At 35.7% G+C, this 72,089-nt stretch overlaps 2 protein-coding genes across 2 annotated transcripts; one reads left to right on the forward strand and one right to left on the reverse strand.

The window, feature by feature from the left end:
- Nucleotides 1-15,878: 15,878 nt before the first annotated feature.
- LOC117324937 (NXPE family member 4-like) lies at nucleotides 15,879-20,316 on the reverse strand. The gene is made up of 3 exons (XM_033880780.1): nucleotides 19,832-20,316; nucleotides 18,969-19,018; nucleotides 15,879-18,767 (listed from the first exon to the last, which is right to left on the reverse strand). Exons 1-3 carry the CDS (start codon nucleotides 20,239-20,241, stop codon nucleotides 17,962-17,964), a joined length of 1,266 nt encoding a protein of 421 aa, XP_033736671.1. The 5' UTR covers nucleotides 20,242-20,316; the 3' UTR covers nucleotides 15,879-17,961.
- Nucleotides 20,317-33,494: 13,178 nt separating this feature from the next.
- On the forward strand, nucleotides 33,495-53,593 carry LOC117324938 (protein KRI1 homolog). The gene is made up of 18 exons (XM_033880781.1): nucleotides 33,495-33,613; nucleotides 34,417-34,499; nucleotides 34,775-34,904; nucleotides 35,704-35,785; nucleotides 36,137-36,229; nucleotides 37,062-37,146; nucleotides 39,222-39,305; nucleotides 39,836-39,939; nucleotides 40,218-40,344; nucleotides 41,257-41,352; nucleotides 42,477-42,647; nucleotides 43,195-43,282; nucleotides 45,196-45,290; nucleotides 46,703-46,805; nucleotides 47,304-47,434; nucleotides 48,645-48,709; nucleotides 51,386-51,487; nucleotides 51,668-53,593. Exons 1-18 carry the CDS (start codon nucleotides 33,535-33,537, stop codon nucleotides 52,458-52,460), a joined length of 2,511 nt encoding a protein of 836 aa, XP_033736672.1. The 5' UTR covers nucleotides 33,495-33,534; the 3' UTR covers nucleotides 52,461-53,593.
- Nucleotides 53,594-72,089: the final 18,496 nt, after the last annotated feature.

A 72,089-nucleotide genomic window follows, 5' to 3' on the forward strand; every position in this document is an offset into this window, starting at 1 on the left:
TACATTACTGTACGGTTACCCGGTCTGGTCATTACCCTGTTATACATTACTGTACGGTTACCTGGTCATTACCCTGTTATACGTTACTGTACGGTTACCCGGTCTGGTCATTATCCTGTTATACGTTACTGTACGGTTACCTGGTCATTACCCTGTTATACATTACTGTACGGTTACCCGGTCTGGTCATTACCCTGTTATACGTTACTGTACGGTTACCTGGTCATTACCCTGTTATACATTACTGTACGGTTACCCGGTCTGGTCATTACCCTGTTATACGTTACTGTACGGTTACCCGGCCTGGTCATTACCCTGTTATACGTTACTGTACGGTTACCCGGTCTGGTCATTACCCTGTTATACGTTACTGTACAGTTACCCGGTCTGGTCATTACACTGTTATACGTTACTGTACGGTAACCTGGTCATTACCCGGTTATACGTTACTGTACGGTTACCCGGTCATTACCCTGTTATACGTTACTGTACAGTTACCTGGTCATTACCCTGTTATACGTTACTGTACGGTTACCCGGTCTGGTCATTACCCTGTTATACGTTACTGTACGGTTACCCGGTCTGGCCATCAGCCTGTTATATGTTACTGTACGGTTACCCGGTCATTACCCTGTTATACGTTACTGTACGGTTACCCGGTCTGGTCATTACCCTGTTATACGTTACTGTACGGTTACCCGGTCATTACCCTGTTATACGTTACTGTACAGTTACCCGGTCTGGTCATTACCCTGTTATACGTTACTGTACGGTTACCCGGTCATTACCCTGTTATACGTTACCGTACGGTTACCAGGCCTGGTCATTACCCTGTTATACGTTACTGTACGGTTACCTGGTCATTACCCTGTTATACGTCACCGTACGGTTACCAGGCCTGGTCATTACCCTGTTATACGTTACTGTACGGTTACCCGGCCTGGTCATTACCCTGTTATACGTTACTGTACGGTTACCCGGTCATTACCCTGTTATACGTTACCGTACGGTTACCAGGCCTGGTCATTACCCTGTTATACGTTACTGTACGGTTACCTGGTCATTACCCTGTTAAACGTTACCGTACGGTTACCAGGCCTGGTCATTACCCTGTTATACGTTAATGTACGGTTACCCGGCCTGGTCATTACCCTGTTATACGTTACTGTACGGTTACCTGGTCATTACCCTGTTAAACGTTACCGTACGGTTACAAGGCCTGGTCATTACCCTGTTATACGCTACTGTACGGTTACCTGGTCATTACCCTGTTATACGTTACCGTACGGTTACCAGGCCTGGTCATTACCCTGTTATACGTTACTGTACGGTTACCCGGCCTGGTCATTACCCTGTTATACGTTACTGTACGGTTACCTGGTCATTACCCTGTTATACGTTACTGTACGGTTACCCGGTCTGGTCATTACCCTGTTATACGTTACTGTACGGTTACCCGGTCTGGTCATTACCCTGTTATACGTTACTGTACGGTTACCTGGTCTGGTCATTACCCGGTTATACCTTACTGTACGGTTACCCGGCCTGGTCATTACCCTGTTATACGTTACTGTACGGTTACCCGGCCTGGCCATCAGCCTGTTATACGTTACTGTACGGTTACCTGGTCATTACCCTGTTATACGTTACTGTACGGTTACCTGGTCATTACCCTGTTATACGTTACTGTACGGTTACCTGGTCATTACCCTGTTATACGTTACTGTACGGTTACCCGGTCATTACCCTGTTATACGTTACTGTACGGTTACCTGGTCATTACCCTGTTATACGTTACTGTACGGTTACCTGGTCATTACCCTGTTATTCGTTACTGTACGGTTACCCGTTCATTACCCTGTTATACGTTACTGTACAGTTACCTGGTCATTACCCTGTTATACGTTACTGTACGGTTACCTGGTCATTATCATGTTATACGTTACTGTACGGTTACCTGGTCATTACCCTGTTAAACGTTACCGTACGGTTACAAGGCCTGGTCATTACCCTGTTATACGCTACTGTACGGTTACCTGGTCATTACCCTGTTATACGTTACCGTACGGTTACCAGGCCTGGTCATTACCCTGTTATACGTTACTGTACGGTTACCCGGCCTGGTCATTACCCTGTTATACGTTACTGTACGGTTACCTGGTCATTACCCTGTTATACGTTACTGTACGGTTACCCGGTCTGGTCATTACCCTGTTATACGTTACTGTACGGTTACCCGGTCTGGTCATTACCCTGTTATACGTTACTGTACGGTTACCCGGTCATTACCCTGTTATACGTTACTGTACGGTTACCTGGTCATTACCCTGTTATACGTTACTGTACGGTTACCTGGTCATTACCCTGTTATTCGTTACTGTACGGTTACCCGTTCATTACCCTGTTATACGTTACTGTACAGTTACCTGGTCATTACCCTGTTATACGTTACTGTACGGTTACCTGGTCATTATCATGTTATACGTTACTGTACGGTTACCCGGCCTGGTCATTACCCTGTTACAAATACTTCCGTATGTTTACATTGATTAGAGATATATCAATCTCTGTTGGAACGATTCCAAATGATAGCCTCAAGTTTTAACCTAATTTTAGAAGTATTATTGTACACGGAAGTTTATTACATATATTCAACTAGACATCTTTTATATTTGTTTATTTTCTATGTGAAGTACAAACTTTAATCAAAATAGGAGATGTCGTTGCTCCCTCGAAGATAAATGCCACTATATATAACTGAATAGACAATATTTAGTGTTCAATAATAGTGTTTATCCGCCGTGTCAGAGGGGCACTTTGTCCATCCATCAGGGAGTCACAAACCTTTGAAGTGGATTATAACTCTGTAACCTATAGAAATAAGGTTATCCTAGATTACGGTGTAACATTCAGTGACCTGCCGTTTCAGGTTAAAGCAGTTACATTAAAAACTAGTTTGTTTTGATTAAGGTATGAAATATACAGAATGTACCCAGAATTCTTTACAAAGGCCTTCCTGCATCGCGTACTAAAGGATTCGCAAATAATAGTGACTTTATAATCCCTCATTTTACTATAGAATAAGGAAAACGTTATTTTCAAATTTACAAAACCTATCGTTGTCCCCGTTATAGAGTTCTTTGTATGTTTCTTCATTATTCTGACTTCTTCCTCTTACGATAGGTTTGTGATGCGTTTTAAGAAGATATGATTAAAATCACGGTTCGCTTTATAAGCTTGACGTCATGTCTGTACAGGTACACTTTGTCGGAACAATACCAAGCTGTACCACACAAGGACAAAACCGGAACTAAAATTTTTGTTGAGATAAAAAAGTTAAATGCGTTTCGGTTTTATATTTTCATCTAGTTCGTGCCTATTTATTTATTACTGTCTAAACATTTTCTCAATATTTTTTTTAATTTGTTTATATCACGAATAAAGATAAATCAAAAATGTCAATTACTAGTATATTGAAAATATATCCATACAGTCGATAAGGGAGAATTTCTATGTATTGTCTTAGTCAAACTGATAAAATCTAATGAACTCGTCTAGATGATATTTACTCCAATGTTTACCTAGGTAATTGATAAAATCTAAGGAACTCTCTAGATGATATTTACTCCAATGTTTACCTAGTTAATTGATTAAATATAATTCACTCTCTAGATGATATTTACTCCAATGTTTACCTAGTTAATTGATAAAATCTAAGGAACTCTCTAGATGATATTTACTCCAATGTTTACCTAGTTAATTGATAAAATCTAATGAACTATCTAGATGATATTTACTCCAATGTTTACCTAGTTAATTGATAAAATCTAATGAACTCTCTAGATGATATTTACTCCAATGTTTACCTAGTTAATTGATAAAATCTAATGAACTATCTAGATGATATTTACTCCAATGTTTACCTAGTTAATTCATAAAATCTAATGAACTATCTAGATGATATTTACTCCAATGTTTACCTAGTTAATTCATAAAATCTAATGAACTATCTAGATGATATTTACTCCAATGTTTACCTAGTTAATTGATAAAATCTAATGAACTCTCTAGATGATATTTACTCCAATGTTTACCTAGTTAATTAATAAAATCTAATGAACTATCTAGATGATATTTACTCCAATGTTTACCTAGTTAATTGATGAAATCTAATTAACTCTCTAGATGATATTTACTCCAATGTTTACCTAGTTAATTGATAAAATCTAAGGAACTCTCTAGATGATATTTACTCCAATGTTTACCTAGTTAATTGATAAAATCTAATGAACTCTCTAGATAATATTTACTCCAATGTTTACCTAGTTAATTGATAAAATCTAATGAACTCTCTTGATGATATTTACTCCAATGTTTACCTAGTGAATTGATAAAATCTAAGGAACTATCTAGATGATATTTACTGCAATGTTTACCTAGTTAATTGATAAAATCTGATTAACTCTCTAGATGATATTTACTCCAATGTTTACCTAGTTAATTGATAAAATCTAAGGAACTCTCTAGATGATATTTACTCCAATGTTTACCTAGTTAATTGATAAAATCTAAGGAACTATCTAGATGATATTTACTCCAATGTTTACCTAATTAATTGATAAAATCTAATGAACTCTCTAGATGATATTTACTCCAATGTTTACCTAGTTAATTGATAAAATCTAAGGAACTCTCTAGATGATATTTACTCCAATGTTTACCTAGTTAATTGATAAAATCTAAGGAACTATCTAGATGATATTTACTCCAATGTTTACCTAGTTAATTGATAAAATCTAAGGAACTATCTAGATGATATTTACTCCAATGTTTACCTAATTAATTGATAAAATCTAATGAACTCTCTAGATGATATTTACTCCAATGTTTACCTAGTGAATTGATAAAATCTAATGAACTTTCTAGATGATATTTACTCCAATGTTTACCTAGTTAATTGATAAAATCTAATGAACTCTCTAGATGATATTTACTCCAATGTTTACCTAGTTAATTATGCTAATGATACTCTAAGTCCTTGATACAATTACTTTGTTCCAGCGCATACCCTATGAGTCTAACCTAATAAACACACCTTACACGGCCAAAATATTGATGACATACATGTACATTATAACTCGTAACATGTCAACTTATACTGTGATGTTTTGAGATATGGGTTGTATCATTCAGAAAAACCACACAAACCTCTAATGAACTTTGATATTTCAATAATTTTAAGTGCTCCGTTTTCATCTGAATTCATGTCAATCTTCCAAATTAGAATAATTTAATTTAGGTACGGGTGATTGATAGTTTAAATATTATAACTTTTATGTTGACTCAAATTTCAATAACTTTGATAAGAATCGACAAACCAAGTTAATTAATTCTCTGACTAAAAGTTGTTTAAATATGATCTTTTGCGAGTAATAAATGATGAAATTACCATTTAAATGACTTAAACTGTATACGTCATTAAAATATTATACAATGAATGGACTTCTTGAAAGGTTTAATTTCCAATACCTACATAAATGTATGACACATGCAAAGTAATTGTTAAATTGTATTCTCAAAGAACATGTGTCTAATAGTGCATGGATAACATTCCTATTGCCGTATGATATGTTAAACACCTAAGTACAAATAAAGATAATAACGGACAGACATAACGAGAGTATAAATTTACCTGTAATAGCAGCACCATATTGTTACGCAAGGATTGAGACAGACACAAGATTGAGTGTCATATTGCTTTCTGTTCATTTCCCAAAAGCTCTCTCGGTTATTAAAGTGTAGGAGTATCGCTCTATTAAAATACAGAGGTCCTTCACCTCTTGCATGTTTACGACATTTACATCTATGGAATACAGATAAACCGAATGTGGTCAGAACAGGTAGCCTGGCGCGAGACATAGTAATTGGTGTTTAATCCCGAGCTCTTTCTCATGGACTGTTTGTTTGTCAAACGTATTAACAATAAATGATATTCAAAAGAGTACAGTCAAGTTAAAATAAAAATAAAATCTGTTTTGACACTTTTAAAGGTTGTATAGATATAAGGGATAATTGACTTGTTATCGATATGTACCATCTTGTACACGGGTATATAAACAGGCGCGCGCGTTAATACATAGCAGATACAACCCGGGTCCTAACAACTGCGCATCACAAAGATTACCCCAACGCTGTGTCATATTCAAAGGACAATTTATTACAAAAGTTTGTAGATTGAAGATTTTGAAGCGTGTGATATATATTAGACATAGGAATACAGTTAATTAAAATGGAGGGTTCAATCATCTACGAGCACCAGTCCCCCATCCTCACCAAGAGCAGGTCCCGAACAGATTCGGAGTCTAATTACTCCGACTGTAGTGACCGATCAAGGGACTCTACAGACTCAACGGACACGATAAAAAACATATCCAGAGACAAGCTCCCAAAAGGATCAGATATTTTTGAAAAAGTGCTGGATGAGCTCATGCCGAAACCTGTGGAGATCCCGATAAAACTAGAACGACCCAGAAATGGAATGTCAAAATCTACGAGGACAAAGCAGAAGGCGTCAATGAGAGCGGTGGCGTGCACTATCAGATTTAAGAAAATGTTTGAAATGTCACATCAACGTAACTTGAATGTGGCGACAGAGAAAGTATAAAAGATAGAGAACACAAATCATCTGCAACGAAATGATGATGATATGAAGAAAAAGTGTCCTATCTGGGATGTTTAATGAGCTGAGTACGGCCATATGCGTGTTACTCCACGACCTGTCAGTCACTACTCAGGAACAGTCAGTAGATGGATGTGCAATATGACAGATATCTTGTCGGGTGTGTTTGTGCCGAGGACGTGCACGGAACAAAGTCAACCTCACATTGTCTGATGTGTTTGTGCCGAAGACGTGCACTGAAATAAAGTGTGCCGAGGACGTACACTGAAATAAAGTGTGCCGAGGACGTACACTGAAATAAAGTGTGCCGAGGACGTACACGGAAGCAAAGTGTGCCGAGGACGTACACTGAAACAAAGTCAACCTCACATTGTCTGATGTGTTGACAGAACTGGTAAACTGAAAGCAATTCATCGGTTTGTTTTGTAATATACAATAATTTTGCTATCGAAACATACATTGGTATAACACACAGAGTATAAGCTGTATATTAGATTTGTAGTATATTTTTGTTATAAACATATTTGTACATAACTAAGATTTTGTACATGAGTATTTTCACGGATACGTTGCCCTGTCATGTTTATATTATTAATGTTAAAACATTGTTGAACTGTAATCATATTAAATATCAAATGTACCTATAGTCCGTATGTTTATTGTAGTCAATGTTGATGTTTTAAAATAAACAATATATAAATAATTTGGAGAATTGTTTTCCGACTCGCTGAACTGCTTGCTTTACCATTCGTAAACAACATTTTAAACAACATTAACATGTTTATCTGAACTTGATGCATTGATGTGTGTTGTTCTTCAGGCCAGTTATAGTAAATATCAATCAGGCAAGTTATAGTAAATATCAATCAGGCAAGTTATAGTAAATTTGAATCAGGCAAGTTCACCTTATAACGGGGACTTCGACTTTAATGTCGTCGCCAGGATGGCTGCTTGATTTAAACTGAAGATAACATTTAACTTTTATTGTTATACAGTATAGAAGTAAACATCGCGAGGATAATGCTTTATGTCTGGTATCATTCAGCAATCTACTGGAAATTTTACGATTGAGTTATCCTCAGACAAGTTTATGATAATATGAAGTGAGAACACTTTCCTATAGCGCTACTTGCACAAAACTGTCGAGAGTTCAAAGCACTGGAGTTTCTCAGATCATGCTGTAATATAGTAATACTCTCATTGGAGTTTCTCAGATCGTGCTGTAATATAGTAGTACTCTCATTGGAGTTTCTCAGATCATGCTGTAAGATATAGTAGTTCTCTAACTAGAGTTTCTCAGATCATGCGGTAAGATATTAGTACTCTCACTAGAGTTTCTCATAATGCTGTAAAACAATACAAATCTAACTGGAGTTTCTCGGATCATACTGTTGGATTGTAGTAGATCTACCCTGAAATGAATAGATTATGAAAATGATAACGAGTAGTAAAAATACTATGTCCACTTTCAAAGAAATAGTAAGTATTCTACCATGTTTGCTATGCAACGCCAGTTTTGATTGGTTTACAACCATGTATTATTTTCCAATAACCCACGCTCGTGCCAATAATACACGCTCGTGCCAATAATACACGGTACGGCTGTTACAATTTTATATATCTAATATTCACCCGTTTAATAAAAGGTTACTATAGCCGTGTGGGTTTATGGGTTAGTCTTTCAATAAATTTTTATCACGACGCGAGTTCGAATCATACGGAGGCCCCCCACCTTTTTTTTTCTTTTTTGTTCAAAATCAATGCCATATGATAGATGCTCTTGATCGTAGTACTGCATTGCCTGTATATTTCATCAGCAAATAATGCAATACTCAAGAAATAAATTACAAGGTTTTCTCGGGGTTTCTTTGCTGTTTTTCTATTAGAAAGAGGTCGGTCTCAGAACTAAACAGTACATGGTAGAATAGAAATACTCAACTTTGACTCGTGTATTGTTGCAGGATATACAACTCGGACTCGGATATTTTGCAATTTTAAATAATAACTCAGGCCTGCGGCCTTCGTTATTAATTTGATTGCAAAATATCCGAGTCCGAGTTGTATATCCTGCAACAATACACGATTCATCATTAATTATTTCTTAAATAAACATTGGTCTAGTCATCAGTACTCAGCCAAACAACAGAAAGATGCAACGATAAATCTCATTACATAAGAACAACTTACGTAATAGAACATATACCCGTTGATAAGGTAAATCATGATGTCGCTTATCATCTACAGAAATATATGGAGAACAACAAAGATTTCATACATATAAAACAAGAATATGTAAAAGTCTAATTTTATGTCTTAATGGTGGCCGATAATTCTAGACCATAGATCCGATTGTATTAAAGACAGTTCCTAAATCATTAACTGACCGCAGGCAGCTCCATCCGGTAAATCTTGGTATTCCGGATTCATATTCAAACGTCTATGTCAGAACGAGATTATGTATGTTACAAATGAGGAAAGTGATATTTTTATTTTTTTAAATTTGGTTTCTAGTAAAGAACTTAACGTTTCTTGGATGTGAACAATATGTTTATGGCACACGAAGCACACGACCGTTACCAGTTCGTAACTTTTTGTTCTCATTTTACTGTTTTCAGTGATCTTCAGCTAAAACATCTTAAATTCATGTTTCTGGAAGGGTCATCAGTATATTACATTATAATTATATCTATCAGAAGTTCCTTCATTTAACAGGTCAGCCCCGGGCATCAATTCCTTTTGGTATAACTTCAAAAGATAACATTTGATGGTAGAATTGTGAAATTTCGTTTCTATTGAAATATATTTCAAGATTAAATGATGCTATTTAAAAATGGGATTATGTTTATGTTGGCAATATCATCCGGCTTATATCTCAATTGGAATCATTCAAAAATAGCATGCACAATAAATCTAAAACTTTCCTCGTCAATAGATAGTTTTAGATATTCAGAACGATGGGTGAACCATTTCATGTTTGACCTAGTAAAATAGAGATAAACATATAGAGATAAACACGAACCAATTTATTTTAGAAATGAAAATGGTTAATTTCACATTTAGAAACGTTTTCCTATAAACTTGCTTAAACTCATGAATTTAAACCCACAAATTAACTGTACTTTTATTATCTATGTGGCCTGTACCAACATGATCCAACCGGATATCAATTTACTTGTTAGACGCTGCAAACGAGGTTGTGAGAAGCCATTGGATCATGAAATAAAATTGTCTGATCTATTTTGGTTAGGTCACGAAAACAATTTGAGAAAATAGTGGTATAGTAGTTTTTAAAATCTAAATAGGTAATAACCTTAGAAAACCCTAAAGTTATAATAGATCTCATCCTATTGAAATAGGGCACAATTACAAGGGCCCGTCTTATATGACGCTGGTATTAACTCTTAACCATAAATATATATCTGACTGTTTTGACAATGATACACGTGTACATTAGTGCATTTATTTTCATTTATTTACCTTTTAGTACAATACAAGTATATATTCTGAGTTTTCTTACACACGATTTTCACACGTTATACTGACCCTTCAGTGTTTATCAAGTTCCCTTTCTACACTGTAATTTCATACCAGATAGTCACGAGTCAGCAATAGGTACACGTACATTTCTCTACAGATTATAACGTGGTAAGTAAACGTACATTTCTCTACGGATTGTAACGTGGTAAGTAAACGTACAATCTACAGATTATAACGTGGTAAGTAAACGTACATTTCTCTACGGATTATAACGTGGTAAGTAAACGTACAATCTACGGATTATAACGTGGTAAGCAAACGTACATTTCTCTACATATTATAACGTGGTAAGTAAACGTACATTTCTCTACAGATTATAACGTGGTAAGTAAACGTACATTTCTCTACAGATTATAACGTGGTAAGTCAACGTACATTTCTCTACGGATTGTAACGTGGTAAGTAAACGTACAATCTACAGATTATAACGTGGTAAGTAAACGTACATTTCTCTACAGATTATAACGTGGTAAGTAAACGTACATTTCTCTACAGATTATAACGTGGTAAGTAAACGTACAATCTGCGGATTATAACGTGGTAAGTAAACGTACAATCTACAGATTATAACGTGGTAAGTAAACGTACAATCTGCGGATTATAACGTGGTAAGTAAACGTACAATCTGCGGATTATAACGTGGTAAGTAAACGTACAATCTGCGGATTATAACGTGGTAAGTAAACGTACAATCTGCGGATTATAACGTGGTAAGTAAACGTACAATCTGCGGATTATAACGTGGTAAGTAAACGTACATTTCTCTATGGATTATAACGTGGTAAGCAAACGTACAATCTACGGATTATAACGTGGTAAGTAAACGTACAATCTGCGGATTATAACGTGGTAAGTAAACGTACATTTCTCTACATATTATAACGTGGTAAGTAAACGTACATTTCTCTACGGATTATAACGTGGTAAGTAAACGTACAATCTGCGGATTATAACGTGGTAAGTAAACGTACATTTCTCTACGGATTATAACGTGGTAAGTAAACGTACAATCTGCGGATGATAACGTGGTAAGTAAACGTACATTTCTCTACATATTATAACGTGGTAAGTAAACGTACAATCTACAGATTATAACGTAGTAAGTAAACGTACATTTCTCTACAGATTATAACGTGGTAAGTAAACGTACATTTCTCTACGGATTATAACGTGGTAAGTAAACGTACAATCTGCGGATTATAACGTGGTAAGCAAACGTACATTTCTCTACAGATTATAACGTGGTAAGTAAACGTACATTTCTCTACGGATTATAACGTGGTAAGTAAACGTACATTTCTCTACGGATTATAACGTGGTAAGTAAACGTACATTTCTCTACAGATTATAACGTGGTAAGTAAACGTACAATCTACAGATTATAACGTGGTAAGCAAACGTACAATCTACATATTATAACGTGGTAAGTAAACGTACATTTCTCTACGGATGATAACGTGGTAAGTAAACGTACATTTCTCTACGGATTATAACGTGGTAAGTAAACGTACATTTCTCTACGGATTATAACGTGGTAAGTAAACGTACATTTCTCTACAGATTATAACGTGGTAAGTAAACGTACAATCTACAGATTATAACGTGGTAAGCAAACGTACAATCTACATATTATAACGTGGTAAGTAAACGTACATTTCTCTACGGATTATAACGTTGTAAGTAAACGTACATTTCTCTACAGATTATAACGTGGTAAGTAAACGTACAATCTACATATTATAACGTGGTAAGCAAACGTACAATCTACGGATTATAACGTGGCAAGTAAACGTACAATCTACGGATTATAACGTGGTAAGTAAACGTACAATCTACGGATTATAACGTGGTAAGTAAACGTACATTTCTCTACATATTATAACGTGGTAAGTAAACGTACATTTCTCTACATATTATAACGTGGTAAGCAGCCTCATGTACCCAGTAAATGTGTTATTAACGAGCTGTCAAATGTCTATTAAATCAAGCTTACGTGTATTAGGTTGATAAACTAAATCTTATTTTGCAATGTGACATACACACATGTACATACATTGTACATGTAATTGATCACCTGAATTTATAGAATGTATTGCTTATGTTTGACACTAATAAGTTTTTAATAACTTCGGTTTTCATTAAATGTATGTGCTCCTTGAATGTTCCATGGTCTATCTTAACGTGAAAGTGTGACTACCAAACTCCTTATTATATTGTCAGTCCTAAGGATTATGTACAGTGTACATAGATGGTAGTTGTCTTGAGACAAAGTCTTCCTCGTTCAGATCAACCTTGATGTTTGATGTTTTGACAGAACTTGTAAACTGAAAGCAATTCATCAGTTTGTTTTGTAATGTACATTGGTATAACAGTATACGCTGTATATTACATTTGTAATTTGTTTATAAGAATGTATTTTTACATAACTAAGATTTTGTACATTAATATTCTTCGCGGATATGATGCCCCGACAATGTATATATTATTAATGTTGAAAACATTAAACGTGAAGGTGTGACTATCAAACGCTTCATTCTATTGTCAGTCCTAAGGATTACGTAGTTTGTTTGTTGATTTAGTGAAAGATTACCAGGTATCGAGAGAGAAACGTTAAATCGTTCATTACGATGAAGTGATTACGTCACGAGTTATATAACATTCGGGTCAACCTGCGGACAACTAACTCGTAAACATAGAAAATAAATAAACACATATAATGAGGTATAGAAATATTATTATAGTAATACGATACGCCAACATGTGTATACAGTATATACCACACACTTAAAACAGGGGAATACCTTGGGTAAATACTGGAAAGCACACCTTCCTGACTTCAGTAAAGGTGTGATCAGCCTTGCTCCGGGCCCTGATATGGGCGTGGCGATTTCACATAGGAAGGCTTTGTAAGATGTGACGTGCTGTTTTATAATTCACAAATAACCCAACAAACCAAATCGATCACCGATATAGAGTATGAGAGCTAAATGATCCGAGTCAATGTCATATTCTACTAAAACCAACCACTAGTATCAATTATAGCTGTACTATTGCTGGAATACACATACTACAATCAGTAATCAGTTTAAGTTAAGTCCGCGTGACAAATAGTGTACAGTATTTTATTAAGAGCTGTACTAAAGGAAGAAACGATGGAGGATACTAGATCCACGAGTTTAAGTGGATGTAACAGGTATCCATTTGGTTTAGTTTTCGTATGGAGCTACAGATTTCACACTTTACGGTTCATATAATAACTTAGTGACACATTTGATGCCTTTTCTGCTGTCTGTATAACTGAATTTATATATAAACTTGTTTTTCAACTCCGTGTGTTTGTCAAGCATTTGTAATTGCTGGGTGGTAAGTTCAACTGGTGGACTGTAAGTCCATGAGGTTTGTCGTTACTCTCCTGGTGGACTGTAAGTCCCTGAGGTTTGTCGTTACCCTCCTGGAGGACTGTAAGTCCCTGAGGTTTGTCGTTACCCTCCTGGTGGACTGTAAGTTCCCTGAGGTTTGTCGTTACCCTCCTGGTGGACTGTAAGTCCCTGAGGTTTGTCGTTACCCTCCTGGTGGACTGTAAGTTCCCGAGGTTTGTCGTTACCCTCCTGGTGGACTGTAAGTCCCCAAGGTTTGTCGTTACCCTCCTTACGAACTGTAAGTCCCTGGGGTTTGTCGTTATATTGCTGGTGGACTGTAAGTCCCTGAGGTTTGTCGTTACCCTCCTGGTGGACTGTAAGTCCCTGAGGTTTGTCGTTACCCTCCTGGTGGACTGTAAGTCCCTGAGGTTTGTCGTTACCCTCCTGGTGGACTGTAAGTCCCCAAGGTTTGTCGTTACCCTCCTGGTGGACTGTAAGTCCCGGAGGTTTGTCGTTACCCTCCTGGTGGACTGTAAGTCCCTGAGGTTTGTCGTTACCCTCCTGGTGGACTGTAAGTCCCTGAGGTTTGTCGTTACCCTCCTGGTGGACTGTAAGTCCAAGAGGTTTGTCGTGACCCTCCTGGTGTAATGTAAGTCCATGAGGTTTGTCGTTACCCTCCTGGTGGAGTGTAAGTCCCTGAGGTTTGTCGTTACCCTCCTGGTGGACTGTAAGTCCCTGAGGTTTGTCGTTACCCTCCTGGTGGACTGTAAGTCCAAGAGGTTTGTCGTGACCCTCCTGGTGTAATGTAAGTCCATGAGGTTTGTCGTTACCCTCCTGGTGGAGTGTAAGTCCCTGAGGTTTGTCGTGACCCTCCTGGTGGACTGTAAGTCCCTGAGGTTTGTCGTTACCCTCCTGGTGGACTGTAAGTCCCTGAGGTTTGTCGTTACCCTCCTGGTGGACTGTCAGTCCCTGAGGTTTGTCGTTACCTTCCTTGTGACTGTAAGTACCTGAGGTTTGTCGTTACCCTCCTGGTGGACTGTAAGTCCCTGAGGTTTGTCGTTACCCTCCTGGTGGACTGTAAGTCCCTGAGGTTTGTCGTTACCCTCCTGGTGGACTGTAAGTCCCTGAGGTTTGTCGTTACCCTCCTGGGGGACTGTAAGTCCAAGAGGTTTGTCGTTACCCTCCTGGGGGACTGTCAGTCCCTGAGGTTTGTCACTACCCTCCTGGGGGACTGTACGTCCCTGAGGTTTGTCACTACCCTCCTGGGGGACTGTAAGTTCCTAAGGTTTGTCGTTATATTGCTGGTGGACTGTAAGTCCCTGAGGTTTGTCGTTACCCTCCTGGTGGACTGTACGTCCCTGAGGTTTGTCGTTACCCTACTGGAGGACTGTAAGTTCCTAAGGTTTGTCGTTATATTGCTGGTGGACTGTAAGTCCCTGAGGTTTGTCGTTACCCTCCTGGTGGACTGTAAGTCCCTGAGGTTTGTCGTTACCCTACTGGAGGACTGTAAGTTCCTAAGGTTTGTCGTTATATTGCTGGAGGACTGTAAGTCCCTGAGGTTTGTCGTTACCCTCCTGGTGGACTGTAAGTCCCTGAGGTTTGTCGTTACCCTCCTGGTGGACTGTAAGTCCCTGAGGTTTGTCGTTACCCTCCAGGTGGACTGTAAGTCCCTGAGGTTTGTCGTTACCCTCCTGGTGGACTGTAAGTCCCTGAGGTTTGTCGTTACCCTCCAGGTGGACTGTAAGTCCCTGAGGTTTGTCGTTACCCTTCTGGTGGACTGTAAGTCCCTGAGGTTTGTCGTTACCCTCCTGGTGGACTGTAAGTCCCTGAGGTTTGTCGTTACCCTCCTGGTGGACTGTACGTCCCCGAGGTTTGTCGTTACCCTCCTGGTGGACTGTAAGTCCCTGAGGTTTGTCGTTACCCTCCTTACGAACTGTAAGTCCCTGGGATTTGTCGTTACCCTCCTGGTGGAATGTAAGTCCCTGAGGTTTGTCGTTACCCTCCTGGTGGACTGTAAGTCCCTGAGGTTTGTCGTTACCCTCCTGGTGGACTGTAAGTCCCTGAGGTTTGTCGTTATATTGCTGGTGGACTGTAAGTCCCTGGGGTTTGTCGTTACCCTCCTGGTGGACTGTAAGTCCCTGAGGTTTGTCGTTACCCTCCTGGTGGACTGTAAGTCCAAGAGGTTTGTCGTTACCCTCCTGGTGGACTGTAAGTTCCTGAGGTTTGTCGTTATATTGCTGGTGGACTGTAAGTCCCTGAGGTTTGTCGTTACCCTCCTGGTGGACTGTCAGTCCCTGGGGTTTGTTGTTACCCTCCTAACGAACTGTAAGTCCCCGAGCTTTGTCTTAATATTAATAGTCCTAGAAAACATTTTTTCACTATTGTTTTAACTATACCTAAGTTATAGTTAAAAGTTACTACCCTTAAGTGCCTTTTGTACAAATCATTTGCGCTTCTGATAAAATAACAATTTCTGGCACTGACATTAAATCTATGATTAACAACATTTTCAAACAACACATTAATATTGATATTCAATTATTGATTAAAAAACAGACAAGAACATCTAACTTTGTTGCCCGTGATATTAATATAAACCAACAGGTAAGAGAGTTTTTATCTGTAGTAGACACTTTTTATAAAGCCTTTCCAGTTAACACACTGCATCATTAGTGGTAAGGATTTGGTACCTCACTTGATTTACAAATAACATATTTGTGAGAACACCATTTGTCTATCTAAAAAATACTCTTGCAAGTTGTTTATTCTCAATTATATATCAAGTGTATGCTTTGTCACAATGTTGACGTGCCTGATCTTATGGAAATTAATCTGGTTTAACAAGATACAATACCTATCTGCGTCATCAAAAATATTCAAATACGACCTTGAGATGTAGCTTTGTGTATCAAAAACTCTTATCATATAAAATCCCATGTTGATCTACGTAAAAATGGGTGTATTTTGAACATAAACGCCGAGCATGTTCATAATCAATATTTACAAATTGATTAGGTAGAAAAGTCAACGTCATGGTCAAACCAGACTACTGTATGGACACTTCAGCGACCCCGCGAGCCAAACCTGCTACCAAGTTATATATTACATGGGGATAGCACACTAACAGGTATTTGTATTGGAAACACGTTAAACGTACAAATACATTGACAGATATATTTCTTAGTCGTAATGAAGGTACATGTATGGTCCTAAATGTTCATATGAAAATTAAGCTCATTTACTGAGGTTTAAATAGGAGTTTTATAATAAATAACGATGTAACTTTATCACTTTGACCTAATTCAGTAAATCTTAGGTCCATTATGTATCCGGGGCGGTGGCTGATTTTGACAGATATATGACATTCTATACACCATCGACACACAACGGGGTAGTGTTGTTTATAGGACTGAAGTCGGTCAGATGGATGGAGCGATATGATACGAGTGAAAGTGATCTTTAACGGCTTTTGTATTGAATACTTGCCAAAGAATTGACCTTGACACAATTATATTTAAAACCGGACTCATATACTGTTCCACACAATTCGCGTTACTATTTCAGTAAGAACCCATAACAATATATCATATGCAAAATAATATTGTAGATCATTTTTGGAATATGTTGATTTAACTCACACGGAATCACAATCTGACACATTTAAGGAAGTCAACGAAGACATCCATGAATGTTGTCTACTTATATCTGGATGAGAAACGTATCCAAACTGATTGATAACGCGGATCACTTCTTTGACATTTGTAAAGATGATGAATGTATGTCTCAGTTGAGATGAAATGCCACCAGAGACTACTGATTGTATTCAGGATTCATCATCGTTCTATTTCAAAAAATTGTAATCAATTTCAACATCATTAGGCGTACATTTAATAAATTAATTAAATTAGTTTGTTAAATGTTGAAGATTATCATATTTCAATATCAGTATATTATGCATCACTATGTCTTACTATGTATTTCATAATTGGTTATTGTATGAAAATTATATAACAACTATAGCCTTTTGCTTCGGTCTATACCTAGATTTATCGACCTCAGCCAAAGGCTGTAACTGTACAAAATTTACACGTGATATTTTATTTCATATACAGGATACTTCTTGCTTACATCCATAATATCATATATTAGAACTTTAAGGTGTAATATTTGCCGTATCACATATTTATGAAGGATAAGTAATGTTGGAGCACATTATGTAATAGATGTTTCACTGCCTAATGTATTTACCTCTTCGATACATACCATCACTATAATGGAATAAAATAGTATTCCATTCAGCTATACTCACTTTTAGGCAACTTACAAATTCGTTGTATATCTAATTTATTCGGATACGAATATCACAGTGTCAGTGGATTTTGAAAATTAATCAGAGTCAGCACATGCGAAAGCCATAAAGGTGTGTACCATTTGATCAACTATGTGAAAGGATGGGTGGACCTTGTCGTTTTCCAGGGATTCCGTAAGCTCCCATCCTTCAAGGTACGTGATCTTATTTTGGAGGTCAACGAATTCTTCATACAGAACCTGTTCCACGAACCGACGGATGTATTCCAACGGCATGAACTCGTTCTTGTAAGTGTGCGAGTGCGTGCCTTTAATGAAAATCTCCACTTTTGGTGAACGTTTTAATAATCTAATGATGGCTAATTTAGCGTTCCGGACATGTTTACGGAAGGCGTTATGATCACACGATCTGGCTATGTGAAGGAACCAATTGATGACCACTATATCGGTTCTGTTCGCACCTATCTTGTCCAGTCTGTATTGTACCGACTTGAGGTTCGATATTGAAGAGCCGGGGGTCCCAGAAAACGGATGTTCGTGTGGCTGCCATTCCATTTTAATTGCAAACTTCTTAGACCTGGCGCTGATATATTTCTGCCAAATTTTAGATTCATTCTTCGAAAAAGCTGAATTGTCAAGTTTTAAATCTAATATATGAACGAGATGTTTGAACCATTGTCGTGACGTGGAGTCGCCCACAAATATTATAGTTCGTGACGCAAGGCATTTTATGTACGTCTCTCTGCGCTTAGCAATACGGTTGGAGCACTGTGACGGCTGCCACAGTGTCATGTGTTGATACCCGACAGGTACACTGGCTGTCCACGTATACTGCTTCTCCAGTAGGTGACAGGGTAAGGTGGGCGGTGGTCGGGGATAACGTCCTGTAACGTATCAGATAGATATAGTGTATCTAGTACACGCTTAGAAAATGTATATTAGTTATTGTAATAGGACAATTAATTTAACTTAAGTTATAACATCTCTTATAGGCAAAGTGAATCCATATATTTCATTAAGTCCATCTATGATAAAAAAAAGCCTTAAAGTTTCACCAATAATAATAATCGTCTGAATAAACTTACTTGCTTGGATTTCTAACGGTACTTTACCGATCAGTGCGTGGGAGAATGCCCTGCAATTAAATCCATAAAATGGATTGTAAATGATACATCAAATCAGATTTAATATAATTTAAATATATATATTTTTTAACGAGGTCTGGTATATACATATATTAGAGGTGTATTGTGGTCAGAATTGAACCCTGACTATATACAGTACAGAACTGCCATGTTTTAAACCTACAAGTCTATAATGTTCTCACCTCCCACGTGCTCAATTGGACACTGACCATGACAAACATCTAACCTCCCACGTGATCAATTGCACATTGACCATGACAAATCTACAGGTCTATAGATTAATGATAATTTATCCTCCTACGTGATTCAGGGGACACTGATCATGACAGTGCTAGACTATTCAATGTTCTTAAACTATTAAATATTATTGGAGCTATATTATTTAACCACTTAGACGATTTTTTCCGACCAAATGTTATACCCGGGGTATAAAATCCTTATCTACATGACTTCCAATCTTACCTGAATTTCTGGTTACGCACTAACTGATGAAAGATTCATACAATCTAATTCAGGTTTTCGTTATTGGACTCGATATGGATATTTCGTAGAAAATCTTGACTAACATGTGGAGACCATGACACAAACAATACGAAGACTACCGCTTAGTCACTGTAACATGAACCTTCCTTAACTTACCAGGTACTTACATTTTCCCATGGAAAACATAATATGGTTTAGAGAAAAAAATCTTAGTTAAGGAATTTTCCTTGAATTCTGTAACCTTTTCCATGGAAACTTTAAAGAAATTTGGGTTTTGTTACAATATATAAGTATTGATAAATATTAAACTGACAACTCACCGCATGATGTAAATCTCCCGACGGTCCAGGTACATGACGTCATCCCAGCCATATTGTTTCCAGTCCGTACAGTCGAAGTATCTCGGCTGTCCGCAGTAATATGGTATGTTGTAGTTAATGGCGGTGAAGTTACAGTACCCCCCATACCTGTCTCCGACCTGCCAGTGTGTCGAACTACATTGTGTCGATTCCGTTACTTTAGGATGTAATGAGTAAAACGTAGCATTGGTGTATTTATACGCGCCATATTTGTGTAAATATTGGGACATATAGTGCAACTTGTTCCTTTGTGTGTCCAACAGACACTTTGAGGGTTGCTCGACCTTTCCACGCGGCTCTGACCACCCCTGTGTATGTACCGTCCAAATGATCCACCACGTATCCCGCCACACTGGAGTGGCTATACTCATCGTTCATCCATATTCGGAGAAAGTCGCCGCCGGTGACCATCCGCTTGTCTAGGCCATTACGGAGTTCAATGTGGACAGTTATGTTGTCATCATGGTATATTTTAGAATTTTTTATCTTGATTAAAGAATTAGAAGCGTTTACTATTTCGTATAAATTATTCGTGTTGACGTTTAAAGATAAATATTGAGAGTATCTAGAGATAATGTTTCTTCCTAAGGATGATGATGGCTGAACAATTGGATTAAACCTTATTCCGTTTCCATCCACACTTTTTACAGCTAGATCCTCCTCTGAAGGTTTCTGTTTGTCTAAGGAGTCAAGGAAAGTGCTGGCTAAATGGACAAGCCTGTAGGTATAAAAATAATTAGGATTATAAACGATGGCATCTTGTACTTACATTTAAACACACTCATGTTTATTATTACAATTTCTCTTACTGTACATAGATATTTACATCCATTTAAATATATAATTTCATAATACAAACGTATAACTAGAACTGTCGCCAGGATGGCTGACTAATACCCCCGCAACTGCACGAGTCAATGGTGAATTGGAACTCTTAATTAGAGGCTCACAAAGATAACCCAGTAATATAGTGACCAGTTGTCATAGCAACCATAATTTTGAGAAAAAGAAAGTGGCATGCACATCTACACATGGTCCTCTATATTTGTGTGAAGTTTTATTGAAATTGGCCCTTCGGTTTAGGAGGAGTTGTCCGGACAAACTTAAAGTTATGGTTCTTATCGGAAAACCTGTTTATAGTGACCAGTTGCCATAGCAACCATAATTTTGAGAAAAAGAAAGTGGCATGCACATCTACACATGATCATTAATATGTGTGTGAAGTTTCATTGGAATCGACCCATCAGTTTAGGAGGAGTTGTCCGGACAAAACGTGTCTACAGACAGACGGACGGACGGACGGACGGACAACCTGATTCCAGTATACCCACCAAACTTCGTTGCGGGGGTATAATTATTAAAACCTTTTGAGGAATTGTTGTTTTTAACGTTCTGAGAAAAGATATAAACCTCGTAGTTCTTTGTCCTCGGCTACTATTTTCTGAGGTAAAAACCATGGTAAACATTATCAAAAGGCTTTAATTAAATCATACAATATTTTTTTTTTTTTTTTTTTTTTTTTAAAACAACCAATCCTTTTTTTTTTCTCTATTCATCACTAATACGTATTGTACATCTTACTGCTGTAATGATATGTCTGTATTATTATACCATGTAATATATGTACCGGTATGTATACTATATGTAAAAGGATGAATAAAAAAGATTTCAAAACTGAAAAAAAAAAAAATCATATAATAAAATTGGTATTTTCAAATTTCACTAAAAACATTTAGAATCAAATTTACCAACCAATTCAAATTCTCCACTATTTAAAGGGACACAACTCCCACTTCTATCGAGAATCACATCAGTATTTGTTTATATACCCCAATAAAGATTCAGGTACACTAGTTAAAATACATTATCAGTCGTTAGCATTACTTTTTACCTATTTTTTATCAACCGAATGGAGAAAAAATACCTACTTCCTTTGATGATATGTAATGGTCTGCCATCCAACAGATTCCTTGATTCTGAAGACATCGCCAGGGATACTTTCACTAATACTGTGGAGTTAAGATTGTCAGCAGAGTATTACATTAATCGGTAACAATATTCGAATACGTACTGTCACGATCGGTACAGGAATTGGTTTTATTCCCAATATAATGCCCCACTGTTGTTTCAAGTTTTTGTTTGCTGTTTGATATCAAATGAAGCTATAATCAGATGTCCCTAAACTACTAATATCCCTAATGCTGATATAGCTAAATGAAAAGCTATAGTATTATCATTATAACATATGTTATCCACCAACCTTTAAAATATCACCGTATGTATAATCAAGCTTTATCATTATAAGATACGTCATCCAAAAAAGTATTATCATCAGTAGGCTTTAGTATAAATAGAGAAGTCAGTAATATTAAAGACAAAAATAAACGCTTACCTAACGAGAGTACAGAACGCGGAGATGACGAAGGTTGCTAGTAGTGCCAAACAAATGTTTTTCTTCGATAAACAGCTCGGTATCTTTATATCTTTATTTGAAATTGGTCGGCCTCTAGTTTTACCTTTCCTTGGCCTTAGTGTCATGATCCTGTAAAAATATATCATATTGCTATCATTTACAACAAAGAATACCGACATAATAACGAAACCATAATTCAAACTCAAAAACGGGGGCAAACATTAACATGTAGACTCCTGTGGATACCACAGGCGCTTGCATAGAAAATATGACTTTCAATTTTTTTTTTTTTATATGACAGTGGTATGTGTAATCTGTTAAGCTGATTTCAGCTTAACAGATTACACATACCACTGTCATATAAAAAAAAAATGAAAGTCATATTTTCTATGCAAGCGCCTGTGGTGGATACCACAACAGGTGCTCCGTGATGGGTATTGGTTTATAAATTATAATTGAAGACAGCCTAGTGTGTTAATATATGGAACATCACAATGTGTAGACATCAACATATCCCTGTTACTACCTTATATTAACGAAATGTTATCGCACGGAACGTAATTCAGCTGTTATAATGTACTCTTCGTGTTTGGAGAATAGATCTGGTTTGTTTGTTTCATTATGTTGTGTAAGATTATCTCTTAAAAATATATATATATATATAGGCATTAGTGGAGTTCCTTGAGTACCTTAGAGCTTCTCGTCGTGTTTTGAGAGAACATGCAAAAATAGTGTAATTCTAATTCATTTCATATGATTGGCAATTAATAAAAAATCCGGTAGACTGAGGCCGATACTATCGATTGTTGTTGTTTAGCTAAGTTCAGATTATAAATGGCGTGATATGATGATAAATTAAGTTTGTCATCAATGAAAATACAGTTTATAAAATAGATATTATTTCGGTTAAATACAGGCGATTCATACATACGTAGATTTGTAAATAACTCCTGTTTCAGTTCGAAAGTGTGGTCTCCATTATAGAATAGGTCAACATGTGTATTTCCCTTAGACAGTGGTAAAACAAGTGCATATTGTGTTTTAAATATGGGGTTATTTGTAGAACAAAACCATTATCTTTTTAAGATCCTTACTGGTCTGTAGTGACTACCTACAAGACAATAGCGTTATCTGTCAATCACCTTGTGGTCAATGATTTTATACGTATACACAGTTTATCATCAGGCAATCTGTATGGTAAAGGGCATTCATTACAACATGAACACACAAGAAGGGTTTTATACATGTGTGCCTGTTATAAATAAATCATTACCCGATAGCCAAATATGCTGGAATATGTCCATACGTACCTATAAAATAACACTTATTGAGATGATAATTTATACTTACATCATGTATATCCTTTACAGGACCAATTTATAATTTATACGAATTACATGACTGTGATATATAGTTTATAAGGAGTACAGAACTGTTATATATAGTTTATAAGGAGTACAGAACTGTTATATATCGTTTATAAGGAGTACAGAACTGTTATGTATAGTTTATAAGGAGTACAAAACTGTTATATATAGGCTATAAGGAGTACAGAACTGTGATATATAGTTGATAAGGAGTACAGAACTGTTATATATAGTTTATAAGGATTACAGAACTGTGATATATAGTTTATAAGGAGTACAGAACTGTTATATATAGTTTATAAGGATTACAGAACTGTTATATATAGTTTATTAGGAGTACAGAACTGTGATATATAGTTTATAAGGAGTACAGAACTGTTATATATAGTTTATAAGGATTACAGAACTGTTATATATAATTTATAAGGATTACAGAACTGTTATATATAGTTTATAAGGAGTACAGAACTGTTATATATAGTTTATAAGGAGTACAGAACTGTGATATATAGTTTATAAGGAGTACAGAACTGTTAGATATAGTTTATAAGGAATAGAGAACTGTTATATATAGTTTATAAGGAGTACGGAACTGTTATATATAGTTTATAAGGAGTACAGAACTGTTATATATAGTTTATAAGGAGTACAGAACTGTTATATATAGTTTATAAGGAGTACAGAACTGTTATATATAGTCTATAAGGAGTACGGAACTGTTATATATAGTTTATAAGGAGTACAGAGCTGTTATATATAGTTTATAAGGAGTACAGAACTGTTATATATAGTTTATAAGGAATACAGAACTGTTATATATAGTTTATAAGGAGTACAGAACTGTGATATATAGTTTATAAGGAGTACAGAACTGTGATATATAGGTAGTTTATAAGGAGTACAGAACTGTAATATATAGTCTATAAGGAGTACGGAACTGTTATATATAGTTTATAAGGAGTACAGAGCTGTTATATATAGTTTATAAGGAGTACAGAACTGTTAGATATAGTTTATAAGGAGTACAGAACTGTTATATATAGTTTATAATGAGTACAGAACTGTTATATATAGTTTATAAGGAGTACAGAACTGTTATATATAGTTTATAAGGAGTACAGAGCTGTTATATATAGTTTTTAAGGAGTACAGAACTGTTATATATAGTTTATAAGGAGTACAGAACTGTTAGATATAGTTTATAAGGAATATAGAACTGTTATATATAGGCTATAAGGAGTACAGAACTGTTATATATAGTTTATAAGGAGTACAGAACTGTGATATATAGGTAGTTTATAAGGAGTACAGAACTGTTATATATAGTTTATAAGGAGTACAGAACTGTTATATATAGTTTATAAGGAGTACAGAACTGTTATATATAGTTTATAAGGAGTACAGAACTGTTATATATAGTTTATAAGGAGTACAGAGCTGTTATATATAGTTTATAAGGAGTACAGAACTGTGATATATAGTTTATAAGGAGTACAGAACTGTTAGATATAGTTTATAAGGAATAGAGAACTGTTATATATAGTTTATAAGGAGTACGGAACTGTTATATATAGTTTATAAGGAGTACAGAACTGTTATATATAGTTTATAAGGAGTACAGAACTGTTATATATAGTTTATAAGGAGTACAGAACTGTGATATATAGGTAGTTTATAAGGAGTACGGAACTGTTATATATAGTTTATAAGGAGTACAGAGCTGTTATATATAGTTTATAAGGAGTACAGAACTGTTATATATAGTTTATAAGGAGTACAGAACTGTTATATATAGTTTATAAGGAGTACAGAACTGTTATATATAGTTTATATGGAGTACAGAACTGTTATATATAGTTTATAAGGAGTACAAAACTGTTATATATAGTTTATAAGGAGTACATAACTTTTATATATAGTTTATAAGGAGTACAGAACTGTGATATATAGTCTATAAGGAGTACAGAACTGTTATATATAGGCTATAAGGAGTACAGAACTGTGATATATAGTCTATAAGGAAGAGAGAACTGTTATATATAGTTTATAAGGAGTTCAGAGCTGTTACATACATGTATGGTTTATAAGGAATAGAGAACTGTTATATATAGTTTATAAGGATTACAGAACTGTTATATATAGTTTATAAGGGGTACAGAACTGTTATATATAGTTTATAAGGAGTACAGAACTGTTATATATAGTTTATACGGAGTACAGAACTGTTATATGTAGTTTATAAGGAGTACAGAACTGTTATATATAGTTTATAAGGAATACAGAACTGTTATATATAGTTTATAAGGAGTACAGAACTGTTATATATAGTTTATAAGGAGTACAGAACTGTTATATATAGTTTATAAGGAATAGAGAACTGTTATATATAGTTTATAAGGATTACAGAACTGTTATATATAGTCTATAAGGAGTACAGAACTGTTATATATAGTTTATAAGGATTACAGAACTGTTATATATAGTCTATAAGGAGTACAGAACTGTTATATATAATTTATAAGGAGTACAGAACTGTTATATATAGTTTATAAGGAATACAGAACTGTTATATATAGTCTATAAGGAGTACAGAACTGTTATATATAGTTTATAAGGAGTACAGAACTGTTATATATAGTTTATAAGGATTACAGAACTGTTATATATAGTTTATAAGGAGTACAGAACTGTTATATATAGTTTATAAGGAGTACAGAACTGTTATATATAGTTTATAAGGAGTACAGAACTGTTATATATAGTTTATAAGGAGTACAGAACTGTTATATATAGTTTATAAGGAGTACAGAACTGTTATATATAGTTTATAAGGAGTACAGAACTGTTATATATAGTTTATAAGGAGTACAGAACTGTTATATATAGTTTATAAGGAGTACAGAACTGTTATATATAGTTTATAAGGAGTACAGAACTGTTATATATAGTTTATAAGGATTACAGAAACTGTTATATATAGTTTATAAGGAGTACAGAACTGTTATATATAGTTTATAAGGAGTACAGAACTGTTATATATGGTTATAAGGAGTACAGAACTGTTATATATAGTTTATAAGGAGTACAGAACTGTTATATATAGTTTATAAGGAGTACAGAACTGTTATATATAGTTTATAAGGAGTACAGAACTGTTATATATAGTTTATAAGGAGTACAGAACTGTTATATATAGTTTATAAGGAGTACAGAACTGTTATATATAGTTTATAAGGAGTACAGAACTGTTATATATAGTTTATAAGGAGTACAGAACTGTTATATATAGTTTATAAGGAGTACAGAACTGTTATATATAGTTTATAAGGAGTACAGAACTGTTATATATAGTTTATAAGGAGTACAGAACTGTTATATATAGTTTATAAGGAGTACAGAACTGTTATATATAGTTTATAAGGAGTACAGAACTGTTATATATAGTTTATAAGGAGTACAGAACTGTTATATATAGTTTATAAGGAGTACAGAACTGTTATATATAGTTTATAAGGAGTACAGAACTGTTATATATAGTTTATAAGGAGTACAGAACTGTTATATATAGTTTATAAGGAGTACAGAACTGTTATATATAGTTTATAAGGAGTACAGAACTGTTATATATAGTTTATAAGGAGTACAGAACTGTTATATATAGTTTATAAGGAGTACAGAACTGTTATATATAGTTTATAAGGAGTACAGAACTGTTATATATAGTTTATAAGGAGTACAGAACTGTTATATATAGTTTATAAGGAGTACAGAACTGTTATATATAGTTTATAAGGAGTACAGAACTGTTATATATAGTTTATAAGGAGTACAGAACTGTTATATATAGTTTATAAGGAGTACAGAACTGTTATATATAGTTTATAAGGAGTACAGAACTGTTATATATAGTTTATAAGGAGTACAGAACTGTTATATATAGTTTATAAGGAGTACAGAACTGTTATATATAGTTTATAAGGAGTACAGAACTGTTATATATAGTTTATAAGGAGTACAGAACTGTTATATATAGTTTATAAGGAGTACAGAACTGTTATATATAGTTTATAAGGAGTACAGAACTGTTATATATAGTTTATAAGGAGTACAGAACTGTTATATATAGTTTATAAGGAGTACAGAACTGTTATATATAGTTTATAAGGAGTACAGAACTGTTATATATAGTTTATAAGGAGTACAGAACTGTTATATATAGTTTATAAGGAGTACAGAACTGTTATATATAGTTTATAAGGAGTACAGAACTGTTATATATAGTTATAAGGAGTACAGAACTGTTATATATAGTTTATAAGGAGTACAGAACTGTTATATATAGTTTATAAGGAGTACAGAACTGTTATATATAGTTTATAAGGAGTACAGAACTGTTATATATAGTTTATAAGGAGTACAGAACTGTTATATATAGTTTATAAGGAGTACAGAACTGTTATATATAGTTTATAAGGAGTACAGAACTGTTATATATAGTTTATAAGGAGTACAGAACTGTTATATATAGTTTATAAGGAGTACAGAACTGTTATATATAGTTTATAAGGAGTACAGAACTGTTATATATAGTTTATAAGGAGTACAGAACTGTTATATATAGTTTATAAGGAGTACAGAACTGTTATATATAGTTTATAAGGAGTACAGAACTGTTATATATAGTTTATAAGGAGTACAGAACTGTTATATATAGTTTATAAGGAGTACAGAACTGTTATATATAGTTTATAAGGAGTACAGAACTGTTATATATAGTTTATAAGGAGTACAGAACTGTTATATATAGTTTATAAGGAGTACAGAACTGTTATATATAGTTTATAAGGAGTACAGAACTGTTATATATAGTTTATAAGGAGTACAGAACTGTTATATATAGTTTATAAGGAGTACAGAACTGTTATATATAGTTTATAAGGAGTACAGAACTGTTATATATAGTTTATAAGGAGTACAGAACTGTTATATATAGTTTATAAGGAGTACAGAACTGTTATATATAGTTTATAAGGAGTACAGAACTGTTATATATAGTTTATAAGGAGTACAGAACTGTTATATATAGTTTATAAGGAGTACAGAACTGTTATATATAGTTTATAAGGAGTACAGAACTGTTATATATAGTTTATAAGGAGTACAGAACTGTTATATATAGTTTATAAGGAGTACAGAACTGTGATATATAGTCTATAAGGAGTACAGAACTGTTATATATAGTCTATAAGGAGTACAGAACTGTTATATATAGATTATAAGGAGTACAGAACTGTGATATATAGTTTATAAGGAGTACAGAACTGTTATATATAAGCTATAAGGAGTACAGAACTGTTATATATAGTTTATAAGGAGTACAGAACTGTTATATATAGTTTATAAGGAGTACAGAACTGTGATATATAGTTTATAAGGAGTACAGAACTGTGATATATAGTTTATAAGGAGTACAGAACTGTGATATATAGTTTATAAGGAGTACAGAACTGTTATATATAGTTTATAAGGAGTACAGAACTGTGATATATAGTTTATAAGGAGTACAGAACTGTGATATATAGTTTATAAGGAGTACAGAACTGTTATATATAGTTTATAAGGAGTACAGAACTGTTATATATAGTTTATAAGGAGTACAGAACTGTTATATATAGTTTATAAGGAGTACAGAACTGTGATATATAGTTTATAAGGATTACAGAACTGTTATATATAGTTTATAAGGAGTACAGAACTGTTATAATATAGTTTATAAGGAGTACAGAACTGTTATATATAGTTTATAAGGAGTACAGAACTGTGATATATAGTTTATAAGGAGTACAGAACTGTTATATATAGTTTATAAGGAGTACAGAACTGTGATATATAGTTTATAAGGAGTACAGAACTGTTATATATAGTTTATAAGGAGTACAGAACTGTGATATATAGTTTATAAGGATTACAGAACTGTGATATATAGTTTATAAGGAGTACAGAACTGTTATATATAGTTTATAAGGAGTACAGAACTGTGATATATAGTCTATAAGGAGTACAGAACTGTGATATATAGTTTATAAGGAGTACAGAACTGTGATATATAGTTCATAAGGAGTACAGAACTGTTATATATAGTTTATAAGGAGTACAGAACTGTGATATATAGTTTATAAGGAGTACAGAACTGTGATATATAGTCTATAAGGAGTACAGAACTGTGATATATAGTTTATAAGGATTACAGAACTGTGATATATAGTTCATAAGGAGTACAGAACTGTTATATATAGTTTATAAGGAGTACAGAACTGTGATATATAGTTTATAAGGATTACAGAACTGTGATATATAGTTTATAAGGAGTACAGAACTGTTATATATAGTTTATAAGGAGTACAGAACTGTTATATATAGTTTATAAGGAGTACAGAACTGTTATGTATAGTTTATAAGGAGTACAGAACTGTGATATATAGTTTATAAGGATTACAGAACTGTTACATATAGTTTATAAGGAGTACAGAACTGTTATATATAGTTTATAAGGAGTACAGGACTGTGATATATAGTTTATAAGGAGTACAGAACTGTTATATATAGTTTATAAGGAGTACAGAACTGTGATATATAGTTAATAAGGAGTACAGAACTGTGATATATAGTTTATAAGGATTACAGAACTGTTATATATAGTTTATCAGGAGTACAGAACTATTATATATAGTTTATAAGGAGTACAGAACTGTTATATATAGTTTATAAGGAGTACAGAACTGTTATATATAGTTTATAAGGAGTACAGAACTGTGATATATAGTTTATAAGGAGTACAGAACTGTTATGTATAGTTTATAAGGAGTACAGAACTGTTATATATAGTTTATCAGGAGTACAGAACTGTTATATATAGTTTATAAGTAGTACATAACTGTTATATATAGTTTATAAGGAGTACAGAACTGTTATATATAGTTTATCAGGAGTACAGAACTGTTATATATAATTTATAAGGAGTACAGAACTGTTATATATAGTTTATAAGGAGTACAGAACTGGTATATATAGTTTATATGGAGTACAGAACTGTTATATATAGTTTATAAGGATAACAGAACTGTTATATAAAGTTTATAAGGATTACATAACTGTTATATATAGTTTATAAGGAATACAGAACTGTTATATATAGTTTATAAGGATTACAGAACTGTTGTATATAGTTTATAAGGAGTACAGAACTGTTATATATAGTTTATAAGGAGTACAGAACTGTTATATATAGTTTATAAAGAGTACATAACTGTTATATATAGTTTATAAGGAGTACAGAACTGTTATATATAGTTGATAAGGATTACAGAACTGTTATATATAGTTTATCAGGAGTACAGAACTGTTATATATAGTTTATAAGGAGTACAGAACTGTTATATATAGTTTATAAGGAGTACAGAACTGTTATATATAGTTTATAAGGAGTACAGAACTGTTATATATATATAGTTTATAAGGAGTACAGAACTGTTATATATAGTTTATAAGGAGTTCAGAGCTGTTATATATAGTTTATAAGGAGTACAGAACTGTTATATATAGTTTATAAGGAGTACAGAACTGTTATATATAGTTTATAAGGATTACAGAACTGTTATATATAGTTTATAAGGATTACAGAACTGTTATATATAGTTTATAAGGAGTACAGAACTGTTAGATATAGTTTATATATTTTCATACAGAATTTTGTGAAATCATAGAAAATAAAAAAAGCATTGTCCTTTATATGATTAAATAAAAAAAATGATTAAAATTTGCATAATACATATAATGTATAAACATTGTTTGTACTTCAATCAAATACATTTTATACATTTACTTAAATTCATTGTTTACATCTATTCTGACAATATAATTTGATTCTCCTTATAATCCATTCTTGAGATATTCACAGAATAATGTATTTTTCTGTTCTAAGATCATTGAAGAAATCCCCTCATTCCTTACATTGCGGACATTAATTGAACACATCAACCTCCAACAGTAGCTAGTATATATCCCTGAAGAACCGATACGAACAGTCTACAGTGTCTTTGATGGGGATACAATTGATCGGCGTGGTCAACACATCTCTTTATCTGAAAGGGACATAGAAGGACTTTATAACTGTGAACACAGCACTATAAAATAGGAGTAGGTCGGCCCATCAGCGGCCTGTTTTGTTATCGGGGTACGTTAGATATATTTTTGTAATATTTATGATCACTACAAGTAAACTCCGGTAGAACTAAATCAGTTACAAAAGGAAAACAATCAATTAAAAAGCAGATATATTGTCCAAATAAAGAAAGTGGAACTGGATATGTCCCGGCTGTGACTGACTGAAACACTTGATGACCGATAATTATTGTGATGTCAGTCCGAGTTTCCTCTGACCCAATGCTATATATATAGACGTTAAAGACAAACGGATGTCTGGTAATCCGATTTTCTGGACAGGAGTACAGAGTGTCCCTAAAATCATTGGCTGTTTGTCTTGAAACCTGTTCCGCGCAATGATATCTTCTTTGTTTTAGTTTTAGTTTTTCCTATACAGTAGGCCTACTCGATTTCGGAGTTAACCACAATTACATAATAAATTCATGATCAGTTCCCCCTTTTTTACACGGATGAATGCCATTTTTAGAGAAATAATTAAAATTGGAAGAGTCTGAATGGTAAAACTTAATATGTAAACTATGTCAGTGTATCTGCAAGAGGGGCCGCGGTGGCCGAGTGGTTAAGGTGTCCCTACACTTTATCACTAGCCCTCTACCCCGCGGTGGCCGAGTGGTTAAGGTGTCCCTACACTTTATCACTAGCCCTCTACCCCGCGGTGGCCGAGTGGTTAAGGTGTCCCTACACTTTATCACTAGCCCTCTACCCCGCGGTGGCCGAGTGGTTAAGGTGTCCCTACACTTTATCACTAACCCTCTACCCCGCGGTGGCCGAGTGGTTAAGGTGTCCCTACACTTTATCACTAGCCTTCTACCTCTGGGTTGCGAGTTCGAAACCTACGTGGGGCAGTTGCCATGTACTGACCGCAGGCCTGTGGTTTTTCTCCGGGTAACTCCGGCTTTCCTCCACCTCCAAACCTGGCACGTCCTTAAATGACCCTGGCTGTTAATAGGACATAAAACCAATAAAACCAAACTGTACATTTGTATCTAAAAGAAATGGTGACAATGGTGGGCAAATTACTTTTGATGTTGGATGTTCTATATATTTTCATTAATTTAAATTGAAATGCAACATTATGATGTAATTGTTTGATTGACATAATATCTTGTAACTGTCTGTCTGTGTGTCTGCCGTTCTGTTTGTCTGTCTGTCTGTCTGTCTTGTCTGTCTTGTCTGTCTATATACACATGTACATATATCTCTTATTCTATCTCTTATATTTACTTGACAGGCAATTATATTGTGACTACTTTTATTTCACCAAAATTAGGCCGTTTTCGTTTGTGCGGTCCAAACGGTTGGACCAGCTGGACCGGTGTTATTCGTTTAAAAAATAAAGACGGACATGGTGATTTTATATTTTTTCAGATGAGCCTTGACAAAAACTTCCAATGCATCAAGATATGTAATTTAGGCCTGTTCGTTTATGCGGACAAATCGGTTTGTCACTTTTTAAGTGTAATATTTAAACATATATATCTTGACGAACAACACTGGTCCAACCGTTTGGACCGCAAAAACGAAAACGACCAAAATTATAAATTATCGATTATTTTCCATTCGAACACGCCGATAAACCTTCAGATCCGAGTTATCTACGCGTTTACTTTGTACCCTTCGTCAGTCAAGCGTGAACGTGACGTAGAATTTTGAGAAGCAGCATGGCTTCCGAATTCACGATTAACAAGGCATACGCAGAAAAGTACAACACTTGGAGAGCAAAAGAAGAATTACAAAGATGTAAATATGATTTAAATAGATCCTTATATCCTTTTTATTCTTGTAGATAAAACACCATACCAAATACTGGAGCGTAAGCAAATTAACAGACACATTGGACCAGCTGGTGTTTTACACTAATTATAACCGAAACCACAAGGACGTTTTGACTATATGATATACGATAGCAATCTGGATATTGATGTATACAATATGACATTGTTATAAAACCACCGTCCAAATGTCCTAAATCCGAATTACTACAATGTAACATTGGGCCAACCCCGCATACGGGTGTAAAAGGAACGGGTCGCGATTGGTGTGGCGTGTACAAATGTACATGGCGTTAAATATGGTCTCTGTCACTCAGCTGATGAAGTGGTCGGTATGGGTTGTACATAGTGTTAAATGTTGCCTCTGTCACTCATGATCAGCTGACGGAGCATGCTTCTTTGGCTCAGGAGGTAGACCCGTGGCTTATCACGCCGGACCCGGGTTCGATTTCTGTCGGGGCACTTGGCAGGAATGTGTTTTCCCCTGTTCTATCACACGGGTATTATGGCCGTATTTGAGTAACAGTTAATACTTTGTCTTTGAATAACAAATAAGTTACTCAAATGCAGAATAGTTTGAAATAGAAGCACATAAAGTCTTCGATGCATTTGTAGTAAAAGAGCATATTTTAACATGGCCACATAACCAAAGCAACATGGTATATTTTTACACAAAAAGGGAATAAATCGTGAAATGGCGAAACACAAGTAACTGAAACAAATTATGTTACAATATTTATATGTTATTACATATGCTTTTTTTTTTTACAGTAAAAGACAAATATGGTGATGTGGATGATAACCATACAGATGGATCTTCAAGTTCATCAGAATCGGAGGATGAAAATGCAGAGGTAAAGTGTTCTCCAGCAGTGAGATGATTAAGATTTTATTTTTTCAGGTCAATAAGATTATACTTTTTATTTGTTTTTTCAGAACAACTAATAAATAATATCAATATGTAACTATATCAAATTATCTCCAAATTAAGAGAAATAAATACATTAAGTAGTTATTGTTCATGACCTGACTTCACTACCTAACATAACAAACATCAAGTAATTATGAATTATGCTTGTATGTTTACAAATAGATTATAATAATATCAACATCATATATATCCTTACAGGCTTTAACAGCACAATTGGAAAAAGACTGGCTGAAAACATTGTCTGCACTGAAAAGTAAAGACCCAAAAATTTACAATGACAAGGCCAGATTCTACCATAGTGAGGAAGAAGATGGGGAAGAGGATGATGGTAAGGCTCTAGGGTTTATGAGAGGGTTTGGGATCAAGGATCTGGTGCCTTGAGAGGATGGTACATTTAATTACTGATAAGGGTCTGATGGAAAAGACTGCATAAAGGAAATTTGTTTTGAAATGGTATACAGTATGAATATTTCCAAAAAGGTTTTGGTTCAATATATTTGTTTTATCATGTATTTGTGTCTCTGACCCAGAAACTTCTACCAAGCTTTTAGCTATTGATTTTAAAAGTCAAATTTAGAAATTAATGTCCAGGAGCCACTGTGGTATAGGATGCAGAGGTTAAGTGCTTATAAGTGTTTGATGCCATGAAAGGATGGTAAGGATTTGGTAAACAAAACCTTTAAAGGACCTAGTGTTGTTAGCAGATGATAAATGATTGCTCAGTCTGGTGCTGTGGCAGGATAGGGCAAAGGCTTGGTATGTTGGTGTATGAATACAATTTGGTGACAGAATAATACATGCCTGGTGTCTTGGTCATGATAAGATTTTCTTTTAACTTTTGAATGAAATAGAAAACATACCAAGTTTAGACATATTGAATTCTCAATTGCTATCTTGTCCATTAAGATACTGTAAATATACATATTTTAGCATGCACTTATTGTTGCCGTTATCTTTTTTGGCACTTTTCTTGCTAGAAGTATTATGCTAAATTCTGATTGCGCTAAACACATTTTCTACATACTGAACTCATCAATGCCCTTATCTGTTAAAGATCTGAAATGCACTAAAATTTGAGTACGTTTAATAAAGCATGTTTACAGTAAAGTATCATTATACATTTTCAGAAGAATCAAAACCGAAGACAAAGGCACAGAAGCCAGTTTTCTTAAAAGATTATGAGAGAAAGCTTATTACGGAAAAAGATGGGTAAATATTTTTAACATACCTTTTATGTATGCTATGTAAATATCATTTAGTATGAAATGTATCGCTCAAAAATAATTTGAAAACCAATGTTATGAATTAATAGCTAAGTTACTTACCAAATTGTATGTAGTACCTACACACCTGATAGTTATATAGATTTTAAATTTATTGTTTGCTTCTTTAAAGGAAACTTGTATCGCTGTCAACACACGCTTTCATTGAACTGGATTTTTCAGTATCTTAATTGTAGATACTTTCATTGAACTCCCTTTAATTAGTTGAGAGGTATAATAGTACATGTAATCACTTTGTCAAATTGTAAGTGAATGACATTGTCACATTGTCCCTCAGACAGGTGAGCAGTGACAGTGAGGATGAATACCAGGATGATGAGCCTGACAGTAAACCAGGATATTACAAAGAACAGGAGGAGATCCGTGAGAGGTGAGACACTTGTAGATAAGTTAGTATTACGGAGATTTACAGGTGTACTGGATCTAAAATCGAAGTCTGTAATTTTACAGGTGTTTATTTGATATACAAGTCTATATTTTTGTGTGAATCTACTGTAAATCTTTGATATATAAGTCTGTAAATCCTGGATGCGTGTCTGGGAAAGGTGGTTTTGTCATATTTCTTGAGGATATCTCTACGGCTGCCTAAACAAGAAAACAAATTGAAAATGGTTGCTGTTCATATCTTATTTCACAGAAAGTAATGAAATTAATTTTCTCTAATGTATGCTCGCTATGATCCCATGTTGTGATTGTCATTTGTGGATAGATCTAAAAACATATATATAATTGGGAAATGGCTTCATATCAGTTTGAAAGCCTTTGTCCAATCCTGTTGTATATATTGATGCAAATAAAACATGTTTTAATCAAATCGAAAAATAATATGGCCGAAAGTTGAAGCTTAATATATATAACATGGTCATGCACACGTAACACACTGCGATCTCCGATTTCTGATCCGTTAGAGGAACAAAATGTTTTAAAAGTCTTTTATTTTTGTTTTAGTCCATGTTGACTTTTTAAAGATGGTGTATTAACGAAAAGACAATAACTTTCTCTACACAAGCAAGTTACAAACTTTTGATATTATTCTCGCACATGAAAGTCTTACTTACTGATTAAATTACTGGAAACCCCCCCCCTTTCAAAAATCCTGGATCCGCGCCTGCAAACTGTTAAATTAGTTTATCACAACTATGAATTTTGTATATAGGTCTTACCAAATGATATTTGCAAGAAGATTAAATTTGCACTTTCAGTTTCAAAAATGCCGGCTTTGGTGAATCAGATGAATCAAATGATGACGACTTTCTCACTGAAAGAAGGAAAAGTAAAGTACAGCAGGTATCTGTTGAATTACATTCACACATACAATCTACCATGTGATCAATTAATTACATTCACACATACAATCTACCATGTGATCAATTAATTACATTCACACATACAATCTACCATGTGATCAATTAATTACATTCACACATACAATCTACCATGTGATCAATTAATTACCTCCACACGTACAATCTACCATGTGATCAATTGATTACCTCCACACATACAATCTACCATGTGATCAATTAATTACCTCCACACATACAATCTACCATGTGCTCAATTAATTACCTCCACACATACAATCTACCGTGTGATTAATTAATTACCTCCACACATACAATCTACCATGTGATCAATTAATTACATTCACACATACAATCTACCATGTGATCAATTAATTACCTCCACACATACAATCTACCATGTGATCAATTGATTACCTCCACACATACAATCTACCATGTGATCAATTAATTACCTCCACACATACAATCTACTGTGTGATCAATTAATTACCTCCACACATACAATCTACCATGTGATCAATTAATTACATTCACACATACAATCTACCATGTGATCAATTGATTACCTCCACACATACAATCTACCATGTGATCAATTAATTACCTCCACACATACAATCTACCATGTGCTCAATTAATTACCTCATCACATACAATCTACTGTGTGATCAATTAATTACCTCCACACATACAATCTACCATGTGATCAATTGATTACCTCCACACATACAATCTACCATGTGATCAATTAATTACCTCCACACATACAATCTACCATGTGATCAATTAATTACATCCATACAAACAATCTACCATGTGATCAATTAATTACCTCATCACATACAATCTACCGTGTGATCAATTAATTACCTCCACACAAACAATCTACCATGTGATCAATTAATTACCTCAACACATACTTTCTACCATGTGATCAATTAATTACATCCATACAAACAATCTACCATGTGATCAATTAATTACCTCCACACATACAATCTACCATGTGATCAATTGATTACCTCATACATACAATCTACCATGTGATCAATTAATTACCTCCATACATACAATCTACCATGTGATTAATTAATTACCTCCATACATACAATCTACCGTGTGATCAATTGATTACCTCATACATACAATCTATCATGTGATCAATTAATTACCTCCACATACAATCTACCATGTGATCAATTAATTACCTCCACATGTACAATCTACCATGTGATCAATTAATTACCTCCACACATACAATCTACCATGTAATCAATTAATTACCTCCACACATACAATCTACCGTGTGATCAATTAATTACCTCCACACATACAATCTACCATGTGATCAATTAATTACCTCCACACATACAATCTACTGTGCGGTCAATGTCATAAAGCATGCAAAGTACATACCCAATAGTGATTTGTCTGTAGTTACATTCATGTCATCACAAATTGGTTAATATGTCCAAGTCAAAGCTTCTGAACTTTGTAAAACTTTCTGTCAGATAAGAAACCCAACAGTTGTTTAGACAAGAAACAAAATAGTACACTATCACACCTACAGTATCACACCTACCCTATCACACCTACAGTATCACACCTATACTATCACACCTCACACCTACACTATCACACCTCACACCTACACTATCACACCTCACACCTACACTATCACACCTTATGCAAGCATGGTATATATGGCATTCATTGCCTTGTCACAATTTCAGTTTGATTGTCGGTAACCCATTTGAAAAGATGAATCACATCCTTGACTCTATCAGACTCCAGGATTAAGAGTATATCTATAGGGACACTTCTCATCAATCAAAACAACACATAAAAATGGTGTACACTATGTATTTTAAAATCCCTTTAATACCATCCATCAGGAACAATTTACTATAAACATTTTCAGCTGTACAGTGTATTGCATATCAATATCTAACACTTTATCATTATAATCACTTGAGCAGGAGATTCACGGTTAATTTGAAACAAAGTACTGAATTAAGGATAGGTATCTTACTTCTGTAATTAATTTCTATTCAGGCTGAAGAAGAGGTGGACTATTTGAACTGGTTGAAAGGACAGAAGTCAGAGTTACCTGAAGACAAGAAGACTGGAGCAGAACTAGTATGTATGAGTGTGAGGGGTCGGAAGGGGAATTCGGGACGAAGAATGTGTGTAGGGGTCAGAGAATGTGTGTCAGGGCTCGGAAGGTTGGAGAATGTGTGTCAGGGGTCGGAAGATCGGAGAATGTGTGTCAAGGGTTGGAACGTCGGAGAATGTGTGTCGGGTTGGACGGTCGGAGAATGTGTGTCGGTGGTCAGAAGGTCGGAGAATGAATGCCTTAATTTACAAATAATTATTAATAAGTGACGTATGTCTATGATTATGTACAATTGACCAATGAATGGAAATATTTGTCTGATTGATATTGAGGTTTGGGTTTTGGTTTTGATTAACATCCTATTGACAAGACCAGGGGAATTTAAGTATGGCATCAAGCTTAGTTCCACAAGGAAGTGTGGTAACATGTTTGTAAATAACTGATTAACTTCCATTCACCGACATCCAGAAATAAATCATTATTGTCCAGGACCCAAACATTGATGTTCAGTTTGTAAATCCTCCTGATGTCAAATCCATCTTCTCATTGACAGGAACCATTGAAGGATTATTGGGCAAACCCAAGTCTTGACTCTGGTGAGAAGTTTTTGAGGGACTACATCTTAAACAAGGGACATATTGACAAGGAGTTTGACAGGTATGAATCTAATTTAAACTTTGACGATTGAATACAAAAAGATTTTAAAATCTTGATAATTGGCTTCATTTTATTTGGAACAATAAATTTCATGCAGGGAGAAAGAATTCGTCAATGAAATGTATTTGCTATGAATGTAAACAATGCAGAATGGTAGATTAAACAGATAGTGTGATATTATAATTATAATAACCTAGGTAGGCCAAGACTGTACAAGTTACCTCCCCTGGCTTTGTATGCACAACATGTTGATGAATTCAGACATTTTTATTATGAAGAATTCCAACATACAATGAAGTTGTTGACGAGGAAGAAGACTTTTCTGAAGGAGAGGAATTGCTGGAAAAGCAGGAAGAGTTTGAGAGGAAATACAACTTCAGATATGAGGAACCTGACCCTGAATTTGTAAGTACATGGTGCAAAAATTTTGCTAATATTTCATTGAGTCATTCTGAAATTAAAAACATCTACTGGAAAATCAAAACATCCCTGTTATGTCAATCATTAAAACAAAAGGGTGGCACAGCTTGTGCTTAGTTTCCTCACTTTGAATAGTAAAAATCTGGATGACTGCAATAGCATAAAGTGGTTTAGTTCTTGAGAAAAGTCCTTTGCCATGTTTCTCAACACCAAATGCCAAGGTTGTGAACTTGTGAGAACATTTTCTGTCCGTTATATTTTGTTTAGGCAAATGAAAAAAAAACAAAAAATTGCTGAAAAACAAAACCTTAACAAGACAATTTTGTAATTGCCAACAATATAGTAGTATATGTTATTGATGGGGAATAATACTTTTTAAAATTATGTTGTTTATTCAAAAGGTATGATGCTATGTAAAAATGAGCTGTAAAAAATACTTACCATAATAAGCCAACACCCATACAATTCCCAGCAGGTTTAATTATATTGGAGTATTATCTCCTTGGATGAATTACACCATATACATTCAGTTGTGTTTGAGGGTCGTAACAACACAAGATCTATAAGATAAACCATGTACAGTTACATATATAAAACATTCAGTATTACAGACTGAGGTTATTTCGTCTTAAACGTGAGTTTATTTTATATGGGATTCCCTATTTAACAGCTTTTGATTATCTTGATATATCAACACTCAATAATGGTAATAAGCATTGTAATGTGAGCATTTATATATGGTACGCTGTTGTAATTTATATATGGTACGCTGTTGTAATTTATATATGGTACGCTGTTGTAGGAAATCTCAGGAACAAATCTCAAGTGATGATAATGTTACGTCATAGTGTTGATTTTGATTATACAATAATTTAGTATGTTTAATGAATTCCGCAGATAAAAAGTTATCCCAGGACTATCAAAGACACAGTCAGACGAAAGGACACTACCCGGGCTGAGAAACGTCTGGAGATTAAGGAGCGTAAGAAAATGGTATATTTTGGTTTAATTTCTTTTGTTTAATGTCCTATTAACAGCCAGGGTCATTTAAGGATGTGCCTGGTTTTGGAGGTGGAGGAAAGCCAGAGAAAAACCACCGACCTAGGGTCAGTACCTGGCAACTGCCCCATGTGGTAAAATGGTTTGGTTTGGCTCATATTTATATTAACATAATACTAAATAATGATATTTTATACTGAAAACGTTTTGTATTAATAATATTGATTGTTTACTCTGTAACAAATACATGACCTACATTCAGCATACTTGTACATGTCTATTGTATAATGTATAAAGAATAAAATCATTTTTACTGGTATTTTTTAAAGGTCACTTTCTTTGTGTTAGTTAAACAATGCCTTGAGCTTGATAATAATTGATATTGGTATGCAATATTGTCATTTCTCTGTACTTTGACTTGTCTTGTTATCACAATGAAATGTGCAAAACATTAATATTCCATTACAATGTCTATTATACCAAATGATACCAGCATATGTAGGAGTTACCTCCCTTAGAAACCTAACTACCGTGTGTAATACCTAGACAGGTAGCATTACCTCCCTTAGAAACCTAACAACCGTGTGTAATACCTAGACAGGTAGCATGATCTCCCTTAGAAACCTAACTACCGTGTGTAATACCTAGACAGGTAGCATTATCTCCCTTAGAAACCTAACTACCGTGTGTAATACCTAGACAGGTAGCATTATCTCCCTTAGAAACCTAACAACCGTGTGTAATACCTAGACAGGTAGCATTATCTCCCTTAGAAACCTAACTACCGTGTGTAATACCTAGACAGGTAGCATTATCATGGGTATGATGTAAAGAGACAATATACATGTATTTTAGAATTTTAAGCTGAGGTGTGTTTTTTACTCGAACAACTAAATGCACTTATCTCTCTTAGAAACCTAACTACCGTGTGTAATACCTCGACAGGTAGCATTATCATGGGTATGATGTAAAGAGACAATATACATGTATTTTAGAATTTTAAGTTGAGGTGTGTTTTTTACTCGAACAACTAAATGCACTTAGTATAGTATTGATATGGATGTTGTATAATCATTTGTGTGTAATAAAGAGGGAGTGTCTGATTGGTTTCTCATCAGGAAAAGGATGTAAAGAAGGAAGAAATAAAACAACTGAAGAACTTGAAAAAGAAGGAGATACAAGACAAGATTGATAAGCTGAAGATGATCACGGGTAATCCTTCATTAGCCTTCAATGATGATGATCTCAACGAAGACTTTGATCCTAAAAAACATGACGAAATGATGAAGGTAAGCCAAACTGGTGGTGTCTGAAAATAACCACCGGTCAAAATGTACATAAAGCCTGAAGCCATACTGGTGGTGTCTGAAATTAACAACCGTCAAAATATACGTAAAGCCTATAGGCTGAAGTAGAGATTTCTGCAAAGATAATTACTTGACTTTTAATGTTTCGGCTAGGATGCAACTACCTGGTAGATTTAACATCCTCCTCTCAATTATTACATTCTCATTGTGTTATATATTTATAATACTCTATAAGTCTCTGTTATACCAGTGACTTCATTAGTGTGTCATATTGTCATGACTTACTAGAAAGATGATGTTATAAAGTATAGTGATGTATATATGAAGATCCTTACGAGCTAATTCATACAATAACATCAACATTCTTTTTTAGTAACGGTAGAATAGCACATACATTGAACTTCCTATTAAAACCAAACCCCTGTCTTGTCCTCCAGGTCACCTATTACATACCTGTGATGTCATTTATCTGGGTATGTGGTGTACTATTATATATCATAAGACTGTTTGATAACTATGTTTTTCTCAGAAATACTTTGATGATGGATACTATAATGAGGAGGGAGGAGAGGACACCAAACCTGAGGTTGCATTCAGTGATGAGGACTTAGAGACAGGTACAGAGTATTAAACTATCTATATATAGTACAGACAGGTAGGGAGTATACACTATCTATATATAGTACAGACAGGTAGGGAGTATACACTATCTATATATAGTACAGACAGGTAGGGAGAATAAAAACTATCTATATATAGTACAGACAGGTAGGGAGTATACACTATCTATATATAGTACAGACAGGTAGGGAGTATACACTATCTATATATAGTACAGACAGGTAGGGAGAATAAAACTATCTATATATAGTACAGACAGGTAGGGAGTATAAACTATATATATATAGTACAGACAGGTAGGCAGTATAAACTATCTATATATAGTACAGACATGTAGGGAGAATAAAACTATCTATATATAGTACAGACAGGTAGGGAGTATAAAACTATCTATATATAGTACAGACAGGTAGGCAGTATACACTATCTATATATACATTGTAGTACAGACATGTAGGGAGTATACACTATCTATATATAGTACAGACAGGTAGGGAGTATACACTATCTATATATAGTACAGACAGGTAGGCAGTATACACTATCTATATATACATTGTAGTACAGACAGGTAGGCAGTATACACTATCTATATATAGTACAGACAGGTAGGGAGTATAAAACTATCTATATATAGTACAGACAGGTAGGCAGTATACACTATCTATATATACATTGTAGTACAGACATGTAGGGAGTATACACTATCTATATATAGTACAGACAGGTAGGGAGTATACACTATCTATATATAGTACAGACAGGTAGGGAGTATAAAACTATCTATATATAGTACAGACAGGTAGGGAGTATAAACTATCTATATATACATTGTAGTACAGACATGTAGGGAGTATACACTATCTATATATAGTACAGACAGGTAGGCAGTATACACTATCTATATATACATTGTAGTACAGACATGTAGGGAGTATACACTATCTATATATAGTACAGACAGGTAGGGAGTATACACTATCTATATATAGTACAGACAGGTAGGGAGTATAAAACTATCTATATATAGTACAGACAGGTAGGGAGTATAAACTATATATATATAGTACAGACAGGTAGGCAGTATACACTATCTATATATACATTGTAGTACAGACAGGTAGGCAGTATACACTATCTATATATACATTGTAGTACAGACAGGTAGGCAGTATACACTATCTATATATACATTGTAGTACAGACAGGTAGGCAGTATACACTATCTATATATACATTGTAGTACAGACAGGTAGGCAGTATACACTATCTATATATAGTACAGACAGGTAGGCAGTATAAAAACAATCTATATATAGTACAGACAGGTAGGGAGTATACACTATCTATATATAGTACAGACAGGTAGGGAGAATAAACTATCTATATATAGTACAGACAGGTAGGGAGAATAAACTATCTATATATAGTACAGACAGGTAGGGAGAATAAACTATCTATATATATTACAGACAGGTAGGGAGTATACACTTTCTATATATAGTACAGACAGGTAGGGAGAATAAACTATCTATATATAGTACAGACAGGTAGGGAGTATAAACTATCTATATATAGTACAGACAGGTAGGGAGTATAAACTATCTATATATAGTACAGACAGGTAGGGAGTATACACTATCTATATATAGTACAGACAGGTAGGGAGTATAAACTATCTACATATAGTACAAAGGTTTGTAACACACGATATGGTATATTTGAACAAATTTCTCTGTGTGTCAAAACTGTTTAAGATTTAACCATTTATTGTTGAAGAAATAATGTAAAGTACAGTTTTATATCATCACCTGGAAAATCAATCTATAATTATAGATACTGCCTGATAGGAGTCACATCAGGACTTGTATGTTTGTATCGTGTATTAAAAATCACTTGATAATTACAGAAACATGGGACACTTGGGCAGGAGGAACAGAGAATGACTGTGCAGAAGGGGAGGAGGAATATACTGGCCCACATGTTGATGATGACGACTTTAATGTGAGTTAAATTGTATGGGACAATATGATACATAGTGGAGTTTTATGCTTATCTATATATAGATGTAGACATAGGTAAATCATCTTTATTACCCCCCACAATGAAGTGGCAGGTGAGCTTATACTGGAATTAGCATGTCTGTCTGTCTGTCCTTCCATCTTTGTCTTCCACAGTCTGTCTGTCTGCAGACACAGTATTGTACTGTCTATTTCTCACTGGATTAGACATGGATTTTAACATGTTATTGATGACATGTTCTTGTGTCTCCCTCAAAGCCATTGACTTCCAGCAATTGTTACTGGAGTTATCTCCCTTGATGATATTAAGTGAGATAAATATTGTCTGGACTACACCGGGTCAGCCTATTTCAATAAAACTACACACGAATGTTAGGGAATACAATATATATGTGAAGATGTGCATACAGGTTTGTTTTTTTCATTGGGAGGTAGCCTGTCAAAAGTATCTCGCCTTGTAAAACCTCTAATATTGTTAGAGTAGGGGAGGGGATTTTGGTTGCCATGGTTTTGTGTACTAGTTAATGTCACACATTAGATCAATTTTATTCAGACTTGGTCAAGTGGTGTAACTTATTAATTCCTATTATCTAAGACATCACTTGATCAGGTGTTTCCAGAAACATTTACTATTACAGTATATGGAAATATAATGGAGGCTTCTTATTGGTCAAAACTGAGATATTTTCTCATTTAACTGGTCAAAACTGAGATATTGTCTCATTTAACTGGAAATTGGTATGAAAGGGTTTTGAGGTACAAGTACAACCATTTTGGTGTTTGTTTTCAAAAACAATAAATGTCATGTGGTTGTCATAGATGTATATGAGGGGAAGTGGGGTTATTAGTTAGACTTACAGTTCTCGTTTTAAGACTGCTTTAACTATCCAAAGAACTGTTTGAAACCCTGCCTACACACTGAAACTGTAATATGTAAGCTTGACATTCTTATAGTTAACTGAACAAAATTACAACAGTTAGAAAGTACCTCTGTTAGTACGGTGATAGAAACAGTTACCATTGTTGGTAGGGTGATAGAAATGGTTACCTCTGTTAGTACAGTAATAGAAATGGTTACCTCTGTTAGTACGGTGATAGAAATGGTTACCTCTGTTGGTACGGTGATAGAAATGGTTACCTCTGTTAGTACAGTAATAGAAATGGTTACCTCTGTTAGTACGGTGATAGAAATGGTTACCTCTGTTAGTACGGTGATAGAAATGGTTACCTCTGTAAGTACGGTGATGGAAATGGTTACCTCTGTAAGTACCGTGATGGAAACGGTTACCTCTGTAAGTACCGTGATGGAAATGGTTACCTCTGTAAGTACGGTGATAAAAACTGTTTAGCCTGCTGTTATCTTCTATTTTTTTCTCTTTGTTTTATCAATTCTAGATGGATGCTGATTATGACCCCTCTCAAGCTATCAGCAAGAAAAAGAAAAAGAAGTCAAAGTTAGCCCAGGCTTTGAAGAAGACTAAACCTGTGTTTGATCCAGGTAATTAAGTTCAATTTTTAACTTGGTGTTCCACTGAAATCTAAAGGGAGGTCATTATTGCAGATTTGATATTCCACAGCTTTCATGACCTAAACATGTGTAATATGATATACAGATTTGTATTTGTGGTTGACTAATATGTAATGATCTCCCTCTGCATCAATATATATACTAGGTATAAAAGTAAAAAAAAAAGATTATTGTTATATGTAATATTCATATGTTCATTTCTAGAACAAAATAATGAGGATTGTACTCCTTAAAATACTATTTTTCATGTAAAATTATTATATTATTACATAATACATGTAAAATGATATGAAATGATTACATGTTATAAATAGATTATTATGTAATTACATGTAGAATTAGTATATTATTACATGTTAATTATTATATAGTTAGATATTAAATAATTATGATATTATTGCATGTTAAATCATTTCAAATTGTTACATTTTAATTCTATTATATGTTAAATTATGTTGATGCTGACAGAAGAGAAGACCTTTGAACAGTATCTAGAGGAGTACTATGAGCTGGACTGTGAGGATGTCATTGGAGATATGCCATGTCGCTTCAAGTACAGACAAGTTACACCAAACGATTATGGTCTTAATGCTGACGAGGTAGGTTATTACCTGTGATGAGGTAGGTTTTTACCTGTGGTGAGGTTATTATCTGTAGTGAGGTAGGTTATTACCTTTGGTGAGGTTATTATCTGTAGTGAGGTAGGTTATTACCTGTGGTGAGGTAGGTTATTACCTGTGGTGAGGTAGGTTATTACCTGTGATGAGGTAGGTTATTATCTGTGATGAGGTAGGTTATTATCTGTGGTGAGGTAGGTTATTATCTGTGGTGAGGTAGGTTATTATCTGTGGTGAGGTAGGTTATTACCTGTGGTGAGGTAGGTTATTATCTGTGGTGAGGTAGGTTATTATCTGTGATGTGGTAGGTTATTACCTGTGGTGAGGTAGGTTATTATCTGTGGTGAGGTAGGTTATTACCTGTGGTGAGGTAGGTTATTACCTGTGATGAGGTAGGTTATTACCTGTGGTGAGGTAGGTCATTACCTGTGGTGAGGTAGGTTATTATCTGTGGTGAGGTAGGTTATTATCTGTGGTGAGGTAGGTTATTACCTGTGGTGAGGTAGGTTATTATCTGTGGTGAGGTAGGTTATTATCTGTGATGTGGTAGGTTATTACCTGTGGTGAGGTAGATTATTATCTGTGGTGAGGTAGGTTATTACCTGTGGTGAGGTAGGTTATTACCTGTTGTGGGGTAGTTTAATACCCATGATGAGGTATGTCATTATATATATAGCTACATGTCCTTAGATTTTTCAGGTTAATATCTTTCACCCAGATTGCATTGATGTTGACTATAAATACAATCTGTTAAGTGTGTTGTTTTTAATTTGTTAAACTCTGCCTTTCTTAAATAAATAGGATATAAATTTTCATCCACTTCCTTGCATGTTCATTTAAAAGAATTAACATTTCTAAATCAACTTCCTTTCTGTGATTGAATTGCAACCAATCTGACACACATCACAAAGCCAAGCCTTGATGTGACGATGATCAACATACATTTGTAGTGCCAAAATAACGCCATAGTAACACAGCTGCTCTCAATTATTATCCTCACTGCGTTTGATCATGCAGTGCAATATTGAAGCATATTTCCATGATAATTATCAAAATGACATAATGATCACGTCATTTGATCTTGACAGCATCCATACTCTCATAGATGCAGTCTTGATTATCACTGAGGCAATTGAAGACGATGGTGCCAAATGTAAATATTGGTTGATAAAATCCTTCTTTGTTGTGACAGATCCTGAAATGCAAGGACAAGGAATTGAACAGTTGGGTTTCTCTGAAGAAGATAAGTCAGTATATGTGAGTAAATAATGTATTTGATAACCCACAGCCTACTGCTAATGCCATGTATACAAGCATGTATGTGGCTGTCCAGGGACATTATTTGTGTGGTCTGTTTGGCTCTCCAGGGACATTATTTTTGTGGGTGTGTCCAGGGACATTATTTGTGTGTGTGTGAGGCTGTCCAGGGACATTATTTGTGTGTGTGTGTGTGTGTGTGTGTGTGTGTGTGTGAGGCTGTCCAGGGACATTATTTGTGTGTGTGTGAGAGGCTGTCCAGGGACATTATTTTTGTCTGTGAGGCTGTACAGGGACATTATTTGTGTGTGTGTGAGGCTGTCCAGGGACATTATTTGTGTGAGGCTGTACAGGGACATTATTTGTGTGTGTGTGAGGCTGTCCAGGGACATTATTTGTGTGTGTGTGAGGCTGTCCAGGGACATTATTTGTGTGAGGCTGTCCAGGGACATTATTTGTGTGTGTGTGAGGCTGTCCAGGGACATTATTTGTGTGTGTGTGAGGCTGTACAGGGACATTATTTGTGTGAGGCTGTCCAGGGACATTATTTGTGTGTGTGTGAGGCTGTCCAGGGACATTATTTGTGTGTGTGTGAGGCTGTACAGGGACATTATTTGTGTGGGTGTGAGGCTGTACAGGGACATTATTTGTGTGAGTGTGAGGCTGTCCAGGGACATTATTTGTGTGAGGCTGTCCAGGGACATTATTTGTGTGTGTGTGAGGCTGTCCAGGGACATTATTTGTGTGTGTGTGAGGCTGTACAGGGACATTATTTGTGTGAGTGTGAGGCTGTCCAGGGACATTATTTGTGTGTGTGTGTGGGGCTGTACAGGGACATTATTTGTGTGAGTGTGAGGCTGTCCAGGGACATTATTTGTGTGAGTGTGAGGCTGTACAGGGACATTATTTGTGTGAGTGTGAGGCTGTCCAGGGACATTATTTGTGTGAGTGTGAGGCTGTCCAGGGACATTATTTGTGTGGGTGTGAGGCTGTCCAGGGACATTATTTGTGTGGGTGTGAGGCTGTCCAGGGACATTATATGTGTGTGTGTGTGGGGCTGTACAGGGACATTATTTTTGTCTGTGAGGCTGTACAGGGACATTATTTGTGTGGGTGTGAGGCTGTCCAGGGACATTATTTGTGTGGGTGTGAGGCTGTCCAGGGACATTATTTGTGTGAGTGTGAGGCTGTCCAGGGACATTATTTGTGTGTGTGTGAGGCTGTCCAGGGACATTATTTTGTGTGTGTGAGGCTGTCCAGGGACAATATTTGTGTGTGTGTGTGAGGCTGTCCAGGGACATTATTTGTGTGTGTGTGAGGCTGTCCAGGGACATTATTTGTGTGGGTGTGAGGCTGTTTAGGGACATTATATGTGTGTGTGTGTGGGGCTGTACAGGGACATTATTTGTGTGGGTGTGAGGCTGTCCAGGGACATTATTTGTGTTTGTGTGTGTGTGGCTGTACAGGGACATTTATTTGTGTGTGTGTGAGGCTGTACAGGGGACATTATTTGTGTGTGTGTGAGGGCTGTCCAGGGACATTATTGTGTGGGTGTGAGGCTGTCCAGGGGCATTATTTGTGGTGTGTGTGAGGCTGTCCAGGGACATTATTTGTGTGTGTGTGAGGCTGTCCAGGGACATTATTTGTGTGTGTGTGAGGCTGTCCAGGGACATTATTTGTGTGGGTGTGAGGCTGTCCAGGGACATTATTTGTGCGAGTGTGAGGCTGTCCAGGGACATTATTTGTGTGTGTGTGAGGCTGTCCAGGGACATTATTTGTGTGTGTGTGAGGCTGTCCAGGGACATTATTTGTGTGTGTGTGTGAGGCTGTCCAGGGACATTATCTGTGTGGTGTGAGGCTGTCCAGGGACATTATTTGTGTGAGTGTGAGGCTGTCCAGGGACATTATTTGTGTGTGTGTGTGAGGCTGTCCAGGGACATTATTTGTGTGTGTGTGTGAGGCTGTCCAGGGACATTATGTGTGTGTGTGTGAGGCTGTCCAGGGACATTATTTGTGTGTGTGTGAGGCTGTCCAGGGACATTATTTGTGTGAGTGTGAGGCTGTCCAGGGACATTATTTGTGTGGGTGTGTGAGGCTGTCCAGGGACATTATTTGTGTGGGTGTGTGAGGCTGTCCAGGGACATTATTTGTGTGTGTGTGAGGCTGTCCAGGGACATTATTTGTGTGTGTGTGAGGCTGTCCAGGGACATTATTTGTGTGTGTGTGGCTGTACAGGGACATTATTTGTGTGAGGCTGTACAGGGACATTATTTGTGTGAGGCTGTACAGGGACATTATTTGTGTGTGTGTGTGAGGCTTTCCAGGGACATTATTTGTGTGTGTGTGTGGGGCTGTACAGGGACATTATTTGTGTGTGTGAGGCTGTCCAGGGACATTATTTGTGTGTGTGTGGCTGTCCAGGGACATTATTTGTGTGAGTGTGTGGCTGTACAGGGACATTATTTGTGTGAGTGTGAGGCTGTCCAGGGACATTATTTGTGTGAGTGTGAGGCTGTACAGGGACATTATTTGTGTGAGTGTGAGGCTGTCCAGGGACATTATTTGTGTGAGTGTGAGGCTGTCCAGGGACATTATTTGTGTGTGTGAGGCTGTCTAGTGAATGCTTAATGTATAACTGGTCTCATTTAAATATGTATGTATTCTATTATATTTCAGGACGGCAGATGAGGAAGCAGAAGATGTGAGGATTTATCGTAATAAAGGGAAAAATCAGAGGAAAAAATTAAACCTGTTGTCATCTCTTCAGGAGGATCAAAGGTAGGTATATATAAAGGAACAATGACCTCTTTTTACCGTCACAATGACCTGTTTATATATATGTATACAGGTAAAGCATTTTACATTTGATAACTATTGTTGTCTCTGCTCGAGTATAAACACATTTGTACAATTGTTATAAAAGCTGACATAATTGACTTGATATTTCATCTACTGCAGGGACCAGCAAGAGAAAACTTCAACAGACATTAATGAAGAAAAGAAAAAGAAGAAAAGACAGAAGAAAAAGAAAAAGAAAGCAAAAGATTCTGTATCAAGTGGCCCGGTCACAGAAAATGTTAACTTAGCTGTTGGGAAAAGGAAGGCTGAGACAGAGGAACCTCAACCAAAAAAGAAGGTGAAGCTTGAAAAAAGTCCATTGAAGCTAGATGATGTCTCCTCAAAGAAGGATGAAAAACCTTCAAAACTGGATAAAAGCCCCTTGAAGCTTGGTAAAAGGCAAATAGTTGATGACAAAGTCACAAAAAAGAAAAGTGAAAAGGCAAAATTGAAGTTAGATGAAAAAACGACTGATTCGGTGACTGCGAAAAAGAAAAAGAACAAAACAGATTCCAATTCCTCACCACAGAAAAATGCAAGTGTTGATGCTGATGTGGTATCAGATTTGTTAGTTTGTGATATCTCCGTTGACAATCCGGTGACTACCTGTCAGACAAGTAAGGCTCAGTCAGATGAGACCTCCAACAGTACTCCAGTTGTTTCTTTGTCTGGAGAACAACAAAAAATGTCGAAAAGAAAAAGAAAAAACTTAAAGAAAAAGAAAACTAAACCAGGTGTAAAAACTGACAATGCTGATGAGCATCCTGGTAAAAAACAAAAGACGAAAAAGGAGAAAAATAAATTGAATATCAAGAAACCAGCCATGACTGATGAAAGACTACTGGCTTATGGTATCGATCCTAAAAAATATAAATATATGCAGCTTAAAAAATATGCGTATGAGAAATCCTGATGTGTAACGGTCCAGTGCTTTAATTAGGTATGCCGTACACTAAGAGACTGATGTCAGGGTCTATGTTGTGAAAGTCGTGGTGGAGAAGGTGTTATCGTTTTAAAGACTATTGTGTAAAAACTATTTACATGTATATGTACCCTACCCTTGGTACATGTGTTTAATGATTTGTTATAAAAAAGTCTATACAAAGTATAAGGTCAATATTAATAGCATTTTCAAATCGGAATACCAAGCCTAGTACAGTAATACAAGTAGAGGTGTCACTTTCAAAATCAGAGACTTTATTTGAATATGACATCTATCAAACAAAAAGACTGCTATACTAGGTACACCTGGTGTGTAGGTAACCTTGACACGAGGATTTAAAGGTCAAGTTAATGTTTGTTATTTGGTCCCTATCAGAGGTCATATATTGATGTTATTGTAAGACAAGTAAAACAAAAGAATTCCATGTCCACATGAGTTTGTGTATTCAGTCCTCTGCTGTGATCGTTATTTGTGTATTCAGTCCTCTGCTGTGATCGTTATTGTGTGATTACGGTGGTACCTCATGCCTGTGGTTGTTAAAGGTTAAGAGGATGGTTGGGGAAGGTTTAGTGATGGTGTATATATCTACTGTTGTAAATAACCAGACCCATGCATGCATGCAGGTGCCTTAAACATTTTTAACACAAAGAAGTTCTTAACTTCAGTTCAGGAAAGCATTATAGATAGGAATCCTTCAGTGTATATATACTGTAATGCATTCTTCAATACTAATGCTTTACTATGGGGAAAACTTAAATTATTTCCCTGTGGTTATTAACATGAGAGAAACTGGACTGGAGGTGTTGAAAATGTCTTGTTGTTCTATTGCTTTATCATGATTTGTTATGCCGCCTTTAAATCATTCATTAACCAAATTCTTGTTCTACTTAAACAAGTACTTGTTTGATTTGTACATTTGATCTCTAAAACAAGGTATAAAATGAAGTGATATTTGAGAAAAAATAAATTTTTTGTAACAGTGGCGACTAGTCGGAGTATTAATGTATGGTTTTGACCTTTACAAGGTTAAGTGTATAGATCAGTTTGTTGGATGGATGACTGTGTGAAGGATTTCTACCTATGAATAAAACAATATTAGCATATCTTGGTTTGTTTTCTCCCTACTTTTTATGCATAAATAAATAGGAATTAAACCAATGTTTCCCCTCACCCTACCAACCCTATACATTTTCATGGAATGACTATTAAAGTCAAGATGCCTTGTTCATATAACCTTAGTAAAGATTATTTAAAAATGTGTAATGACGGCCTACCTAAATGTATTTGTTTTGACATGTTAGAAAAAAAAACAGTCAGTGTAAGTCCTCATCCCTATCGTATGATGGTCTGCCTATAATCGCAGATAACACGGAACAAACCGTGATCCGAGGCTTTTACAAGAGTGATATACACGTACAGACGACCAAATCAACAAGATTGGGGCTAGGAGGAGGATAGCTGTAAGGGATAGTTTTCATTGTATTATTGTTTGATTTGATTATGATATAGATTTAAAACGTATAACCTGCAAGTTCTGATGACAATTCCTGTATCCATTTATCAGGTGGATGAGTCGTGATAGTACATACACTTATCATTTACTACCACATGTACAGCTACTATATCGTCTTATGTCGATGTTTCATTACGTACCTAGAATGGGATCCTGTATAGCTCATTGACCAGGATATTACTGTATCAGCTTTGTTCCTGGTGATATAAATTGATTATCTTTGAAATATTATGCATTTAATTTCTATTACAACGTATATTGCATAAACACAATATTCGACCATATCATTCTTTTTTTTCTTTTTTTTTTTGTTCAACAACAATTGTAATTGTAATTACTCTTTCTGCTGGTTAAAGTATAGTTCGTTTTGATATATAACAGCCGATCCAATGCATCACCAAGTGTAGGTAGCTATATATATCCTTCTACACATAATGGATTCGTTATATCTACCTGAGTTTGATTTATATAGTATGTGACTGATAGTCCCAAGTTTATCATATATAGCGTGTGAGGAAAGTAACACACGCAAGCCTCCATATTACATCACTCAGGTATCCAAGTACAGTGTAATGTTGACATCAAAGTCTGATTCACCAGTCTGTACGGACTGACAAGGGAATATTAACACTACTCCTAACATCAGTCTGTACGGACTGACAAGGGAATATTAACACTACTCCTAACACCAGTCTGTACGGACTGACAAGGGAATATTAACACTCCTAACACCAGTCTGTACGGACTGACAAGGGGATATTAACACTACTAACACCAGTCTGTACGGACTGACAAGGGGATATTAACACTACTAACACCAGTCTGTAGGGACTGACAAGGGAATATTAACACTACTCCTAACACCAGTCTGTACGGACTGACAAGGGGATATTAACACTACTAACACCAGTCTGTACGGACTGACAAGGGAATATTAACACTACTCCTAACATCAGTCTGTACGGACTGACAAGGGAATATTAACACTACTCCTAACACCAGTCTGTACGGACTGACAAGGGAATATTAACACTACTCCTAACATCAGTCTGTACGGACTGACAAGGGAATATTAACACTACTAACACCAGTCTGTACGGACTGACAAGGGAATATTAACACTACTAACATCAGTCTGTACGGACTGACAAGGGAATATTAACACAACTAACACTAGTCTGTACGGACTGACAAGGGAATATTAACACTACTCCTAACACCAGTCTGTACGGACTGACAAGGGAATATTAACACTACTCCTAACACCAGTCTGTACGGACTGACAAGGGAATATTAACACTACTCCTAACACCAGTCTGTACGGACTGACAAGGGAATATTAACACTCCTAACACCAATCTGTACGGACTGACAAGGGGATATTAACACTACTCCTAACACCAGTTAACGATGTATTCTTTGTAAGGTTATGCAACGAACACGCACCGCAAATGCAAATATTACCCTTATACGTTATGTAGAACACTGATATTACATCACCATACACTTATTTCAAGGTCTAGGGACAAATCCTGGTGGGATCCAAGTTTTAATTTGATATTGATGTATGTCGCTGTAACTAACATTAGAATATAACTGAATACTTCTGAAGAGCATTTATTTAATTCCGTGTTTGGCTCGTCTCTAGCTAACTCAACGTGTATTGAAACGTGCTCATTTGATAATATTAATAATAACTGTGAGTTTTATATACCGCAAACAACCGCGAAAAACAACACGGACGTCTCAAAGCGGTTCACAAATTATCATCTGTGGTAATTCGGCCTTTAGCAACCAGTCAATGTCTTTCTCAACTCCTAGAGACCATACAACCAGCCAATGTCTTTCTCAACTCCTAGAGCATACAGCCAGCCAATATCTTTCTCAACTCCTAGAGACCATACAACCAGACAATGTCTTTCTGAACTCCTAGAGACCATACAACCAGCCAATGTCTTTCTCAACTCCTAGAGACCATACAACCAGCCAATATCTTTCTCAACTCTCTAGGGAGCACACAACCAGCCAATGTCTTTCTCAACTCCTAGAGAGCATACAACCAGCCAATGTCTTTCTCAACTCCCGGGGAAGCATACAACCAGCCAATGTCTTTCTCAACTCCTAGAGAGCATACAACCAGCCAATGTCTTTCTCAACTCCTAGAGAGCATACAACCAGCCAATATCTTTCTCAACTCCTAGAGACCATACAACCAGCCAATATCTTTCTCAACTCCTAGAGACCATACAACCAGCCAATATCTTTCTCAACTCTCTAGGGAGCATACAACCAGCCAATGTCTTTCTCAACTCCTAGAGACCATACAACCAGCCAATATCTTTCTCAACTCCCGGGAGAGCATACAACCAGCCAATGTCTTTCTCAACTCTCTAGAGAGCAAACAACCAGCCAATAACTTTCTCAACTCCTAGAGAGCATACAACCAGCCAATGTCTTTCTCAACTCCTAGAGAGCAGACAACCAGCCAATATCTTTCTCAACTCCTAAAGACCATACAACCAGCCAATGTCTTTCTCAACTCCTAGAGACCATACAACCAGCCAATATCTTTCTCAACTCCTAAAGACCATACAACCAGCCAATGTCTTTCTCAACTCCTAGAGAGCAGACAACCAGCCAATGTCTTTCTCAACTCCTAGAGACCATACAACCAGCCAATGTCTTTCTCAACTCCTAGAGAGCAGACAACCAGCCAATGTCTTTCTCAACTCCTAGAGACCATACAACCAGCCAATGTCTCCCCAATTCTCTGGGGAGCATTAGTACTGCCCTACCACATACTCATTTACAGCTGAGTCGACTGGAACACTACGGAGTAAAGGTTACACACCACAGCGTCCGTGTCAAGACTTGAACGTCGCGTAGTCCTACCACTACACCATCGTGCCTCCAAATGATGGGCGTGTTTTTGTACAATACTTTAGCAGTTGAAGCAAGATGATAAGAATGGAATGAGGAAGTGCCTGATCAACAGTCATTGTCACCAGGTCCAATGTGAAGTTAAATGTTCCACCCCTAACTGGTTAAGTAATTTATCAACAATCATTGTCACCAGGTCCAATGTCGAGGTTAAATTTTCCACCCCTAACTGGTTAAGTAATTTATCAACAATCATTTTCACCAGGTCCAATGTGAAGTTAAATGTTCCACCCCTTAACTGGTCATGGTTAAGTAGTTCTTTAACAGTCATTGTCACCAGATCCAATATCGAGGTTAAATTTTTCGGCCATGAACATGTTAAGTAATTTTGTTCTACCATTTTGAATTAAAGTTGATCAAAATCTAATGAGACGTCATTTAACAAGAAGTCAAGGCCAATCTTTTGTTTAACTTTTAGCAGTATGAAGATTTTATTGTAGTTCTTCCTCGAAAGCAAATCTAATCAAGTTGAAAAGTCAGTTTACTTACGCCTGGTCATTAGTACTCTACTGTTAACCCCTACTCGTTAGATTGTATTACAAGTGTAGTTGTTAACCTAATATGGACCCAAAAGTGATTTAAACCTTAATCCTCTACTACAAAAAAAGTGTTTTAATTTTACTTTGGATATTGCATTCATAGTTCCAGATATGCACGTGAAATGGGAATAATTATTGAAGTTTTATTTTCATTCTTAATCTAGGTATGATAACCCTATATAGCGAATGCTTGAATTACATCAGCATTAGTCATACATTGATTAAGTAATGCTTCAGTGTATTTGATATGAGATTTGTAACATATTCCATCAGTGTATTTATAAATCTATATTGATAGCGAAGAAATACACCTTTCCTGACATAACTCTCATGGCACTATTGTCGACATGGAGACGGCTGATATCTGGAGGAACACATACATGGTTCATGGAGGTTCAGTACCGTTAGACAGCCTTTGACGTATGATAATTAATACGTGTAAGTTTAAAGATGACGCCGTATGCTGTCCAATATAAAAACACCATGGCACAGGTTATGTAGTTGACACAACACGTATATCAGGGAATTGAAAGCAATGCACTTATCTACATCTCGAGTTTTTACCTAGATTGACACGAAGTATGAGTCGCGGTGTCTGTATCTACTAAATAACTACAGGTGATTAATGTCAAATATCTAACTGTATTTCAGTCTTATTGAGTACACCGTACAGAGTTTCTGGCCGTATATGATGTACTGTAGATTCAGAGAAATCATTTAAACGAACAGTAGCGCGATAACCCACACGCTGAACAACAATTCGTCAATAACGATCCCAGACTACTCTATATGTAGCTGAGAAATAGTCCATCTATATTGGTATTAAACTATACCACTTTGATGATAAGATATTGTTTAACTGTTACATCGGGAGGTATTGTACTGTCTAACTGTTACATCGGGAGGTATTGTACTGTCTAACTGTTACATCGGGAGGTATTGTACTGTCTAACTGTTACATCGGGAGGTATTGTACTGTCTAACTGTTACATCGGGAGGTATTGTACTGTCTAACTGTTACATCGGGAGGTATTGTACTGTTTAACTGTTACATCGGGAGGTATTGTACCGTTGAAATTGAAACAAACCTCGTATCTAACCGATACAATAATTAATCTGTTATAGACGGATTTGATCTAAAGTACGGATACAAAATGTCTGTCCTCTGTTACGTAATTAACTGATACAGAAATCTGTTAACTTGATCTAAAGTACCGATACAAAATGTCTGTCCTCTGTAACGTAATTAACTGACACAGTAATATGTTAACTTGATCTAAAGTACGGACACAAAATGTCTGTCCTCTGTTACGTAATTAACTGATACAGTAATCTGGTAACTTGATCTAAAGTACGGACACAAAATGTCTGTCCTCTGTTACGTAATTAACTGATACAGTAATCTATGAACTTGATCTAAAGTACGGATACAAATTGTCTGTCCTCTGTTACGTAATTAACTGATACAGTAATTTATTATACTTGATCTAAAGTACGGATACAAAATGTCTGTCCTCTGTTACGTAATTAACTGATACAGTAATATGTTAACTTGATCTAAAGTACGGACACAAAATACACATTACAGGGGTCCTTTCTGATCATGATCTATCAGTGTTCAAGTTACACTTCGTTAAACATGACCCCTTGTAACATGGAGGGTTTATGGAAGGTTAATCTAGCCCTCCCAAATCCACCAAGAAAATATGCAAAAAAAAAAAAAGAGACAAAACAGACTAGGATATAGGGCCAACTATACAGTACTTTAACTGATTCTTATGTCCCTGTTTTGGCTGGAATCACGTGGTCAGGCTTTGGCGGCAGTTTGAAGCGCGCGAAATTTCTGCGTGCATCACACTCCACTCGGTGGGAATCACGTGATCAAGCTTTCGTGGTGATGTGATGAGCGCGAAATTTACGCGTGTTTCACGCTACACTCGATGGTAATCACGTGATCATGTTTCATTCTTGTATTTTGTGCCAGGTAAAACTGCAGTTCCCTGCGATAACCACGGAAAGTAAGACGCGCAACGAGAGTAAGAGATGTAAAGAACACGGAACATACAGTACCCTAAACGGATAAAAATGTCTAATAAACCACTTTGGAAGACAATTCGGAGAAAAATGACATTTTTGTTGTTGAGACATAATAAGCTGTTTAAAACAAAAACAAACAAAGCTGGTTAAACAAAAACAAACAAATCTACTTGGGACATATATACCGTACTAGCCCGTGATCTCTTTACCACCATGATTTTACTCAAATTAAATTGGACAGTATTTATAAAATATATACCCCTTACCCCTGGTTAATTGTCAGTATTTATAAAATATATACCCCTTACCCCTGGTAAATGTCAGTATTTATAAAATGTATACTCCTTACCCCTAGTTAATGTCAGTATTTATAAAATATATACTCCTTACCCCTAGTTAATGTCAGTATTTATAAAATATATACTCCTTACCCCTAGTTAATTGTCATTATTTACTAAATGCGTTGTGTTTACAGAGACCTATCAAATCTTTTATAAAAAGCCAGGATAAATTGCTTGATGGGTCGTAGGGTAATCATGCAGATTATGGTCAGACAAAGTTCTGAATATGTATGTTAATATTTGGTTTAATTTTGTATATCTAAATTATGTTATTTAATTAATTGTGCCAGGAAAGAGGCATCAGTTTTGTCAGGTTTCTATTCAAATAAAGTCCAATGGGTTCTCATTATGTTATCTAGAACGTTAAACTCTCCGTAAGGTTATGGAACCAAACATCTGTTTTACGGCTATAAATTCATAACACGAACAGTTTGAAATATCAAGTTAGTTGACCTGAATTTTGTTATTTGCCTGTCTGCATATAGTGTAATAAATTGCCCATGATGCATTGTGACAGGTGTCCCGTGGGCAGTCACGCTGAATAAGAAACGTTAATTAAAACAATCGGTTTTGTCCTTAAACGTTTAACTGCTTCTCGTTAATGCATTTCCACTATAATTATATACATACTTATGATCTGTATACAGAAATGGCTGTTGGGCATTGATGAACTCATATTTACGTATAGCACTTAAAGCTCGTGTTTCCAGGAATGCCTTGACTTGGACACTACTGCCTAGTTTCTGTTAGGAACAGTTCCAGTCTTCCACTGCTGATTGGACTGTAAAAAGATACGTGAAAAGACGAACACGTAAAAAGACGCACACGCGAAAAGACGCTTTCAATATGATTTTTGTAATTCATTCAGCATAAAATAAATAGTATATGTAAAAGATACAAGATATATAATAAATACAATATATGTATGTGTAATATATATATATATATGATAAATACAGTGTATGTAATAGATACAGTATATGTAATAGGTAGAATATATGTAATAGATAAAGTGTATGATAGATAGAGTATATATAATAGATACAGTATATGTAATAGACAGAGTATATGTAATACGGTAGATCTGTACATGTAATACATGTATATACAGTATATATAAAAGATACAACATTCGTAATAGATATAGTTTATATAATAAAAAGGGTAAATGTAATATATACAGTATAAATAATAGATACAGTGTATGTCAACTAATAGTATATATGATAAAGTATATATAATATATACCATATATATAATAGGTAGATATATGTAATAGATACATTAAATGTTACAGATGTAATATATATAATAAATACAGTACATGTATATTTCCATATAAAATTGCAATCACAGCTGTTTTATTCTTGCAGGAATCGTTTGTTACTCTTGGTGCCAAAAGTGTGAAAATTCAGCAGAGAAATCTGAGAAATTAAAAACGAATATAAATATATATATAGATGGAGAGATTCATCAATCACGTCAAAAAGTTTAAATATAGCAGGGGAATTCATAAATCGCATCAAGAATGTTGAAATATAGCAGTGTGATTCATAAGTGGCACCAAAACAGTTTAAATATAGCAGGGGGATTCATAAATCACACCAATAAAAAAAAAATGTTAATTTGGATAAATCACTCTCCCTCAATTCAAAGGATTTCAATTATTAATGTACAGTATGGTTAATGTACAGTATGGTTAATGTACAGTATGGTTAATGTACAGTGTGGTTAATGTACAGTGTGGTTAATGTACAGTATGGTTAATGTACATTAGGGTTAATGTACAGTGTGGTTAATGTACAGTGTGGTTAATGTACAGTATGGTTAATGTACAGTGTGGTTAATGTACAGTATGGTTAATGTACAGTATGGTTAATGTACAGTATGGTAAGCACAAACTTGTCGATAGCCAACTCAAATAAGAAATTATTGTACACACATACATACGTACAGAGCGCGCACGCACACACAAACATCAAAACAAGTTCTCGAGAACATTTCAAATACAATATTTGTCTCCAAAAGTGAAAAGTATTCATTATTAACAAACTTAGAACAGAAAAAAATAACAATGTAATTACCAGTGTAGGATAAGAATTCTGAAATAAGAGAGAGGAATACAATTAAACACGATATAAATGAGACTTCCATTTCTACAGGTACAACTGTATGTTTAGTGTTTCAGGAATTTGACCTCTTGTTGTTGTTGGAATATATTTACGTATATACTTTAGCTTCTTGTCACAGATTATGGTTATCAACGTAGACAAAAATGTTATAGTGTATTCACCAACTCCTCCGTCGGCGATTGGCTGGTAGTGACATATTACAGTTGTATATACAAAATACATACATATGTTTATCCTGTAATCTGATTATGGTTTACTAGTAGCAGGGTAACTGTCAGTCATACAACACTACGGTAACTGTCAGTCATACAACATTACGGTAACTGTCACTCATACAACACTACGGTAACTGTCAGTCATACAACACTACGGTAACTGTCAGTCATACAACACTACGGTAACTGTCAGTCATACAACACTACGGTAACTTTCAGTCATACAACATTACGGTAACTGTCAGTCATACAACGCTACGGTAACTGTCAGTCCTACAACACTACGGTAGCTATCAGTCATACAACACTACGGTAACTGTCAGTTATACAACATTACGGTAACTGTCAATCATACAACACTACGGTAACTGTCAGTCATACAACACTACGGTAACTGTCAGTCATACAACACTACGGTAACTGCCAGTTATACAACACTGCGGTAACTGTCAGTCATACAACACTACGGTACCTGTCAGTCATACAACATTACGGTAACTGTCAGTCATACAACACTACGGTAACTGTCGGTCATACAACACAACGGTAACTGTCAGTCATACAACAATACAGTAAATGTCAGTCATACAACACTACAGTAACTGTCAGTCATACAACACTACGGTAACTGTACATGTCAGTCATACAACATTACAGTAACTGTCAGTCATACAACACTACGGTAACTGTCAGTCATACAACACTACGGTAGCTGTCAGTCATACAACAATACGGTAACTGTCAGTTATACAACATTACGGCAACTGTCAGTCATACCACAATACAGTAACTGTCAGTCATACAACACTACGGTAACTGTACATGTCAGTCATACAACATTACGGAAACTGTCAGTCATACAACACTACGGTAACTGTCAGTCATACAACACTACGGTAACTGTTAGTCATACAACACTACGGTAACTGTCAGTCATACAACACTACGGTAGCTGTCAGTCATACAACACTACGGTAACTGTCAGTCATACAACACTACGGTAACTGTCAGTCATACAACACTACGGTAACTGTCAGTCATACAACACTACGGTAACTGTCAGTCATACAACACTACGGTAACTGTCAGTCATACAACACTACGGTAAATGTCAGTCATACAACACTACGGTAACTGTTAGTCATACAACACTACGGTAACTGTCAGTCATACAACACTACGGTAACTGTCAGTCATACAACACTACGGTAACTGTCAGTCATACAACACTACGGTAACTGTCAGTTATACAACACTACGGTAACTGTCTTTCATACAACACTACGGTAACTGTCAATCATACAACACTACGGTAGCTGTCAGTCATACAACACTACGGTAGCTGTCAGTCACGGAATACTACGGTAACTGTCAGTCATACAACACTACGGTAGCTGTCAGTCATACAACACTACGGTAACTGTCAGTCATACAACACTACGGTAACTGTAAGATATGCAACTCTACGTTAACCGTATATTCATTTTTGTTAACTAGAAATAATGCACCATTTGTGTTATGTATAAATTGAAAACTGTTAAAATTGAAACATGCTGCTGATATTAGGAGCAATGATAGAAGTTTTTTTTTAAATATCTAATACTGAACTAGTATGATATTAACAACTCAACGTCTTCATTAACTACTTAGAAGAACGCGAGTATATACGACTGAATGATCGTTCACTACTATCGACATTTTACACGCTTGTTTAAAAGAAATTCTACATTTGCTGATTCAATCTTATTGGAGAGACAGAAGATCTTATTAATTTGTTCTCGCTCTGATGTGAACATATGTGAATATTCAAGAGACAAAATGGATGGTTCTGTTTGATTTACGACAGTTGTGACGTCATCCTGTAATGTCAAACATACCATTTACATACCTACACCTATAACGACATTTATCACGGTACAGATATTCAAGAATGTAAAGCATCGTTCATTTAATGAATTATACATTTCAACAAAAACATTTAAACAATGCTTACCATAGATACATTTTCTATATTTGTGTTTTGATATCGTATGAAAAAGATATCTTATAATTAAATTTGTAATAATGTTAACATATTCTAAACTGTATTTAAGGGGAAAGTACTGCCAACCCAACGTTAAACTAACCAGTTTGTTCTATTTAAATATGAAACAACGGTGAACATATAACAGTGACACTTCCGACGCTAAAAACGTCTTAAAACAGAGACATAGAAGTTTGATATAAAGAGCTTTGTACTAGCATATCGAAATATGCCTCTCTTTATATTAATACCAGGGATATATATATAAAACAGCTTTAACATATAAGTGTTAATCCAATTACCATGGTTAAAATTACGACAGGACCATATTTCATTTTCTCAGAAATGACTCTTAACCAATGCCTTCAGGATTTGGGAAAACTATTCTGACACGTTTAATAACACAGTCTGGAATTAACACGCCCTCCTGGTACCACAGTTTTATAACATAGTCTGGAATTAACCCACCCTCCTGGTACCACAGTTTTATAACATAGTCTGGAATTAACACGCCCTCCTGGTACCACAGTTTTATAACATAGTCTGGAATTAACACGCCCTCCTGGTACCACAGTTTTATAGCATCGTCTGGAATTAACACGCCCTCTCGGTACCACAGTTTTATAACATAGTCTGGAATTAACACGCCCTCCTGGTACCACAGTTTTATAACATAGTCTGGAATTAACACGCCCTCCTGGTACCACAGTTTTATAACATAGTCTGGAATTAACCCACCCTCCTGGTACCACAGTTTTATAACATAGTCTGGAATTAACACGCCCTCCTGGTACCACAGTTTTATAACATAGTCTGGAATTAACACGCCCTCCTGGTACCACAGTTTTATAACACAGTCTGGAATTAACACGCCCTCCTGGTACCACAGTTTTATAACATAGTCTGGAATTAACACGCCCTCCTGGTACCACAGTTTTATAACATAGTCTGGAATTAACACGCCCTCCTGGTACCACAGTTTTATAACATAGTCTGGAATTAACACGCCCTCCTGGTACCACAGTTTTATAGCATCGTCTGGAATTAACATGCCCCCCTGGTACCACAGTTTTATAACATAGTCTGGAATTAACACGCCCTCCTGGTACCACAGTTTTATAACATAGTCTGGAATTAACCCACCCTCCTGGTACCACAGTTTTATAACACAGTCTGGAATTAACACGCCCTCCTGGTACCACAGTTTTATAACACAGTCTGGAATTAACACGCCCTCCTGGTACCACAGTTTTATAACATAGTCTGGAATTAACACGCCCTCCTGGTACCACAGTTTTATAACATAGTCTGGAATTAACACGCCCTCTTGGTACCACAGTTTTATAACATAGTCTGGAATTAACACGCCCTCCTGGTACCACAGTTTTATAACATAGCCTGGAATTAACACGCCCTCCTGGTACCACAGTTTTATAACATAGTCTGGAATTAACCCACCCTCCTGGTACCACAGTTTTATAACATAGTCTGGAATTAACCCACCCTCCTGGTACCACAGTTTTATAACAGTCTGGAATTAACACGCCCTCCTGGTACCACAGTTTTATAACATACATTTGTAGTCTGGAATTAACCCATCCTCCTGGTACCACAGTTTTATAACAGTCTGGAATTAACACGCCCTCCTGGTACCACGCTGCCCAAACGATATTAATTTTGATACTCTTTCCATAATACAGCCTAAAAGTAAAAACTTATGGTATTGCAGCAACAGATCCTTAGGGGCTAGTGTTAAAAGAATGGCCGCTTGTCGGTCAATGAAAGATTGATAAGAGAGAGGTTTTATGGATAAAAACTGCCTGGAGCAGATGCTAAAAACCCAGTTCAGACCGGGTGATGAAAATTAACTAAAATGAGTTGCAATATAAAAAGTTTTAAAAGCTATTTGCAGAGGTCACAGTATGCTTATTTATACCTAGAACATGACCTGTTGTTCTTATAGCTCTGGTATGTTCTACCCCATCTTCCTGCCTTTGCTGTGTGTGGAAATCATGTATGGCATAAGTCTCCTTAATGTCTCTAAGGATTTGCACCATATCATTTTTACACACTGCTAATTGCGGATAGTATTTTGGCTCGTTTAGGGTGGAGGAAATAGCAGAGGATCCGTGATAGACTCTCTAATTCCTCTATGTTCCTTTTCTTGAGGATCAGGCTCTCCCGCTTTTGGAGTTGGGTCCAGAAGAAGCTGTATGAAGATGTTCTTGTTATTGATGTCATTTACAGCGTTCACACCACCGATTTTTGTGAGTAGGCTTTCTAGTTTTTGCAGGTGCCTTGATCTCGCTGTTTCCAGACTAGGAAGATATTTCATTCTCTTGTTTACATCTGATCGTGATTGTTTCTGCTGAATTTGACCTCTCTGGATTTGAGATTATAGGTGCTGGGGTAACTAGACGTGCTTTGATTTCTGCTGCTTTGACATCTCTAACAGATGATCCTACACTAGTCCATATATTATGGGCTTGGTAAAAGGGTTGGTATTGTATCTGAAGAAAGCGCATTGAGAATTGTTTTTCTTGATTTCCTTTGCAAGTTTCTTTCCAGTGTTCGTTTGTAGCCGATTTCAGCATTCTTTTCCATGGCCATTTTTTGGAGGATTTTCAAGAATCGCCCACGCCGAGGGGAGTTTGTATTTCTCGAGATGCCTTGAAGCACGTGTGGCAAATGTTGAGCTGTCATAGCCACTCATCAGGAGCGATCTGTAGACGATAGCAATTTCAATGGAGTCTGTGTTTCTTGCAATTTGTACAAAGAATGATGTTTTTTTCCCAATGTAATACTGATGGGCTCAGCGCAGATTAGAATGTAAATAGCTGTGCTTGCTGTTGTAGTTTTCAGACCTTGGAGCTGTTGATGATTTTCCTGTGCATCATTTCTATTTTTTCTATATCTGTTGCGGTGAGCGTCATAACTTCAAGTTCATAAAGTGAGGCGTGGAAAAGCATATGATTTCCGTCGTTTGTGTGTAGTTGTTGGTGACTTTCATTTTTCTTTTTGCATAAAGACCAGCTCCAGGATTGCATAGATGGTGTTTCTCGCACATTTTATCCTTTCCTGGACGTTTGTCTTATTACACTAGGAACACGTAATACCCAGGTGCATTGTTTATTCAATGCTTATAGATGTTTCCTGGTTTTTGCTGTTCCCATCTATAATTAGATCTGATTTTGCGGGATTAATTATGATCCGATCAGCGTGGCGTGGTAGTCAACTAGCTCTAGCAATGCTTGCATTTTATGGTGGCTGTTAGCAAGGAGGACAGGCTACATTGATGTCTCCAATGTGGGTTCCCATGGCAGTGCTAGTTATACTGTCCAGTATGGTGTTATTATAGATCTTATAGAGCGTGGTTGAGAGCTTGGCTCCCTGTTTGGTTCCCTGTTTGAGCTGTACATCGTCTGAGAGGTTGTCTTCCCATTTGACGTTGATGTTGGAATTCCTGTACATGTTCCTCGGTAGGATCCAGAGAGGTCCCGTGACTCCTGCATGGTAAATCTTGTTGAAGAGTATCTCATGGTTCACCGTGTCAAAGGCTTTTTGTGCATCTAGCGTTACCAGAAACAGGTCTTTCTTGTTTGATTGCCTAACAGACCATAAGGCAGCCCCGAGGGGTGAGACTCCTGACGTAATCCCTCTCTGTAGTGGATTTTGCTTGAGATTCAGGATTTCCTCCAGCCTCGACTTCATGGTGGCCTCGAAGACTTTGGAGAACGTGTTTGTGACTGTGATACCTCTATAGTTGGATGGTATTGTTTTATCCTTTCCCTTTTTGAGTATAGGTGTTAGTATCCCTTCTTTTATCGGCTTTGTAATGTTCAGATTTCGTAGTAGCTTATTGAAATTTTTTGCTAGGGTAGTATTATATTTATACATATATACATATTTCAGATGTTTTGCTGATGTGTCATTTGCGTCCATGGCCTTTCCGGAGTTGAGACTTTTTATGGCTATCTCCACTTCTTTTTCGGATATAGGCTTGATCGTAGTACCTTTTGAAAGTTCGATTTCCATGATAGCCTCATTTTTTATTTTCAATAAATGCTCTCTTGTTGATTCTTAACTAATGGCCGCTGACTAATTGTTGAAATGTTTGTGCCATTGTTTCAGGATTTATAAAGGTTCAGAGTAAAGCATGTTGTTGACGTGTTTGTGGAGCTTGACAATCTTTGCTTGCTAACAAGTTTATAAAATAGCTTGCTGTTCCTCTATGAGGTTTTTATGATGTCACGATAAAGTTGGTCACGCTGGGATGCATAGACTCTCCGTTGAAATGCTCTTATTCTTCTTTTAATCACCTTGGTTATTTGACAAAGCGCCAGGGCTTCCACCTCGTTCTTTTATTGCTGTACTATTTTTTTTATTCTTTTAGGGCTTTGGCTATGTCCTCATTGATGATTGCTTTCCCCACCTTTCCTAGAGTGATGCGCTTTCTGTATCTTGGGTAGCAGTGTACAGTAAAAATGCCCAATTTTGAAAATTATGACACATGTCTTAGATATGTAAACATTGCCAGTTAACCCTACATATAAACTCCAATAAAGTATATATATTTGTAATCTGTACAACATTTGCAATCTTAATACAGCTCTGAAGGATAAGTTAACTGATATTTTCTGTGATTTTTAGAGCTGTGAATACCATGGTAACAGCTTAACAAATGCTCAAAAATTGCAAAATATTATGATATTTGACCCAAAATACCACAATTCTCTACACAATTTTTTTTTCTGAAACCTATTTAAAATTAAATATCTCTATCCCAAAGACAGAATTAATCTTGTTTTGACATATGTTGTAAATTAAGTTTTTCCGCTATCTCACCTTTACTGTGGGCATCCATTTTTCGCTGTAGGCAAAACTAAATTTCCTGTGTAAACACACTTGCGGAAAATCCGGAAATTTAAAATCCGGAACCAATTTATTAATTTTTGTTTTAACAAATGTGAAGCCTGTATGTACTTCTTCATACTGAATATACCAGTTATAGTGTACATTTATGTTTTCATTTTTTATGCATATCATAATACACGAGTTATTTGCTTAACAAAAAAATTGCCCATGGCCAGGCTGTCCTACTGTAGTGTGCTACCTTGGCATGAATATTCCAGATTTCAAAGATCTCTTTGTGAGTTCTTTTCGTGAGGGGTTACATTTATCTGTTTGAGGTCGTTGGCCAGTGATTCCCGATATACGTCCATGCTAAATTTGTTCCAGTTGGGTCTTAATTCACTTGCTGTAGTTGAGGTCTTATCCTGGAGATGTGACCGGGAGGATGTTAATGAAGATAGGTACATGATCCGATGTGTTTGCAGGGTCCATGTCGGAGAAAGTCACTGGAAGGTTCCGAAACTCTCCCTCAGTTGAGATTAAGAAGTGGTCAATATGCGACTGTGATTTCCCATAGTGGTTGTAGTAGGTTGGTTTGTCGGACCCAGGCACAGGTGGGTTCTCTTATTGGATTGAGTCTGAGCAGTATCTCTGGGTGATTGCTTTCTTTTTCCGGGTTAACTGCGACCGGGTGAGTGATTATATCGGGGAACGACGATGTTATTTCACTGCAGTAATTACAACTGTACCGCATCATTCTAAAATTTAATTTACAGCGTACACTACATGTGATCTTCAGTATGCCATACACCTCTTCAGACAGAGAAAGAGTACCGACATGCCGTACACATACCTCGCAGTATGCCGTGAATCAACACGAGAATTAACTTCCTTGGATTATTTTCCAAACAAACCAATTACAACATATCTGTAAATATTATATTTCGAAGCATAATAATTGAATAACCTGACTTATCTGGGTTTTTTTTAATCGCTAGAAAGCTGCGTCTGGGTGTGCTGATGATACCAGTCCCGATATAAATATAATATATTTTGCATAAACTTATCTCCTATCCTCGTCCGTTCTGTCCAACTCCACTTCGCCTGGTACCTATATCCGGTTCTTTCCTACTCCGCGATGCAACTAGTCAACCAATCATAAATCATGATATAAATCGAATAACCCGGATATAATAATCCTCTTGATTTAAAACTACATACAATACATTCTGCTACGTACTTGGTACAATGTATTCAGAGAAATCCGAATGAAAAATAAAGATGCGGCTCTACAATGACAGACTGAAAATTAACATTCAATCATTATGAAATCGAAACTTATCATGATAACAAGTATAGACTATAAATGAAAGAAAACATTCTTTGGTCGTTCGATGTGATATCGATATCTACATTACATAATCTCAGGAGACTTAAACAAGAATTGACATCAGAAGTAAGAACATACAAGAACACGTATCATATCGATGTCAATTCAACTGTCATAAACTATAATTACACTTGTACCTGTAACAGAACATAAGGTTAGATACAGCATTTCAATGTATACTTGTTAAACATTTACAAATACATTGCACTGCAAAATACAGATTCACTATACAAGGTTCTCACTAGCATACATATGTATGGGGAAATATTATTTATTTGTATTTACATGGGTGTGGTCATTAAATAATACAAAATCCGAGTTGGTTATATTTTGTGGTTAACACATCCTCTAGATTTTTGCCAATTTTATGTTCCCGACTTCCTTTCTAAATTTCCTTCTTTTTGACCTCGTGGTATGTCTGATGAGTCCTAGGACGAGACAACCACGTGATACGTTTTATATTCATCATGTCCCACATATCCATTACTAAAGTCTAATTCAAAGATGTAATGCATTTTGGTGTGTCCAGTATTTTCATTGAAGGCGTTGCTGTTTGAAGCAATTACTCGAAAGGCCCACCATGTCTAACAAAGAGATATAATTTGCTGATGAGTTGTACACTGATTATGGTAATGTTATTGTAATGTATTCTTTTTCACGCTGTACGCGTGGATAAGGTCCACTTTTATTTCTGTTTTATACTTCATTACGTAATTATGTTTAAACTAAAGAGTAATTTAAACAATTATCGCGACGAAAGGAAGGGACAGCACCTCAGAAAATTACACATCTGTCGTAAAGTTTATCATAAATGGTTCAATGATAAAGTGATGATAGCGGTTGTATATTGTCTATGTCTCTCTCTGTGTAAACTAATGCAAACAAATCGCAAACTAGCCAAGTGGATAATTACTGTACGATTTGACACACCCATATTATAGTGCAAAACAATAAAAGTTTGGTGCGAGGATCAATTAACACGGTACTTTTTTCGATAGAAAACATATATAATCTGCAATAATGGTATTCTCTCAGCACAAATAAAGTGTTCAAATAAAAATACTCTTTGACCAATAACTCATCAGAATCTGTGAATCCAATTATCATACAGAAGCCGTATTTACCTCCATTTGAGCGCTAGATTTATAATGTTATTTTTATAGCAATGAAATATTGTATTTTTATGCCAAAACAGCAGACAGGTCTTATGCTTGCATTATACAAATGACAGCCCTGGGCAGTCTCCTGGTGGCAGTGTCGACCTACAATAGGTGAGGTGACATTTATCACCATCTCTTACTGAAACAACACGACCACATTCTTTGTACTTCTGACGCACATAGACCTCGTGACGTCCAGCGTCAGATGTACTTATAGAATGTAACATATACTCCAAGTATTGAATGGCGTCCAAGTATTGAATTGTCACTAATCATGTAAACAGTCTAATGTTTAGGACAGTTCTACAGATTATTTCCCGTAGAGTGACAAAAATACTAGTCTTTTAATTGTTAAACTCTACATATTTGCATTCATGACATAAAAATGCATCAAACCTTGAGGATAACTTGGGATAACGGTATATATTATATATTCTGTGTATTCTATATATGATTTT

The sequence above is a fragment of the Pecten maximus genome, chromosome 4, assembly GCF_902652985.1.
Source record: "Pecten maximus chromosome 4, xPecMax1.1, whole genome shotgun sequence".
In the NCBI taxonomy this organism is placed as follows: Eukaryota; Metazoa; Mollusca; class Bivalvia; order Pectinida; family Pectinidae; genus Pecten; species Pecten maximus.

Bases quoted from the DNA above. Each gene is read 5' to 3' on its own strand.
- LOC117324938 (XM_033880781.1), top strand. From the start codon at position 33,535: ATGGCTTCCGAATTCACGATTAACAAGGCATACGCAGAAAAGTACAAC. The intron at 33,614-34,416 runs GTAAATATGATT...TTTTTTTTACAG, and splicing joins AAAAGAAGAATTACAAAGAT to TAAAAGACAAATATGGTGAT. The intron at 45,291-46,702 runs GTGAGTTAAATT...TATCAATTCTAG, and splicing joins TTGATGATGACGACTTTAAT to ATGGATGCTGATTATGACCC.
- LOC117324937 (XM_033880780.1), bottom strand. From the start codon at position 20,241: ATGAGTATAGCCACTCCAGTGTGGCGGGATACGTGGTGGATCATTTGG. The intron at 19,019-19,831 runs GTGAGTTGTCAG...ATTTAATTGCAG, and splicing joins CGGGAGATTTACATCATGCG to GGCATTCTCCCACGCACTGA. The intron at 18,768-18,968 runs GTAAGTTTATTC...GATACGTTACAG, and splicing joins ACCGTTAGAAATCCAAGCAA to GACGTTATCCCCGACCACCG.